Consider the following 72,089-nt stretch of genomic DNA (forward strand, 5'->3'; position numbering starts at 1 on the left):
GTGGATTGTTGATGTGGATAGCTTGCATGTTGAGAGAAATCTCTAGTGGGGTTTAGTTTTATAAGAGTATAGGATATAGATAATATGATAGAATAAATATCATAATATATGTTAGTAAATAATGTGGTTTACTCAGGTAAATAGCTTGAATGAAGACATAATGATGTGTTAGTTGGATGTTGATATTGACACTTTGCATGGCAAGATAATTGCATGTGCTAGTGGGATTTTCTAGTGATGTGGACACTTTACATGGCAAAATAAATTGCTAGTGGGGTTTGAAAATATAAGATATATAGATAAGGCCCAACAAAAAACCATCCATAATCCAAGTTGGTGCTGATTTGTCGGGTTTTCTATTTTCAATCGAATGTTGTACATTCATCAACAACAATAGAAAAAAATGGAAGTTATCATTCTCAAGCTACCTAAAACTTTGCATGCATAGTCCCTCCATTCTTATGCATTCGTTGTCATGCTAAAATTCTAGGACAAATATGAGGTAAAGCTAATGACACAAGTAATCCTCTCATAATCGTTAGGAGGTATTTTGCTTTACCATATTTTGAACAAGGTGGTTGGGATGATAATAGACATTAATGGCATGTACACATGTGATTGGGCCTTGGACAATTAATAAATCAGCAAGGGTAGTTAATTCACCTAGGATCTCTTATAATTTAGAATAAATTAACTTTGAATAATTTGATACTACCTTAAATTCCAAGATTAAAGGAATGAAACAATTTGTTTTCAAGACAAGTGGCTCCCTTGGATTGATTTGATCTTATCTTCAAAAATCCCTTCATTTCTTTTTGAATGGTTTTCCAAGAAACAAATCAAATGTAAAAGAGGTGTTCAGCAAAGAGATCCACTCTCACCTCTGCTCTTTATGTTTTGGAAACTAAGCTATATATTATATCTTGTTATCAATGAAGGTCGTCCATGTTAAAATTTGTTGAAACTACCTATTGCTAAAGAAGGTGCAGACTTTAAAGAGTCATCAATGCCTACCAAGGGGTTTTTGTGTGTGTAGGTGGGTGGGTGGGTGGAGGGAGGAGGGTTGGTTTAATACGCTAAACCTAGAAATTCTCTTGAACTAAAAATGTGGAAATTCAATATATTTATTTGGAACATCCACACATGTTTAGGGTCCCAGATATGATCACCAAGCAATTTAGTCATGAAATAGACCATCAAATTACCTTGCTTCCTTAGGTTTTGTATGAAATATTACTTCCCTTCCATGCATCTAGAACTTCAAGTACATCAGGATGAAACCCTTACAGTCAACTCACAATAGGAATTCGAAAACAACCAACAATAACAAGCACAAGTGACACAAGTATTAACATAAGTTCGAACACACCATAAAGGAATGCCTATATGTCCTTGTTGTTGAAGAGACCACAAAGCTTTTGAGTCTCTCTCCCAACTCTGTAACCTCTTTTAAGCAGACATGAAGATCAAGCGTGAGGTTTCCAAAATAATTTGAAGCTACCTGTTTCTAAAGAAGGTGTAGACTTTAAAGCGTCATCAATGCCTACCAAGGGGTTTTTGTGTGTGTAGGTGGGTCGGTGGGTGGAGGAAGGGGAGTTGGTTTAATACGCTAAACTTGGAAATTCTCTTGTACTAAAAATGTGGAAATTCAATAGATTTCTTTGTAACATCCACACATGTTAAGGGTCCCAGATATCTCTAGAACCATCATAGTTCGATCACCAACCAATTTAGTCATGAAATAGACCATCAAATTACCTTGCTTGCTTAGGTTTTGTATGAAATATTACTTCCCTTCCATGCATCTAGAACTTCAAGTACATCAGGATGAAACCCTTACAATCAACTCACAATAGGAATTCGAAAACAACCAACAATAACAAGCACAAGTGACACAAGTATTAACATAAGTTCCAACACACCATAAAGGAATGCCTATATGTCCTTGTTGTTGAAGAGACCACAAAGCTTTTGAGTCTCTCTCTCAACTCTGTAACCTCTTTTAAGCAGACATGAAGATCAAGCGTGAGGTTTCCAAAATAATAAACCACGACAATACAAACCTCTTGATGCTCACCACAATCATTTGGGAGCTTCACTGGAGAAGACTAACCATCTAGGAGCTAAGCTCCAATGTAAGGATTGAATGGCCCCCAAGAGGGGTGTGTGTGAATTGGGGCTCTAAAAAATTTATCATGACAAATGTTGGCCTATGCAACAGGTGTGATTGGCACTGACTGGATTAATACCCCCAACTTACTGCAAATGTCAGCTGCAGCTGCGGCATACCATATTATGGTGGCCAAAGCCACATAAGTGCATGGAACGGAGAATTTTTCACGATAATTTTGCCAATGTCAAGAAACAGTTAAATTACTTCTGGGATGTGGAAAGGTTGCATTGTCGTGTCACAAAATGATACAACCACATTTGTTTCTTAGTCATCATTGTTCGCTTGTGAAGCCAAAGTTAAGAACACAAGTGGTGACTGATGGGTTTCGATGTCCCTGATTTCAATGTTCCATCCTCCCTGTCTTAATGTTTTGCTTGATAGCAAATATAGTAACCGCTTCAAACTATAGCTTGTTTTAGTTTTATCTTAATCCTTAATTAAGTCTAACTTTCATTAACATCAGCAAGTTCTTAGAAAAACTATTTAAGTTCACAATTTGAAATAAATACACTGTCAAAACACATTGCATGAAAATTTTAATGGAACTAATTTGATGTTGTAAATGTGTGGTTACATTTTCTATGGATTTAATTTGGACAAAGCTAAACAAGTTTAATTTGATACAAAATCAAAATGAATGATAATATAGAAGAGAGGAAGCATAAAACTTGTAATTAAATTGTTGAATCTTGGCATATATACCAACAGAGAACACAACTTATTTTTGATTATTTAGTTAAGAAATGCACATCAGAGTATTCGATTTCTTGTTTCCTACTTTCCTAGTATCAGATAGGATCACAAGAGCTTCGTTGATTTGGATGGTGAGAATGAGAACTGAGAACACGCTGGAAATCTGAGGCTCCCAAAAAGGATCACAAGAACTGAGGTTGGCGCTATGTGGTCACCGAGAGCTTTTCTTTTTCGTTCTTAAATTTGCAAGGTTTTCAGCTTGGTACCCACAAATTTGCATCATGAATATTTTTTTGTGCTATTAAAAAATTCAGTAACTTCTGGATGAATATGTTGGTTCTAGATATTTCTAGGGAGCAAAGAAAGTAATATTGAGCAGTTGTACCTATCGATGAAGCCTCAATACGAATTCTATTGTAATCACTAACACTAATCAGTTAAATTCCTGCAAAAATACGGAATGATTACCCTGTCCTAAACAAAGATGTCGGCACCTGGTTTTAGTCACGTTTAGTCACTGTTTTGTGATGTACATAGGGCACAAGAAGTCATTTAATAACGCAAGTGGTGGTTCGGTACTTGAGTTTGAGTTGCCAGTGATTGTGACGTTCCGCTACTTCTTTTGTTCTTCGTACCGACCCTTGTGTACTATATGATGATGTTGTTCAGGACTTGTACTGTTTGTACGGTAAATTCCTTTATATTCATCCGGATTCTTCCTCCGAACGAAAAGGGCTCGCTCGGAAGAATCTGGAGAAATGTAGAGAGTTTTTTTAAAGAAAACAATCTATAAATAGTAAAAACCATTCGTGAACAGTGCCTTTTGCGGGGCGAGGCCGATTCAACGCAAAGGTACTGTATACTTCGACGTGCTTCTTGCTGTCTTGTATCAGAAAGCAGGATCCAAACTAGTTTAAATGATTTAGAGAATAATGCTTTCAGTAAAAGATCGAGGATGACTAGTTGATGAGATTTTGGTTCAGAATAACTAATACATGTAAGAATCTGGAAAAATTCTTATGTTCCAAACAAGGTTGTAATAATAGAAATAGTTTTCTGTAAACAAATTAAAAATGATCGCTGCTTCCTAGCTAGAAGTACCAGTTAGGGCATGTTTGGTTTCTGCAGTACCTCCTAAAATTTCTGTCACATCGAATATTTGGACATATGTATGGAGTATTAAATATAGACTAATTACGAAACTAATTGCACAACTTACGACTAATTTGCGAGACGAATCTTTTAAGCCTAATTAGTCCATGATTTGACAACATTGTGCTACAGTAAACATATACTAATGACGAATTAATTAGGCTTAAAAAATTCGTCTCACAAATTAGCCTCCATCTATTTAATTAGTTTTATAATTAATCTATATTTAATGCTCCTTATTAGTATCTAAACATTCGATGTGACATAAATTTTAAAAACAACTAAAGAACCAAACACCTTAGTGGCAAGAAATCAGTAATGCACGCCATGTGGTGATTGGACTTCAATCAATGCCGGGCTTCTTGACGTTGTCGCGTGGTTCCATTCGCCGTCGGTAGCTAGTCCCTACTGTACTATGAAAATGTTGTTTACAAATTAAAATGTTGTTTAGGAGACATTGACACATTCGTACACACCATTTTTATTTATTTAGGAAATAATGATGAATGTGTAGGTGACACATCTACATTCTTTGATTTGGATAGTGGTTTCAGTAAAAGATTGAGGGTCATTCTAGATGGTGAGGTTTATTTGGGTTGAAATCCTCGTGGTCTCAAATGATTTCCGAAGCAGTGCACCTCTCTCCAAACAAGACCAGAAATAGGTGCTATGTGTATGTGGTTGCCTGCCGAAAATTTTCCTTCCGATTCTTGTATGTATGTGTTGATTATTACAAGGCGTAATGTTCCAGCAACGAGAGTTACGCAGCAGGATTAGAGCATCATCTGTGTTTTCCTGTTCCTGCAAATTAAGTAATTCCTATATTACCCGAAGAGAGTAATATTAAGCAGCTATGATTGAAAAGAAGATCCGCCCCGTTCAGCTTATCTTATATTCGGCTTGTTCGGCTTCTTTTTTAATTGGAACAGTATTTTTCTCTCACAATAATTCAGTCATAACAGTGTTTTTTAACCGATTTCAGTCAAAATTCAGCTAGTTCGAACAGGGCCACGATGATAAGTTTAGAAAAGCGAGCAAATAGACGGGAGAGAGAAGCGACACAAGTCGTTGAGCAGCAACCAAGGGCTAGTTTGGATGCCAAAATTTTTGGCAAAACGCTATTGTAGCGTTTTCGTTGTTATTTGGCAATTAGTGTCCAATCATAGTCTAATTAGGCTTAAAAGATTCGTCTCGTGGATTTCGTCTAAACTGTGTAATTAGTTTTATTTTTTATTTATATTTAATGCTTCATGCATGTGTCCAAAGATTCGATGTGACGAAAAATCTTGAAAAATTTAGCATTTTTGGGTGCAACTAAATAGGGCCCAAACTCTCCTGCACAGCTCCAGTACTTTCCCCATCTCGCTCGTCATGTATAGTAGATAAAAAGATATAAATCCGGCCCCCTACCCACTCTGAACTCTGAAGTAGTGCTGCACCAACAACATTTATCGAGATGTGATCCAAAGGACGGAATGCTGCCATGTTGCTAATCATCATCACTAGTGGATAACTGATCCTTTAAGACGATAGGCGCCTACGGTTGCTAGACCCGTTGGTCAAGCCTTCGGGTCACGTTCTCCATTACTAGAGTTTAAATTTTGGTCGGCGTTGTGGACAAATCCTCCTGGTCTATCTCACGTTCCCAAAGCATAAGTAAAATGGATCGGCCCTATCACCGAATAACGGACCCTGTGTGCGGCGGCTAAAATAGCTCAGGGGTGTCTACCCCGTAGCCTCAATTTTTGTTTTAAGACGTTAGGCCATTTCCCATTGAAAAGTTTCATAGCGTTATTCTAAAAGAACATAGAAACATAGATAAAAAATCACTTTTAATATATAATTTTTTATTTAATAGATATCTAATTTTAAGACTTATCTAAAACTGGAAACCAAGCCGAGAGGTGTTTCGTCTAAGTAAAACTCATTTTTTCGCTTCTTCTTAAAGACATTGTCATGTTATATAGCTGTTCGTTAGCATCAAATCCGCCACGCCAAGGATGGCGAGGGCTTTACTCCACACCTGCCGAATGAAGGGGCAAATTAAAAGAGCAAGATGTGATCAATCTCTTCACTGTCCAACTCGCATAGCACGCAAGTCGACGTTTCCTGCAGCCCATGGCGATGTCGACGCGTTACGCCTGGGCAGTTTCGTGGCCGCGCGGCTGCGCCGTCGTCGTCACTCGTCAGAGCTCGCCGTCCTCAGCTGCTTGACGACCTTGGCCACAGTGACCCAGTCACCGCATCGGCGTTCCTTCTATTGGTGGAACTCGAGGAGAAAGAGAGAGACGGTCATTTGTATCGTACCCCCGCTGCAAACTCTTGAAAGAGACCGTTCCATATTCGAAAGTTTCGTTAAAAAATGACGGGAGAGTGAGAGTAGCCGGGCATGTCGTTGAGGACAACTAACCAGCCAAACTCCACTGTACAGCACCTCCGGTCCTCTCCCCATCTCATCAGGGAGTAGATACAAGATACCGATGATGTCTGCCTACTCATTCTCAAGTGCTGTACGAGCACCAATTATCAAGGTATGATCCAACAGGCATCACAAAGGTACTGTATACTTCAACGTGCTTCTTGCTGTCTTGTATCATAAAGCAGGATGAAAACTAGTTTAAATGATTTAGAGAATAATGCTTTCAGTAAAAGATCGAGGATGACTAGTTGATGAGATTTTGGTTCAGAATAACTAATACATGTAAGAATCTGGAAAAATTCTAGTGTTGCAAACAAGGTTGTAACAACAGAAATAGTTTTCTTTAAACAAGTTATAAGATGCTAGGAGAATACCCCGCGCATTGCTGCGGCGATTCCAGATAATTTAAAAAAGAAATTAGTTTATTTATATTTATAGTTATACGAATGAAACTAACTTAAATTAATTTTGGTGAATGGTTTGACATATCGATGTGGATAACTAAATGCATGTTAGTGAATGAAGAGATAACTATCATAATTACATTTGCTAGTTGGCTATAATTGCAAGTTCTAGTGGATTATTGATGTGGATAGCTTGCATGTTGAGAGAAATCTCTAGTGGGGTTTAGCTTTATAAGAGTATGTGATATAGATAATATGATTGAATAAATATCATAATATATGTTAGTAAATGATGTGGTTTACTCATGTAAATAGCTTGAATGAAGATATAAGGACGGGTTAGTTGGATGTTGATATTGACACTTTGCATGGCAAGATAGTTGCATGTGCTAGTGGGATATTCTAGTAGATGCTGATGTAGACACTTTACATTGCAAGATAAATTGCTAGTAGGGTTTGAAAATATAAGATATATAGATAAGGCCCAACAAAAAACCATCCATAATCCAAATTGGTGCTGATTTGTCGGGTTTTCTATTTTCAATCGAATGTTGTACATTCATCAACAACAATAGAAAAAAATAGAAGTTATCATTCTCAAGCTACCTAAAACTTTGCATGCATAGTCCCTCCATTCTTAAGTATACGCTGTCATGCTAAAATTCTAGGACAAATGTGAGGTAAAGCTAATGACGCAGGTAATCCTCTCATAATCGTGAGGAGGTATTTTGCTTTACCATATTTTGAACAAGGTCATTGGGATGATAATAGACATTAATGGCATGTACACACGTGATTGGGCTAGGACAATTAATAAATGTGCTAGTGTAGTTAATTCATCTAGGATGTAACATCTTAAGATTTGCTTTTCTTCAAATAGAATTAAATTCATTTAATTATGAATTTTTGTGTACATTTAAACCTAGGGAAAATAATAATCTTTATTGAAATTAAAATTCATCATAAGTTTAGCAACATGGTTGTGTATTCATGCTGCTGCATATAATTTTTGTACTGTGTGATTTGAAATTGGATTGTGAATTGATTTGAATTTTTATTTAAAATTTGTTTGGAAATTGGCTTAGAAAATAGTAAAGGAAATTCTCTCCCTCGCTTGGCTTTTGGCCCGAAGACCATTTTTCTCCCTCTAGCTCCTGGACGCAGGCCTATTTCTTCTCTGTCGCTGGCCCAGTCCACCAGCGTCGGCCTGCTTGCGCCCTGCGCTTCTCTTTTGTGCGGCCCAGCATTCCTTCTCAGCCCCGCGGCCCGCTGTAGTCGGCCCAGCACAGCAAGCCCACAGGCCGACCAGTCGCGTTGCGCCTTTCCTTCCTCTCTGAGCCGCTGACGCGTCGGGCCCGCTCGTCAGGCGTCTCCTTCCTCCTCCATCTCATGTCCGACATGGACACCACGCCGACGCCGCCCGAGTCCAGCCCTGCCACCCCTCATGCGCCGTGCCACCCAAGTTTCTGTGCCCCATAAATACCGTCGCGCTGCGCCACGCCGCCTCCCTATACCACCTTAGAGCCAGCTATTGCCCTGCTTTCGAGCTGCAGTCGCCGAAGGAGATCCGCCGTCCACATCGTGGAGTACCGCGGCCGCTTTGTTCCCTCTCCGCCAAAGCGAGTACCCTAGGTGTGTTTGCCTTCCCTTGTACTATCTTCCGGTGTTGTTCCCGTCAAGTTTAGAGCTCGAAAACCCGATTCCGGTGAGGTCTCGCCGCCGTCAATGGTAGCCACCGTGCCGGAGTCCTGTTCCGGCCGGCCTGAGCTTCCCAACCCATCTTGGCCGTCCGATCTGAAATCAGCGGCGAGGATTAGAACTTACCCCTTCGCGGTGATTTTACAAAAAGGCCATTATAATTATTTCAGCCTTAACCCGCAGTCCCTGGCTTATTTCAAAAGGACCCCTGTGCTTTTCTGTTATCGAACCCACAGCCCATAGCACTTTTGCAGAATTAGTTTTGCTCTTTAGAGAGCGTAGTTTCTTTGGTTTAGATCCAAAATATGTTTTCACCTATTTACAGTTTTGCCACTAATCTTGTTTTAGTCATAAAATCTCCGTTTTAACTCCGATCTGATCCGTTCAAGTTGTGTTAGGTTCGTAATTCCATAATCTACATGTTTATACTATTATTAAGTAAGTTTTCAACTTTTAAGATTCGAGGTTAGATTTAATCTATTATTTTACTAAAGGAAATCTTGTTTAATTCATAACTTCTTTGTTTTAGCTTCGAATTTTATGATCTTCGCGTCTCTGTGATCATAGCAAGACATAGATTCATTTTACAAACTTTTCATCTTGATTTTATGTTGATTGGTGTACTGTTCTAATCTATAGTTTTCGTTTGCTATGCATGATTGTATGGATGTCTGTGTGGTGCTGATTGATCTCGAGTAGACAGTGAGTTTTGTGTTGGTGATCTAGAGCAACTTTGAAGATCAAGACCAACAGCGATACTTTGAAATAAGGCAAGTATAATTTGAGGCTCCTTGTTACCTATTCACTTTAATGAAATCTCAATTCATGTGCATATGTTAATGAACTGCTCGGAGTCTACCTACCTTGATATTGATTATCCTATCCTTGATATACCTATGGGTTTTGCATATGGGTAGTATGCTCAGTTTGCTCCAACTAATAATGATTAAAGAATACAATTAAAGATATATGCAACATGGTATTAAAAGATGTTTTTTTGCAACTTGGAACCAAGGGGGCTAGAGCATTGGGCCTTTTCTTAGGGTGCTCTAGTTTCTCTCTATAAGGACTTATCTTTAAGTGATAAACTAGGACTTACAATACAACCATGAGGACTACATGGCTCTGGTCTTAGTCTAGTACCTTGCTCTTTCTAGTTTGTAGCAGTTTACCAAAAGGGCAAGAGGGGCATACCGGGCTGGGTATGGGCCTCATCCCCATGGTGTGTACTATGCTGCGTGTATCAGTGCCACTTTTGGAGATGACTCCATAACACTTGGGAGATGGAATCCTTAGCGACTGCTTTTTATTAGAATGACTGGGGAAAAGCTTCGTAGTGTACCCTGCCTGCTCACCTTAGAAGTGTTTTGGGAGTTGCAAACCCAGGCATATGGGTAACACGATTCATGGTGAAAGTGTACTTAGGAGATGGAATCCTTAGCGATTGCTCTTTATTAGAATGACTGGGGAAAAGCTTTGTAGTGTACCATGCCTGCTCACCTTGGAAGTGTTTTGGGAGTTGCAAACCTAGACATATGGGTAACATGATTTGTGGTGAAAGTGTACAACCTCTGCAGAGTGTAAAACTGATATATCATCCGTGCTCACGGTCACAAGTGGCTTGGACCCTTACTGAATAGTGGTTACTCGGATGGTTTGGGTTATGATTAAATTGCTGATATCTCTAACTATTCACATTCAGGAGCCTAAGCATAACTTAGCAACTTATGATTAATAATAAAATATGACCAACTAAAAGTGCTTACCATAGTTCAGCCGTGTCGAGCCTTTTGAGCCTGCATACCCTCATGTTATGCTTGCTAAGCGGTAGTAGCTTACGCTTGTTTTATTTCAATACTTTGGCAAAATTCCGGATGGGTACTAGATGGAGGTTCTTCAGTGGAGTTTTTCAAGAGGTGTTAGGCTTATGATCAACCAGTTAACGATTCCTGTGGTGTTGGAGGCTTCGCTAGAAGAACAAAATTATAGAATATACTATAAAGTAAGACTATGTCTTTTGTAACTACTTATGCGCTATGTAATAAAGGCATTGTCTTTGATATTACCCCTTCATTTGTAACTATATATGTTAATTGAATTCCTAGGCACACATATGGTGTGTATCTGGTTTTGTCCATAAAACCAGGTGCTACAAAGTAGTATCAGAGCTATGTCGACTGTAGGACGCAAGTCTAGTTAGAAAATAATCGTTTTAAGGTTCAGAATTCGCTATAAAATCCTTGGTCTATAAACCTTGCTATTTTCTCATATACTATATTCTTGCGTCTGCTGTTCATCTTCTCCTTGTTGCTATAAATTTTGTCCCTGTCCTCACCCTTGTTTTGAATTGCTTTTATAGCTATCACTTACCACATTTTTGCACAACATGGAGGTGAAGCTATAGAGTTCTGAGCCCTTGATACAACAAGAACGCTAGTAACGTGAGTAGAGTCACTGAGTCCTAATGCTTGAATTGTGAACCTTTAATGTTTGAATGATTGTCTTGATGTTCATGCTTGATTTGGATCTTTGTAATGATTACAATGATTTTGTGGGTTATGCTCATAATTTCATGATAAGGCATAAGGACAAATGATTAGATAGTTGGGTTGGTCTTTCTCATCTCTACGTGTGCTGTTTCTGAGCAGTCAGTGTTCATCGGGTTATATCTCCTAAGGTAGATGCCCAAAAGTCATGGATTGCAACCAATAATTGTGCTAAATGTTGCATACAGATGGTTTCTACTAGGAGAAGTGCTTCACATGATGGCAGAAGGAATGCCCCTAATGCTAATCCACTACCACCAAATCCTCCAACTATAGAGCAATCTATGATGGCACAGACTCAATTGCTACAGACCTATGTTTAGAATGTATGCATCAACCCCCATCAAGCACCACCGAGGGACACACGTGGTGAATTTATGAAGGGACATCTACCAACATTCTCTCATGCAAGTGATCCACTAGGAGCTAATGACTGGCTTAGAGCTGTGGAGCGACAACTTAACATAGCTTAGTGTAATGACCATCAGAAAGTGCTTTATGCATCCGGTCAACTTCAAGGAGCAGCTTTAGACTGGTGGGAATTATTTCAGGTTGGGAAAGATGTAAATCAGATTTGTTAGGAAGATTTCAAGACTGCCTTTAGATCTTATCATGTTCCTGAAGCTTTGGTAGAGATCAAGGAGGAGCAGTTCCTCAACTTGAAACAAGGTTCCATGACAGTGTGTGAGTATCATAACAAATTCACTCAGCTGTCACGTTATGCTCCAAGAGAGGTGGTTAATGATGCTAAGAAATAGAAACGCTTCTTGAAAGGATTAAATGACGGACTTCAATTGCAGTTGATGACTGTTGAGTATCCTAACTTCCAAACTTTGGTGAATAGGGTCATTTTGATTGAGAACAAGCGTCGGGAAATAGAAGAGAAGAAAAAGAGAATTCAAAGCCAATCTGTAGGTAGCAACACACGCCCTTGCTACACTTCCCAGCAAGAATTTCAGCAGAGATACTAGGAATCAACTAGTTAGTGGAATTTTGATCCTCCTCAACAACTCCCTCAACACCAGCAAGAGCAACAATATGTGAACCAGAGTCCACCCTAGGAACCCCTCGTCAACTCCCCAATGAAGGATAGTGTGTCCAACACTCCCTATTTAGGCAAGAAGTGCTACCATTGTGGTGAGCCCGATCATTATGCGAGTCAGTGTCCAAAGAAGTCGAACAAGCAACAATCCCACAACGGAAACCATAAACAACGAAAACCATAAACAATGGACTCATGTGCAAGGCAGAGTCAATTATGTGATGCTAGAATCTACACAAGAAGCCCGGGATGTTGTGTTTGGCACGTGTCTAGTCAACTTTAGCCCTGCATCAGTTTTGTTTGATTTGGGAGCTTCACATTCCTTCATTGCGCATCGTTTTGTTAAGGAGCACAATATACCAAAGTGTCCTATGAAGAAACAGATGTTAGTTGACTCACCTTGTGGGGATATGCAAGCTACTCTAATGTGTCCTAGTGTAAGAGTTGAAATAAGGGGGGGTAGAGTTTTTGGCAAATCCGATTGTGCCGAAGTCTTCAAGCATAGATGTAATTCTTGGAATGGAATGGCTAAATCCACGAAAGGCTATTATCCAATGTGAGAATGGTACAGTACACTTGACATCCAAGTCTGGAGAAGAAGTTATTTGCAAGGCAACTACAATGACAAGAGAGGTGTGTAGTGTTAATCAGATGAAAGGTGCAACCATTGATAAGACCAAGGTTGTTAATGAGTTTCCAGATGTTTTTCTTGATGATTTGTTGGGTATGCCGCTAGACCGTGATATTGAGTTTGTTATTGAGCTTTTGCCTAGAACTGCACCTATAGCCAAGAGACCATATCGGATGGGAGTCAATGAGCTAGAAGAACTTAAGAAATAGTTAAAGGAGCTATAGGATAAAGGTTTCATATATCCTAGTTCTTCACCATGGGGAGCCCTAGTTATATTTGTTGAAAAGAAAGATGGTACGTAGAGAATGTGTGTGGATTATTGCTCTCTTAATGAGGTAACCATCAAGAACAAGTATCCTTTGCCTAGAATTGATGATCTGTTTGATCAATTACGAGGTGCTTGTGTGTTCTCCAAGATTGATCTTCGCTCTAGTTATCATCAGTTAAGGATTCGTTCATCGGACATTCCTAAGACTGCTTTTACCACTCGGTATGGATTATATGAGTACACGGTTATGTCCTTTGGATTGATGAATGCCCCTGCATACTTCATGTATATGATGAATAAGGTGTTTGTGGAATATCTCAATAAGTTTGTTGTGGTATTCATTGATGATATTCTAGTCTTCTCCAAAACAGAAGCAGAACATGAAGAGCATTTGAGATTAGTCCTGTAGAAACTTAGAGAACATCAATTGTATGCTAAGTTAAGTAAGAGCGAGTTCTGGCTAAAGGAAGTCTCTTTCCTTAGGCATGTTATCTCTAATGGTGGAGTAGCTGTGGATCCCAAGAAGGTTATTGATGTGTTGAGTTGGAATCCACCTCAGAATGTGGGTGAAGTCCGGAGTTTCCTAGGAATGGCCGGATATTATCGGAGGTTCATTGAAGTTTTTTCTAAGATTGCCAAGCCTATGACATCTCTACTTGAGAAGAATGCTAGGTTTGTATGGACTGAGCAATGTCAAGTTAGTTTTGAAGAGTTGAAGAAAAGGTTGACTACAACTTTGGCGCTGGTACTACCAGATCTAAACAAGAGTTTCTCCATCTACTGTGATGCATCTCGACTTGGTCTAGGTTGTGTTCTTATGCAAGAAGGACGAGTAGTGGCTTATGCATCCAGGCACTAAAGAAGCATAAACTAAATTATCCCACCCATAATTTAGAGTTAGCCGCTGTGGTTCATGCATTGAAGATTTGGAGACATTATCTTGTTGGACATAAGTGTGATATTTATATAGATCACAAGAGTTTGAAGTATATCTTCACTCAGTTAGATTTGAACTTGAGGCAACATCATTGGTTAGAGCTAATCAAGGACTATAATTTGGAGGTACACTATCACCCTAGAAAGACAAATGTTGTAGCTGATGCTTTGAGCCGAAGGAGATATGTTAATGCAACTCTAGTGACACAGTTACCTAAGGAGTTATGTGCTGAATTCGAGCATCTTAATTTGGAAATAGTTGCTAATGCGATGGAATTGGAAGTGGAACCTACACTTGAGCAAGAGATCTGCAAGGGTCAGTTGAAAGATAAGAAAATCAAGGAGATAGCAGAACTTATCACAATTGGTAAAGCACCGGGTTTTCGATTGGATGATCAGGGAACAGTGTGGTTCGAAAAGAGAATATGTGTACCAGCAATAAAGTCCATTCGAGAGATTATTCTAAGAGAAGCCCATGACTCAGCATACTCTATCCATCTAGGTAGTACAAGATGTACCTAGATCTAAAGGAGAAGTACTAGTGGTATGGTTTGAAAAGAGATGTGGCTGAGTATGTAGCAATATGTGACACCTATCAACGAGTCAAGGCAGAACATCAAAGACCAGTAGGTTTACTTCAACCTATGAAGATACCTGAGTGGAAGTGGGAAGAAGTTGGTATGGATTTCATTGTTGGATTACCATGCACTCAGAGTGGTTATGACTCAATTTAGGTAATTATAGATCGGTTGACTAAGGTTGCTCACTTTATACCAGTCAAGACTACATATATAGGTGCAAAGTTGGTAGAATTATACATGCAATGGATAGTATGTTTGCATGGAGTTCCTAAGAAGATTGTGTCAGATAGAGGTACTTAGTTTACATCACACTTTTAGAAGAAATTGCATGAGTCTATGGACACTAAGTTGAACTTTAGCTCAGCTTATCATCCAAAAACTGATGGACAAATAGAGAGAACCAATCAGATCTTAGAGGATATGTTGAGAGCTTGTGCTTTGCAATATGGTACAAGTTGGGATAAGAGTTTGTGTTACGCTGAGTTCTCCTACAACAATAGTTACCAGAAGAGTCTCAAGATGGCACCATTCGAGGCACTATATGGTAAAAAGTGTAGAACTCCATTGTTCTGGAATCAGACAGGAGAAAGTCAAGTGTTTGGACCTGAGATCCTCAAGGATGCTGAAAGGCAAGTGCAGACTATTAGGGAAAACTTAAGAGTGGCACAGTCAAGGCAGAAGAGTTATGCTGACACTCGGAGAAGGGAATTGGTTTTTGAAATAGGGGGATTATGTTTATCTAAAAGTATCACCTATGAGGAGTGTGAGAAGGTTTAACATGAAAGGAAAGTTAGCACCAAGATATATTGGACCTTTCAAGATTTTAGAGAGACGTGGAGAAGTAGCTTATCAGTTGGAATCACTTGAGAGTTTGTCAGGTGTACATGATGTGTTCCATGTGTCTCAATTAAAGAAGTGTTTGTGTGTACCCAAGAAGCAGATACCATTAGAAGAGCTTACAGTTAAGGAAGATCTTACCTATGAGGAATTTTTGGTAAAGATTTTGGAGATGGCAGAAAGAGTTACAAGGAGTCGAGTTATAAAGATGTGTAAGGTTCAATGGAATCGGTATACAGAAGATGAGGCTACTTGGGAAAGAGAAGAGGATTTGAGAAAAACATACCACAGTTATTTGAGTAAGCATCATCCAAATCTCTAGGACAAGATTCATTTTAAGGGGGTAGAATTGTAACACCCTAAAATTTGCTTTTCTTCAAATAGAATTAAATTCATTTAATTATGAATTTTTGTGTACATTTAAACCTAGGGAAAATAATAATCTTTATTGAAATTAAAATTCATCATAAGTTTAGCAACATGGTTGTGTATTCATGCTGCTGCATATAAATTTTGTACTGTGTGATTTGAAATTGGATTTTGAATTGATTTGAATTTGCATTTAAAATTTGTTTGGAAATTGGCTTAGAAAATAGAAAAGGAAATTCTCTCCCTCGCTTGGCTTTTGGCCCAAAGACCATTTTTCTCCCTCTGGCTCCTGGCCATAGGCCTGTTTCTTCTCTGTCGCTGGCCCAGTCCACCAGCACTGGCCTACTTGCGCCCCGTGCTTCTCTTCTGTGCGGCCCAACATTCCTTCTTAGCCCCATGGCCCGTTGCAGTTGGCCTAGCACAGCAAGCCCATAGGCCGACTAGTCGCGCTACGCCTTTCCTTCCTCTCTGAGCCGCTAACGCGCCGGGCCCGCTCGTCAAGCGTCTCCTTCCTCCTCCATCTCGTGTCTGGCATGGACACCATGCCGACGCCACCCGAGTCTGGCCCTGCCACCCCTCATGCGTCGTGCCGCCCAAGTTTCTGTGCCCCATAAATACCACCGCGCCACGCCGCCACCCTATACCGCCTTAGAGCTAGCTATTGCCCTGCTTTTGAGCTGTAGTCGCCGAAGGAGATCCGTCGTCCACCTCATGGAGTACCACGGCTGCTCTATTCCCTCTCTACTGACACGAGTACCCTAGGTGAGTTCGCCTTCCCTTGTACTATCTTCTGGTGTTGTTCCCGTCAAGTTTGGAGCTCGGAAACCCGATTCCGGTGAGGTCTCGCCACCGTTAGTGGCAGCCACCGCGCCGGAGTCCTATTTCGGTCGGCCTGAGCTTCCCATCCCGTCTTGGCCGTTCGATCTAAAAACAACGTCCTGGAATAGAACTTACCCATTCACGGCGATTTTACAAAAAGGCCATTATAATTATTTCAGCCTTAACCCGTAGTCCCTAGCTTATTTCAAATGGACCCCTGCGCTTTTCTGTTATCGAACCCACAACCCATACCACTTTTGCATAATACGTTTTGTTATTTAGAAAGCGTAGTTTCTTCGGTTTAAATCCAAAATACGTTTTCACCTATTTACAGTTTTGCCACTAATCTTGTTTTAGCCATAAAATCTCCGTTTTAACTCTGATTTGATTCGTTCAAGTTGCGTTAGATGCGTAATTCCATAACCTACATGTTTATACTACTATTAAGTAAGTTTTTAACTTTTAAGAATCGAGGTTAGATTTAATCTATTATTTTACTAAAGGAAATCTTGTTTAATTCATAACTTCTTTGTTTTAGCTCTGAATTTTGTGATCTTCGCATATGTGTGATCATAGCGAGACGTAGATTCATTTTACAAACTTTTCATCTTGATTTTATGTTGATGGGTGTACTGTTCTAATCTATAGTTTTTGTTTGCTATGCATGGTTGTATGGATGCCTGTGTGGTGCTGATTGATCTCGAGTAGACATTGAGTTTTGTGTTGGTGATCTAGAGCAACTTTGAAGATCAAGACCAGCAGCGATACTTTGAAATAAGGCAAGTATAATTTAAGGCTCCTCGTTACCCATTCACTTTAATGAAATCTCAATTCATGTGCATATGTTAATGAACTGCTCGGAGTCTACCTACCTTGATATTGATTATCCTATCCTTGATATACCTATGGGTTTTGCATGTGGATAGTATGCTCAGTTTGCTCCAACTAATAATGATTAAAGAATACAATTAAAGATATATGCAACATGGTATTAAAAGATGTTTTTTAGCAACATGGAACCAAGGGGCTGGAGCATTGGGCCTTTTCTTAGGATGCTCTGGTTTCTCTCCATAAGGTCTTATCTTTAAGTGACAACCTAGGACTTACAGTACAACCATGAGGACTACATGGCTCTGGTCTTAGTCTAGTACCTTGCTCTTTCTAGTTTGTAGCAGTTTACCGAAAGGACAAGAGGGGCATACCAGGCTGGGTATGGGCCTCATCCCCAGGGTGTGTACTATGCTGTGTGTATCAGTGCCACTTTTGGAGATGACTCCAAAACACTTGGGAGATGGAATCCTTAGCGACTGCTCTTTATTAGAACAACTAGGGAAAAGCTTCGTAGTGTACCCTACTTGCTCACCTTAGAAGTGTTTTGGGAGTTGTAAACCCGGGCATATGGGTAATACGACTCGTGGTGAAAGTGTACAAACTTTGCAGAGTGTAAAACTGATATATCAGCCATGCTTACGGTCACGAGTGGCCTGGACCCTTACTGAATAGTGGTTACTCGGATGGTTTGGGTTATGATTAAATTGCTGATATCTCTAATTATTCATATTCAGGAGCCTAAGAATAACTTAGCAACTTATGATTAATAAGAAAATATGACCAACTAAAAGTGCTTACCGCAGTTTTGCCGTGTTGAGCCTTTTGAGCCTGCATCCCCTCATGTTATGCTTGCTAAGCGGTAGTAGCTTATGCTTGTTTTATTTCAATACTTTGGCAAAATCCCGGATGGATACCAGATGGAGGTTCTTCAGTGGACTTTTCCAATCGGTGTTTGGCTTGTGATCAACCAGTTGACGATTCCTATGGTGTTGGAGGCTTCACCAGAAGAACAGAGTTATAGAATATACTGTAAAGTAAGACTGTCTTTTGTAACTACTTATGTGCTATGTAATAAAGACATTGTCTTTGATATTACCCCTTCATTTGTAACTATATATGTGAATTGAATTCCTAGGCACACATATGGTGTGTATCTAGTTTGTCCTTAAAACCAGGTGCTACATAGGATCTCTTATAATTTAGAATAAATTAACTTTAAATAATTTGATACTACCTTAAATTCCAAGATTAAAGGAATAAAACAATTTGTTTTCAAGACAAGTGGCTCCCTTGGATTGATTTGATCTTATCTTCAAAAACCCCATCACTTCTTTTTGAATGGTTTTCCAAGAAACAAATCAAATGTAAAAGAGGTGTTCAGCAAAGAGATCCACTCTCACCTCTGCTCTTTATGTTTTAGAAACTAAGCTATATATTATATCTTGTTATCAATGAAGGTCGTCCGTGTTAAAATTTGTTGAAGCTACCTGTTGCTAAAGAAGGTGCAGACTTTAAAGAGTCATCAATGCCTACCAAGGGGTTTTTGTGTGTGTAGGTGGGTGGGTGGGTGGAGGGAGGAGGGTTGGTTTAATACGCTAAACCTGAAAATTCTCTTGAACTAAAAATGTGGAAATTCAATATATTTGTTTGGAACATCCACACATGTTTAGGGTCCCAGATATCTCTAAAACCATCGTAGTTTGATCACCAACCAATTTAGTCATGAAATAGACCATCAAATTACCTTGCTTCCTTAGGTTTTGTATGAAATATTACTTTCCTTCCATGCATCTAGAACTTCAAGTACATCAGGATGAAACCCTTATAGTCAACTCACAATAGGAATTCAAAAACAACCAACAATAACAAGCACAAGTGACACAAGTGTTAACATAAGTTCGAACACACCATAAAGGAATGCCTATATGTCCTTGTTGTTGAAGAGACCACAAAGCTTTTGAGTCTCCCTCCCAACTCTATAACCTCTTTTAAGCAGACATGAAGATCAAGCGTGAGGTTTCCAAAATAATTTGAAGCTACATGCTGCTAAAGAAGGTGTAGACTTTAAAGCGTCATCAATGCCTACCAAGGGGTTTTTGTGTGTGTAGGTGGGTCGGTGGGTGGAGGAAGGGGAGTTGGTTTAATACGCTAAAGCTGGAAATTCTCTTGTACTAAAAATGTGGAAATTCAATAGATTTCTTTGGAACATCCACACATGTTTAGGATCCCAGATATCTCTAGAACCATCATAGTTCGATCACCAACCAATTTAGTCATGAAATAGACCATCAAATTACCTTGCTTGCTTAGGTTTTGTATGAAATATTCCTTCCCTTCCATGCATCTAGAACTTCAAGTACATCAGGATGAAACTCTTACAATCAACTCACAATAGGAATTCGAAAACAACCAACAATAACAAGCACAAGTGACACAAGTATTAACATAAGTTCGAACACACCATAAAGGAATGCCTATATGTCCTTGTTGAAGAGACCACAAAGCTTTTGAGTATCTCTCCCAACTCTGTAACCTCTTTTAAGCAGACATGAAGATCAAGCGTGAGGTTTCCAAAATAATAAACCACAGCAATACAAACCTCTTGATGCTCACCACAATCATTTGGGAGCTTCACTGGAGAAGACTAACCATCTAGGAGCTAAGCTCCAATGTAAGGATTGAATGGCCCCCAAGAGGGGTGTGTGTGAATTGGGGCTCTAAAAAAATTATCATGACAAATGTTGGCCTATGCAACAGGTGTGATTGGCACTGACTGGATTAATACCCCCAACTTACTGCAAATGTCAGCTGCAGCTGCGGCATACCATATTATGGTGGCCAAAGCCACATAAGTGCATGGAACGGAGAATTTTTCACGATAATTTTGCCAATGTCAAGAAACAGTTAAATTACTTCTGGGATGTGGAAAGGTTGCATTGTCGTGTCACAAAATGATACAACCACATTTGTTTCTTAGTCATCATTGTTCGCTTGTGAAGCCAAAGTTAAGAACACAAGTGGTGACTGGTGGGTTTCGATGTCCCTGATTTCGATGTTCCATCCTCCCTGTCTTAATGTTTTGCTTGATAGCAAATATAGTAACCGCTTCAAACTATAGCTTGTTTTAGTTTTATCTTAATCCTTAATTAAGTCTAACTTTCTTTAACATTAGCAAGTTCTTAGAAAAACTATTTAAGTTCACAATTTGAAATAAATACACTGTCAAAACACGTTGCATGAAAATTTTAATGGAACTAATTTGATGTTGTAAATATGTGGTTACATTTTCTATGGATTTAATTTGGACAAAGCTAAACAAGTTTAATTTGATACAAAATCAAAATGAATGATAATATAGAAGAGAGGAAGCATAAAACTTGTAATTAAATTGTTGAATCTTGGCATATATACCAACAGAGAACACAACTTATGTTTGATTATTTAGTTAAGAAATGCACATCAGAGTATTCGATTTCTTGTTTCCTACTTTCCTAGTATCAGATAGGATCACAAGAGCTTCGTTGATTTGGATGGTGAGAATGAGAACTGAGAACACGCTGGAAATCTGAGGCTCCCAAAAAGGATCACAAGAACTGAGGTTGGCGCTATGTGGTCACCGAGAGCTTTTCTTTTTCGTTCTTAAATTTGCAAGGTTTTCAGCTTGGTACCCACAAATTTGCATCATGAATATTTTTTTGTGCTATTAAAAAATTCAGTAACTTCTGGATGAATATGTTGGTTCTAGATATTTCTAGGGAGCAAAGAAAGTAATATTGAGCAGTTGTACCTATCGATGAAGCCTCAATACGAATTCTATTGTAATCACTAACACTAATCAGTTAAATTCCTGCAAAAATACGGAATGATTACCCTGTCCTAAACAAAGATGTCGGCACCTGGTTTTAGTCACGTTTAGTCACTGTTTTGTGATGTACATAGGGCACAAGAAGTCATTTAATAACGCAAGTGGTGGTTCGGTACTTGAGTTTGAGTTGCCAGTGATTGTGACGTTCCGCTACTTCTTTTGTTCTTCGTACCGACCCTTGTGTACTATATGATGATGTTGTTCAGGACTTGTACTGTTTGTACGGTAAATTCCTTTATATTCATCCGGATTCTTCCTCCGAACGAAAAGGGCTTGCTCCTGAGAATCTGAATGAATCTAGAGAGTTGTTTTTTAAAGAAAACAATATATAAATAGTAAAAACCATTCGTGAACAGTGCCTTTTGCGGGGCGAGGCCGATTCAACGCAAAGGTACTGTATACTTCGACGTGCTTCTTGCTGTCTTGTATCAGAAAGCAGGATCCAAACTAGTTTAAATGATTTAGAGAATAATGCTTTCAGTAAAAGATCGAGGATGACTAGTTGATGAGATTTTGGTTCAGAATAACTAATACATGTAAGAATCTGGAAAAATTCTTATGTTCCAAACAAGGTTGTAATAATAGAAATAGTTTTCTTTAAACAAATTAAAAATGATCGCTGCTTCCTAGCTAGAAGTACCAGTTAGGGCATCTTTGGTTTTTGCAGTACCTCCTAAAATTTCTGTCACATCGAATGTTTGACACATGTATGGAGTATTAAATATAGACTAATTACGAAACTAATTGCACAACTTACGACTAATTTGCGAGACGAATCTTTTAAGCCTAATTAGTCCATGATTTGACAACGTGGTGCTACAGTAAACATATGCTAATGACGAATTAATTAGGCTTAAAAAATTCGTCTCGCAAATTAGCCTCCATCTATTTAATTAGTTTTATAATTAATCTATATTTAATGCTCCTTATTAGTATCTAAATATTCGATGTGACATAAATTTTAAAACCAACTAAAGAACCAAACACCTTAGTGGCAAGAAATCAGTAATGCACGCCATGTGGTGATTGGACTTCAATCAATGCCGGGCTTCTTGACGTTGTCGCGTGGTTCCATTCGCCGTCGGTAGCTAGTCCCTACTGTACTATGAAAATGTTGTTTACAAATTAAAATGTTGTTTAGGAGACATTGACACATTCGTACACACCATTTTTATTTATTTAGGAAATAATGATGAATGTGTAGGTGACACATCTACATTCTTTGATTTGGATAGTGGTTTCAGTAAAAGATTGAGGGTCATTCTAGATGGTGAGGTTTATTTGGGTTGAAATCCTCGTGGTCTCAAATGATTTCCGAAGCAGTGCACCTCTCTCCAAACAAGACCAGAAATAGGTGCTATGTGTATGTGGTTGCCTGCCGAAAATTTTCCTTCCGATTCTTGTATGTATGTGTTGATTATTACAAGGCGTAAAGTTCCAGCAACGAGAGTTACGCAGCAGGATTAGAGCATCATCTGTGTTTTCCTGTTCCTGCAAATTAAGTAATTCCTATATTACCCGAAGAGAGTAATATTAAGCAGCTATGATTGAAAAGAAGATCCGCCCCGTTCAGCTTATCTTATATTCGGCTTGTTCGACTTCTTTTTTTAATTAGAACAGTGTTTTTCTCTCACAATAATTCAGTCATAACAGTGTTTTTTTAACCAATTTTAGTCAAAATTCAGCTAGTCGAACAGGGCCACGATGATAAGTTTAGAAAAGCGAGCAAATAGACGGGAGAGAGAAGCGACACAAGTGGTTGAGCAGCAACCAAGGGCCAGTTTGGATGCCAAAATTTTTGACAAAACGCTATTGTAGCATTTTCGTTGTTATTTGATAATTAGTGTCCAATCATAGTCTAATTAGGCTTAAAAGATTCGTCTCGTGGATTTCGTCTAAACTATGTAATTAGTTTTATTTTTTATTTATATTTAATGCTTTATGTGTCCAAAGATTCGATGCGACGAAAAATCTTGAAAAATTTAGTATTTTTGGGTGCAACTAAAAACTCTCCTGCACAGCTCCAGTACTTTCCCCATCTCGCTCGTCATGTATAGTAGATAAAAAGATATAAATCCGGCCCCCTACCCACTCTGAACTCTGAAGTAGTGCTGCACCAACAACATTTATCGAGATGTGATCCAAAGGACGGAATGCTGCCATGTTGCTAATCATCATCTCTAGTGGATAACTGATCCTTTAAGACCATAGGCGCCTACGGTTGCTAGACCCGTTGGTCAAGCCTTCGGGTCACGTTCTCCATTACTAGAGTTTAAATTCTGGTCGGCGTTGTGGACAAACCCTCCTCGTCTATCTCACGTTTCCAAAACATAAGTAAAATGGATCGGCCCTCTCACCGAATAACGGGCCCTGTGTGCGGGCGGCTAAAATAGCTCAGGGGTGTCTACCCCGTAGCCTCAGTTTTTGTTTTAAGACGTTAGGCCATTTCCCATTGAAAAGTTTCATAGCGTTATTCTAAAAGAACATAGAAACATAGATAAAAAATCACTTTTAATATATAATTTTTTATTTAATAGATATCTAATTTTAAGACTTATCTAAAACTGGAAACCAAGCCGAGAGGTGTTTCGTCCAAGTAAAACTCATTTTTTCACTTCTTCTTAAAGACATTGTCATGTTATATAGCTGTTCGTTAGCATCAAATCCGCCACGCCAAGGATGGCGAGGGCTTTACTCCACACCTGCCGAATGAAGGGGCAAATTAAAAGAGCAAGATGTGATCAATCTCTTCACTGTCCAACTCGCATAGGACGCAAGTCGACGTTTCCTGCAGCCCATGGCGATGTCGACGCGTTACGCCTGGGCAGTTTCGTGGCCGCGCGGCTGCGCCGTCGTCGTCACTCGTCAGAGCTCGCCGTCCTCAGCTGCTTGCCGACCTTGGCCACAGTGACCCAGTCACCGCATCGGCGTTCCTTCCATTGGTGGAGCTCGAGGAGAAAGAGAGAGACGGTCATTTGTATCGTACCCCCGCTGCAAACTCTTGAAAGAGACCGTTCCATATTCGAAAGTTTCGTTAAAAAATGACGGGAGAGTGAGAGTAGCCGGGCATGTCGTTGAGGACAACTAACCAGCCAAACTCCACTGTACAGCACCTCCGGTCCTCTCCCCATCTCATCAGGGAGTAGATACAAGATACCGATGATATCTGCCTACTCATTCTCAAGTGCTGTACGAGCACCAATTATCAAGGTATGATCCAACAGGCATCACAAAGGTACTGTATACTTCAACGTGCTTCTTGCTGTCTTGTATCATAAAGCAGGATGAAAACTAGTTTAAATGATTTAGAGAATAATGCTTTCAGTAAAAGATCGAGGATGACTAGTTGATGAGATTTTGGTTCAGAATAACTAATACATGTAAGAATCTGGAAAAATTCTAGTGTTGCAAACAAGGTTGTAACAACAGAAATAGTTTTCTTTAAACAAGTTATAAGATGCTAGGAGAATACCCCACGCATTGCTGCGGCGATTCCAGATAATTTAAAAAAGAAATTAGTTTATTTATATTTATAGTTATACGAATGAAACTAACTTAAATTATTTTTGGTGAATGGTTTGACATATTGATGTGGACAACTAAATGCATGTTAGTGAATGAAGAGATAACTATCATAATTACATTTGCTAGTTGGCTATAATTGCAAGTTCTAGTGGATTATTGATGTGGATAGCTTGCATGTTGAGAGAAATCTCTAGTGGGGTTTAGCTTTATAAGAGTATGTGATATAGATAATATGATTGAATAAATATCATAATATATGTTAGTAAATGATGTGGTTTACTTATGTAAATAGCTTGAATGAAGATATAAGGACGGGTTAGTTGGATGTTGATATTGACACTTTGTATGGCAAGATAATTGCATGTGCTAGTGGGATATTCTAGTAGATGCTGATGTAGACACTTTACATTGCAAGATAAATTGCTAGTAGGATTTGAAAATATAAGATATATAGATAAGGCCCACAAAAAACCATCCATAATCCAAGTTGGTGCTGATTTGTCGGGTTTTCTATTTTCAATCGAATGTTGTACATTCATCAACAACAATAGAAAAAAATAGAAGTTATCATTCTCAAGCTACCTAAAACTTTGCATGCATAGTCCCTCCATTCTTAAGTATACGCTGTCATGCTAAAATTCTAGGACAAATGTGAGGTAAAGCTAATGACGTAGGTAATCCTCTCATAATCGTGAGGAGGTATTTTGCTTTACCATATTTTAAACAAGGTCATTGGGATGATAATAGACATTAATGGCATGTACACACGTGATTGGGCTTGGACAATTAATAAATGTGTTAGTGTAGTTAATTCACCTAGGATGTAACATCTTAAGATTTGCTTTTCTTCAAATAGAATTAAATTCATTTAATTATGAATTTTTGTGTACATTTAAACCTAGGGAAAATAATAATCTTTATTGAAATTAAAATTCATCATAAGTTTAGCAACATGGTTGTGTATTCATGCTGCTGCATATAATTTTTGTACTGTGTGATTTGAAATTGGATTGTGAATTGATTTGAATTTTTATTTAAAATTTGTTTGGAAATTGGCTTAGAAAATAGAAAAGGAAATTCTCACCCTCGCTTGGCTTTTGGCCCAAAGACCATTTTTCTCCCTCTAGCTCCTGGACGCAGGCCTATTTCTTCTCTGTCGCTGGCCCAGTCCACCAGCGTCGGCCTGCTTGCGCCCCGCGCTTCTCTTTTGTGCGGCCCAGCATTCCTTCTCAGCCCCGCGGCCCACTACAGTCGGCCCAGCACAGCAAGCCCACAGGCCGACCAGTCGCGTTGCGCCTTTCCTTCCTCTCTGAGCCGCTGACGCGCCGGGCCCGCTCGTCAGGCGTCTCCTTCCTCCTCCATCTCATGTCCGACATGGACACCACGCCGACGCCGCCCGAGTCCGGCCCTGCCACCCCTCATGCGCCATGCCACCCAAGTTTCTGTGCCCCATAAATACCGTCGCGTCGCGCCGCGCCGCCTCCCTATACCACCATAGAGCCAGCTATTGCCCTGCTTTCGAGCTACAGTCGCCGAAGGAGATCCGCCGTCCGCATCGTGGAGTACCGCGGCCGCTCTGTTCCCTCTCCGTCGAAGCGAGTACCCTAGGTGTGTTCGCCTTCCCTTGTACTATCTTCCGGTGTTGTTCCCGTCAAGTTTAGAGCTTGAAAACCCGATTCCGGTGAGGTCTCGCCACCGTCAATGGTAGCCACCGCGTCGGAGTCCTGTTCCGGCCGGCCTGAGCTTCCCAACCCATCTTGGCCGTCCGATCTGAAATCAGCGGCGAGGATTAGAACTTACCCCTTCGCGGTGATTTTACAAAAAGGCCATTATAATTATTTCAGCCTTAACCCACAGTCCCTGGCTTATTTCAAAAGGACCCCTGCGCTTTTCTGTTATCGAACCCACAGCCCATAGCACTTTTGCAGAATTAGTTTTGCTCTTTAGAAAGCGTAGTTTCTTTGGTTTAGATCCAAAATACGTTTTCACCTATTTACAGTTTTGCCACTAATCTTGTTTTAGTCATAAAATCTCCGTTTTAACTCCGATCTGATCCGTTCAAGTTGCGTTAGGTTCGTAATTCCATAATCTACATGTTTATACTATTATTAAGTAAGTTTTCAACTTTTAAGATTCGAGGTTAGATTTAATCTATTATTTTATTAAAGGAAATCTTGTTTAATTCATAACTTCTTCGTTTTAGCTTCGAATTTTATGATCTTCGCGTCTCTGTGATCATAGCGAGACATAGATTCATTTTACAAACTTTTCATCTTGATTTTATATTGATGGGTGTACTGTTCTAATCTATAGTTTTCGTTTGCTATGCATGGTTGTATGGATGCCTGTGTGGTGCTGATTGATGTCGAGTAGACAGTGAGTTTTGTGTTGGTGATCTGGAGCAACTTTGAAAATCAAGACCAACAGCGATACTTTGAAATAAGGCAAGTATAATTTAAGGCTCCTTATTACCCATTCACTTTAATGAAATCTCAATTCATGTGCATATGTTAATGAACTGCTCGGAGTCTACCTACCTTAATATTGATTATCCTATCCTTGATATACCTATGGGTTTTGCATGTGGGTAGTATGCTCAGTTTGCTCCATCTAATAATGATTAAAGAATATAATTAAAGATATGTGCAACATGGTATTAAAAGATGTTTTAGCAACATGGAACCAAGGGGGCTAGAGCATTGGGCGTTTTCTTATGGTGCTCTAGTTTCTCTCCATAAGGACTTATCTTTAAGTGACAACTCAGGACTTATAGTACAACCATGAGGACTACATGGCTCTGGTCTTAGTCTAGTACCTTGCTCTTTCTAGTTTGTAGCAGTTTACCGAAAGGGCAAGAGGGGCATACCGGGCTGGGTATGGGTCTCATCCCCAGGGTGCGTACTATGCTACGTGTATGAGTGCCACTTTTGGAGATGACTCCATAACACTTGGGAGATGGAATCCTTAGCGACTGCTCTTTATTAGAATGACTGGGGAAAAGCTTCGTAGTGTACCCTGCTTGCTCACCTTGGAAGTGTTTTCGGAGTTGCAAACCTGGGCATATGGGTAACAAGACTCGTGGTGAAAGTGTACAACCTCTGCAGAGTGTAAAGCTAATATATCTGCCGTGCTCATGGTCACAAGTGGCCTGGACCCCTACTGAACAGTGGTTACTCGGATGGTTTGGGTTATGATTAAATTGTTGATATCTCTAACTATTCCCATTCGGGAGCCTAAGCATAACTTAGCAACTTATGATTAATAATAAAATATGACCAACTAAAAGTGCTTACCGCAGTTCAGCCATGTCGAGCCTTTTGAGCCTGCATCCCCTCATGTTATGCTTGCTAAGCGGTAGTAGCTTACGCTTGTTTTATTTCAATACTTTGGTAAAATCCCGGATAAGTACCAGATGGAGGTTCTTCAGTGGAGTTTTCCAAGAGGTGTTAGGCTTGTGATCAACCAGTTGACGATTCCTGTGGTGTTGGAGGCTTCGCCAGAAGAACAGAGTTATAGAATTATGGCAGAACCGCCTAATCTAATGCCTCACAGGAGTGCTCGTCTTCCATTAGACACTAAGCACTCGAGGGAGAACACTAAATTACTCGGTTCCATCGGGCACACCCTAGGAGAGAACCCGAAAGTCCACAATTTTGCCATCAGGATCACAAATGAGAGAATAAAGCTTACATCATTCTTAACCATTTCTTACATCACTTGTAGTACAACATCAGAGTATAATATTTATTATTATAACAGCAGAATGTAATCATATTATCAGAGTTATGAACAATTTAAATTAATAAGGGAATATAAACATGTGATCAGAATTACAGTGGAAATAATTATCCAATCATGGTAGGATGAAGTATTGATATATAAACTATGATAATAGATTATGAAACTTTCATTTATAAAAGCATTTGGTGAGGGTTATAAATAACAACTACGATCGCAGCATAAAGGAATCCTCGCTGAGCCCACTAGGAGGTATCCACACACAAAGGTCAGTTCTAGCATCCACCTGTCACCTACAATGCAACAGGGGGAATAAAACCCTGAGTACTCAATTGTACTCAGCAAGACTTACCCGACAGGAGGAAAGAAAAGACTCAAAGGATATGCAAGGCTATCTGGCTTATGGGTTGATTGCATTTGCAGGAAGCATTACTAAGCGTGCGTCCTTATATTTCGATTTTTATTAATAGCCGTATTGGTTCATTAACTAACATTCTATGTAAGCACCTGTACTACTTTCAAGCAGGTGGTAAGCAATCAGATTTCCTTTTCCATCTTCCATCTTTCCTCTTTCAGTTCTTACTACAATGCTAAACCACAAGCAAGTCATACCGGATCGCCCGACGATTCGTGAATCAATGCCCCCAGCTGGGTACCCCGAAAACACACGCCCCGCTTGTACCCTAGGCACAAGCAGGACCAACCCATCACTCTCCTGTCCCGGGTGTCCAGGTCCTCGTCCAAACTGGGACTCCAATCCCCCGCCCCTGAGTCCCGGACTCAGTGCGGTGCAAAGACCTCCTCCACCAAAATAAAACCCTAACAGTCGGTCCGAAAAGAGCCGGATCCACGACAAGAGAGCAACAAGTCTTCTAAGCGCCCATACACAAGTATGTGCTCGGGATAATAAGTCTATGACCTACCTAGAGTCTTATGCAATGAACGGTCCTTAACCGACCAGACAGGGAAAGCAGTGTAACCAAGCTATGCCCCGCGTCCACGGCGACACAACCTCTTACACCCACCAATACCCAAACCATATCCCTGCCCGGTCACCAAGTTCCTTTCCACCATTTATATTTTCCAAGTGATAATAATAATCCAGTAATATATTTCCTATATCTCGCGAGCGACAGGCAATCACTCGACTTCTACCGGAGTCCTGTAGCATAGCAATCTATCCGACCCTGTCATACTAGTAAGACTCATAGGATAAAGATATATATGCAAGTGAGTTTCATTCAACTCCTTAAAACTTAATGCACAAATATAATTTAAACTGCAGAAAAGTAGAGGTTGTGCACCGGGGCTTGCCTGGGTAAGAGATATTAAAAAGTTAGTATCAACATCTTCAGATCATCCACCATCAACTGAACAGAAAATCCATTGCATCATCTCCTGGAGAGAATACCATTATACTATCTTCGGATTCCCAATCATCCTTCAATTGATCCGTTGATTTATATGATATGCATACAATGCAATGCAAAGATGTATCGTACCCCCACTGCAAAACTCTTGAAAGAGACCGTTCCATATTGGAAAGTTTCGTTAAAAAATGACGTTGAGGACATGTCGTTGAGGACAACTAACCAGCCAAACTCTACTGTACAGCAGCTCTAGTCCTCTCCCCATCTCATCAGGGAGTAGATACAAGATACCGATGATATCTCCCTACTCATTCTCAAGTGTTGTACGAGCACCAATTATCAAGGTATGATCCAACAGGCATCACAAAGGTACTGTATACTTCGACGTGCTTCTTGCTGTCTTGTATCAGAAAGCAGGATCAAAACTAGTTTAAATGATTTAGAGAATAATGCTTTCAGTAAAAGATCGAGGATGACTAGTTGATGAGATTTTGGTTCAGAATAACTAATACATGTAAGAATCTGGAAAAATTCTTGTGTTGCAAACAAGGTTGTAATAACAGAAATAGTTTTCTTTAAACAAATTATAAGATACTAGGAGAATACCCCGTGCGTTGCTGCGGCGATTCCAGATAATTTAAAAAGAAATTAGTCTATTTATATTTATAGTTATATGAATGAAACTAACTTAAATTAATTTTGATGAATGGTTTGACATATCGATGTGAACAACTAAATGCATGTTAGTGAATGAAGAGATAACCATCATAATTACATTTGCTAGTTGGCTATAATTGCAAGTTCTAGTGGATTGTTGATGTGGATAGCTTGTATGTTGAGAGAAATCTCTAGTGGGGTTTAGCTTTATAAGAGTATGGGATATAGATAATATGATTGAATAAATATCATAATATATGTTAGTAAATGATGTGGTTTACTCATGTAAATAGCTTGAATGAAGATATAATGACGTGTTAGCTGGATGTTGATATTGACACTTTGCATGGCAAGATAGTTGCATGTGCTAGGGGGATATTCTAGTAGATGCTGATGTAGACACTTTACATTGCAAGATAAATTGGTAGTGGGATTTGAAAATATAAGATATATAGATAAGGCCCAACAAAAAACCATCCATAATCCAAGTTGGTGCTGATTTGTCGGGTTTTCTATTTTCAATCGAATGTTGTACATTCATCAACAACAATAGAAAATAAATGGAAGTTATCATTCTCAAGCTACCTAAAACTTTGCATGCATAGTCCCTCCATTCTTAAGTATACGCTGTCATGCTAAAATTCTAGGACAAATGTGAGGTAAAGCATAAGTAAAATGGACTGGCCCTCTCATCAGATAACGGGCCCTATGTGCGGGCGGCTAAAATAGCTCAGGGGTGTCTATCCCGTAGTCTCAGTTTTTGTTTTAAGACGTTAGGCCATTTGTCATTGAAAAGTTTCATAACGTTATTCTAAAAGAACATAAAAACATAGATAAAAGAATCACTTTTAATATATAATTTTTTATTTAATAGATATTTAATTTTAAGACTTATCTAAAACTGGAAACCAAGCCGAGAGGTGTTTCGTCTAAGTAAAACTCATTTTTTTCACTTCTTCTTAAAGACATTGTCATGTTATATAGCTGTTCGTTAGCATCAAATCCGCCACGCCAAGGATGGCGTGGGCTTTACTCCACACCTGCCGAATGAAGGGGCAAATTAAAAGAGCAAGATGTGATCAATCTCTTCACTGTCGAACTCGCATAGCACGCAAGTCGACGTTTCCTGCAGCCCATGGCGATGTCGACGCGTTCCGCCTGGGCAGTTTGGTGGCCGCGCGGCTGCGCCGCCGTCGTCACTCGTCAGAGCTCGCCGTCCTCAGCTGCTTGCCGACCTTGGCCACAGTGACCCAGTCACCGCATCGGCGTTCCTTCCATTGGTGGAACTCGAGGAGAAAGAGAGAGACGATCATCAGCTGCAAACTCTTGAAAGAGACCGTTCCATATTCGAAAGTTTCATTAAAAAATGACGGGAGAGTGAGAGTAGCTGGACATGTCCTCTCCCCATCTCATCGGGGCGTATATATAGCCGTCCCCCATCCTCGGCAGAGGTACTCACTCCTCATCTCTCTTGCTCATCGCCAGCTCCCATAGCTGAAAGGTAAGCTCAAATCCTTCAACTTTCCTTTCACTGCTGCTAGAGAGCTGCTGCATTCAATTCGACGCATATTACTCGAGTGGACCAACATTGAATTCTAGTTTCTCTACTATAGTTTGATATATAGAAGTTATGTTGTAGCACTCGTGTTTGTTACCCAGAAAAAGAAGCATTTATCGTTACCAAACAGCGGAGAGTAAACACTGAGAAGAAGAGATTCATGGCACATGTTTTTTTGGGGGTGTTTCTTGTTCGTCGTTAAAGCATACTTAGTTTTTCACTTGAAAGGATGGCAGGAGATGTGCTGATGCTCTGCTACTTTCTGTTCGGCAATACGCCACTATTTGTTTCACATGTTTATTTGCAGATGGGTATACTGGTGATTACGGTGGACCTAGAATGCTGTCGCTGCAGAGCCAAGATCACCAAGGTCCTGGACTGCCTCAAAGGTACATTTTTTTTACTATGTATATATAAAGATGGGAATACTTCCATGATGCAATTGCAGATAGATATGTATAATACAACAATTGTTATATATGGAAAGATCAATAAAATAGTTGCACTGCAAACTAATTTTCCGCTGAAAGCAGAGTACGAGTATGAACAATCGTTGTTCTAAGAGACTGATATCATCCAAGGGGTAGTGCAATGCATTTTTCGCCAAACAAAGAAAGAAAGAAAGAACGAACGTTGGGGGTTACCAATTTTGCACAGGAAAGTTAGACGGTAACACAAATTTAATGTTGACCAGGTTTGCAAGATTCTTCTAAAACCACATGATCGATCTGAATCTAAAAACGTTTTAGCAAACACCGTCTAGGCATAATATGATACGTGAAAATCACCTCATAATCCTGCGGTTAATAAAATAAATAATCATAATTAAGAGAGCAACTACTAGCTTACGAGGCTGAATTCTGATCTGCGTGCTTGCAACAATAAATCGGTCAATTATCATTTTTTTAATTGACGCAGAGGAGTTCTGCATCGAGAAGGTGGAGTTCGAGGACAAGAAGGTGGTGGTGCGCGGGAAATTTGACGCCGAGAAGCTCTGCAAGAAGGTCTGGTGCAAGGCCGGGAAGTGCGTGAAGGACATCGTCATCGCGGAGGTGTGGCCAATGCCACCGCCACCCAAGCCATGCACTCCTTGCAAACCAAAGCCAGAGGAATCCAAGCCCAAGGGCTGCAAGCCCATGCCTGAGAAATGCTGTGTCTGTGAGCACTGCAAGCCCATGCCTGAGAAATGCTGTGTCTGTGAGCCCATGCCTGAGAAATGCTGTGTCTGTGAGCCCATGCCTCAGAAATGCTGTGTCTGTGAGCCCATGCCTGAGAAATGCTGTGTCTGCAAGCCCAAGCCTAAGCCTGAGGAAAAGCCTAAGCCGGAGCCGCCCAAGACAGAGTACAAGTTCGTGCCGTACCCGTACCCGGTGCCGAACCCCGTGATGTGCCAGAGCTGGCCATGGCAGTGCCCTCCTCACCAGCAGTGCCAGTGCTGCGAGAAGCAGCAGCCTCCCCCTCCTCCTCCGCCAACGTGCAGCTGTTCGAGCCACGCCAACTGTGGCTGCGGCCAGACACCACCGTCCTGCCCACCGCAGCCGCCGGTCTGGCCGCCCCCGTGGGCCGGCTGCAATGTCGTCACCGATGAGAACTCCTGCTCTGTCATGTAATCCATGGCTACATGCTTATCGTCACCTGTCTCTGTTGCTGTGCTGTGATTAGTACCGGACCCCGGATATCTGAATAATCCGACACTGCACAGGACGCAGATGTGCTTGGGTCTATCCTGTGCAGTGTGTTATACGAACGTGTCATGCCTTATTTTGTACGGTAGTATTTGTGTAGCTTCCAACTATAATTTACCCTTTGTAATGTGTATATTCATGTCTTTGTACGAGTTTCGTCGCAATTGTGAAATTTCCAACTAGAATTTGCTGAGCTATGTGGTGTAAGAATTTGCGTAGCTCCGCTCCCTGGAAATTCAAGGCTCTGTCACTGGATGCAGTTTCGTGGTTACATTACTTGGGATACTAATAACTCATAGGTCAAGATCGACAAGAATCATGTGTGGAATCAAGGAGTCAAATTAAAGGAGTGCACATAAATTGTCTCGTTGGTAGATCTTTTTTTTGCAAACTTGTCCTTGTGACATGTATTTCATTAAGTAGAAGCAGAGTTTAAGTGGAATCAAGTAGAAGCATAGTTTAAGTGGTTACAACCATCCTAGGTAATCTAGGGATTACCAAGTAGGGAAGTGACCCACCACAACAAACAGACTATGGCCTAATTTATAAGAAAAGTTTGCAACGAGTTGACGACAACAGCATAATTGCCATCATCACACACAAATGGCGATAAGCAAAGAGGCTGACCAAGCTAGCAAGCATCCTCGAGCAGGCCATCGATTGTCGGGTCGACATTTTTCAGGTCGACTTTGAACAGCATCTGCAGTGCTTGCCTCTTGGACGAGTCAAGCGGCTCCTGGAAAGCCTGCCGGAAAGCGTTCGACACCTGAGTAGCCGGTTGCTGCTTGGGCATTGCGGGATCCCACTTCAACAAGAGCACCTTCTGCGTTTGGAGGGTGGCGTTCGCGGCACGCAAGTGGCATTTGGCCGCGAGACGGCTGATGCGACAAAGTGAAGCTGATGATGGCAAGCGACGAGACCGACGTCGAGGCGGGGCCTTGAGGACCGGGGTTTGCAACAGTGTTGTGACGCGCCTTGCAAACTCCTGGGCGAGGGATGAAGGGGAACCTAGAAGCGTGACCTCCGACGACATCCTGGCCTTCCGTTCCTGGGCCTGCCGAGTCTGAGTCCGTGCCCGGTGCCGCGCCTTGCGACACACAAGCACGATGGCCTTAGAGGACCCGTCCATCTCATCGAGACCCAAACACCAGCCAGACTGCTCAGCGAACCGAAGGAGATGGCGAGCGTCGCGGCTTGCATCGGCCACTACCATCGAACAGTCCTTGATCACTCCCTAGAAGTGATTCCAACAAGCCAAGTGAAGGGCCGGGTGGGGAGCACGAGTGTAGCACTTGGTTTTAAGAACAAAATCAGATATGCATCATATGTGAGCACAAGAAGTTAAATCTCACATATAGCTATAAATAAGGGTAATATCAAAAGACAATGCTCAATATATAACGTACTTAGTATAAATGATATAACCTTAGATAACAAACAGTAGAAAGACAACTCCGATCTTCGGGTGAAGAGTCTAATCCATAGGGACAACTGACTGGTTGATCACAAACCTAATTCCTCCAAATTCTAGCAATCTGATACCCATCCAGGATTTTTTTCTAAATATGTAAAAAATAAAGCAAGCGTAAGTACATGTCGTTCTCAACAAATATAACATGGGGTTTACGAGGATCAAAAGGCTGACACTGGTTTAACTGTGATTAGCTTTTATTGAGTCATGATTTTAGCAATAGGACGGCAACAAAGTTTTACACTCTGATCAGGTAAACATGATCAGGTAAACATGAATAATGAATAGCATAAACAATATTAATTAGTGAGCATCTTTATCATTAGTGTCATCAGTGTTCATCATCATTAACCATTAATGATCATCTATTCCGTAAATGTTCCAAGGCTGCTCATGACCATGAGCACGGCAGATATAACAGTTTTACACTCTGCAGAGATTATACACTTTCACTATGAGTCATGATTTACCCTTTCATCCGAGGTAGCTAATCTCTTGACCCACTTCCAAGGAAGGTCAGTAGGGTTCACTATGAAGCCTTTCAAAGGTTTGTCTAACAAGTTAGGGCCATTAGATTCACTCGGCAAACAGATGTAGAGCCCCCTTCCCAATGGCACAATGACGCACAACCTATATAAAAGGGGATAGAGGCCGCACTATACCCAATTCGTCAAGCCATTCTTACGCCTATAAAGGTTACCACTAACAAGCTAGAAAATATCTTCATACTAAGCTAAAGTCAGATCTATGTAGCCCTCACAGCTGTACTGTAAGTCTCAGATAATCACTTACAGATAAGTCCTTAAGAAGAGGAATCTAGAGCACAATAAAACAGCCCAATGCTGTTGCCCCCTTGGTTCCTTGTTGCTAAAAAGCATCATTTAGCAATTATTGCATATTCCATTAGTCAAGTTACAAGATCATGGTTGTAGTTGAGCACTAGCAAAGCTACCCAATGCAATAACTCAAAGATATCAAGGTACAAGTACAAAAGACTAGGATATCCTTAGTGATAGTCAAGGTAGACACATGTAGCATGAATTAAATGATTAAAGGTGTATAGAACAACAAGAAAGATCCCATGCTATACTTGTCTTAAACTTAGATCCTTCTTCTAGTCCAAACCTTCAAAGATCTTCTCGATTCACCACCTATAGCTCACCGACTGGACATGATCATTGAGCACCAGACAAGCATCCATGCAATCATACACGAAGAAAATAATAGATCTAAATTAGTATAGTACACCAAACATAAAATCAAAATGAAAAGTTTATAAAATGAATCTACATCTCGCTACGAACACACAGACGCAAAAAACACTCTAATCGGAGCTATAACGAAATAGTTATGAATTAAACAAGATTTTCTTTAATAAAATAATAGATTAAATCTAACCTTAAAATTCAAAAGTTGAAAATATATTTAACAGTAGGATGAACATGTAGATTACTCAATAACGAATTGAACGCAACTTGAATGGATCAAAACGGAGTTAAAACAAAGATTTTATGGCTTAAATAAGACTAGTGGCCAAACTGTAAATAAATAAAAGCGTATTTTGAATCTAACCGAAGAAACTATGTTTTCAAAAGAATAAAATGTATTTTGAATCTAACAGAGGGATTTTACATTTTCTGAAAGAGAAAACGTATTCTGAATCTACTAGAAAGGAACTACGCTTTTAGAATAGGAAAACATATTCTAGAAGTGCGCCATGGACTGCGGGTTATATTACGTGAAACTGTAGGGACTCCTTTACAAATAAGCCCGGTGAAGGGGTATGAGCGATTTTGGACTGTTGGATAGAATCTGGACGGCCCAGATTAGAAAGAAGGGGGGGAGAGAGTCACCGTCTAGAGAAGAAAACCGACGCGGTGGAGCTCCATTACCGACGACGAGAAGCTCCCCGGAGTGCTTGGTTTGGGCCCTAGAGGTCATGGTTTGACGAGCCGAGAGCACAGGTAATAAGAGGAGAAGACGACGAACTCACCTAGGACCTTCTTGCGGTCGACGATGGGTCTACGACGTCGGGCAGCGCAGCGACGAGAGGAGGAGAAAAATCTAATTTACTATACGAGGGATTTCCCAAACTAGGGGCTCCCCTTACGGTAGTTTTGGTGTGCTTTGCCCAAGGGGTTGGTACATATATATAGGGAGAAAAACTTCTCACATCTACATCAACTAGCAATATGATACTAATTGAGGTTGCACCCTCCACATTTATTAATGGACCTAAATAATCACTAAAGCTCATTAGTAAATAAATGCATGGGCCTTTGAGATTAATTAGGATTATTGCACATGGATTTTGAGAGTTGGTTAAACAATGAGATATATTATTTATTTTCAAAATTAATTAATTTCGCTAAAAAATAATTCTAGAAAAGTTCAGAATTGATATTTAAGCCATGAAAAATAATCTAGGACCTCCGAAATTTTGGGGAAAATTCCCCGAGACACTTTACAACATGAGGAACCTAAATAAAGTATTTAGAGCTCATAAAAATATATTTAGGAGCATCTAAAAAATAGATTATGCTCACAGAAAAATAGGAAAAGGTTCTAGAACAAACCAGAAAAATTCCTAGGAAGTTTTGAGAGATAGGTTAATGAATGAGAAACTCAAAGGAGTGATTTAGAGCAGATGAAGAGGATCTTGGAAAATTCTGAATGAAAAGATTAGGATCGAGAAAGCAGGAATTATATTATAGAAAAAGATAGAGACGAGCCAGAGACAGATAAACGACTTACTAAACGTGTTTTGAAAATTTTACTCACTCATTACACCATGTCACATAACAAGCATACATCACATCAAGCAAAACCCTTCAAATTAATTTGGAAAAGATTGAAAATTCATTTTTTTCTATAACTAAATTTGCACTACCTTAAACTAAACTTAGGAAATTTTATATCAACATTGAAATTATTTATTTTATTTAGTGTTTTCTATGCACAACCCAAAATCAGAAATTTTGGGGTGTGACAACAAGTGACCAGAGAAGTTGACAACTAGTTAGCACCGACTGAGGCCCCCACTCCTAGAGACTTCTTGGGGACGACTAGCCCCTCTAAGCGCATGGGATCCCATCGCTCTTGGGTAGGCTCGAATGAGGTTCAGAAGCAATGGGGTTGTAGAAGTCTACAGGGATCCCGGCAAGGGGGTGGTGAGGCAGCTGGAGTGACATGAGCCACTCCACAACCATGCCCCAGGCCCGAAAGGGGCACCATCGCCCGTGGCGCCGCTGCCGCCACCAACAAAAGCGACGTGCAAGGGACCATGGCGCCTAAAAGGGCGGTGAATTAGGCAACTTAAAAATCTACTTCTAACTGTGGCCTCTAATTTTCACCTTAGCAAAACTTACGTAAATAAATAAACTATCCAAATGTGCAACTATGGTTTTACCAATATGTTGCTATCTCTACCGTAAAAGAGTTATGTAACCTAGGTTCCAATCCTATCAACTAAGTTAGGAAAGGTAAAGCACACAAGCTAGATTACAATATAAATGCGAAAGGTAAAAGATCGATAGAGATGCAAACTCCCGTCGATGACATGTATTTTTATCGAGGTATCGAGAAGCGCTCAAGTTCCCCTAGTCCTCGTAGATAGCCACGGGCCTTCCCCACGCGCTAGTGGGTCTTCAGTGTACCTTCCGGCAAGCCTCTCTCGGACCACTCCCCGCCATCTTCACTATCAACCTTTCGGCCAAAACGTCGTGGACCTTGTTCCCTCTGATACACGATGGCGGCCACACCACAAATGCGGTTGGTGTGGTCCCACAAGACTACAAGCCTTGCCGAGTACAAACACGGTGCGCGCAAGCACCTTTGATCAAGAGGTATGCAAACCTCACTAGCAACTAAGCCTAATCCTAGAGCAAGCGCATAGGCGGTGGTCTATCTAGCCTGAGCATTTCGCAAAAGCACCTACACTAATCACCATATGTATCACTAAGCACTATGCAATTGGAGAGCACTAAAATGGTGTAGCAACACCCCTAATATGTTTCCTTGCTCCTCCACACCTCATTTGGCCAGTTTGAGGTCCTATTTATAGCCCTAAGGAAAGATATGGCCGTTGGGGATAAGATCACCCTTTTCTGCGGACCGTCAGACCGTACTTTGATGGACTGTCTGACCATTGCTTCAGAGTCCGACACTTTCTGTAGGTTACCGTTGAAACTAGCTATTGCACTTCTAGGAGCATCGGACCATCAAGTGAACGTCAGACCATTAGCATTGGACTATATGGTGCCACTGTTCACTTGGGTTCAGGGAGCGTCAGAGTACTACAGTGAACCATCAGACTAATTCGGTCAGGGTCTGGCACTTAGTTTTCAGCATGACACACTTTCATGTTTTGGGCATAATTTTTAGCTCTAAGCTCTGATTTTGGTGATCTTGGACTTTTTGGAAAGCTAATGAAAAGCTCTACAGCTTTGAACTAGTTTCGTGTCAATTTGAGTAGATCTGAGATCACGAGACAATTCCAATTCATTCACCTGTTTGTCTTGGCTTGAGTGGCTTTAACTTTGTTTGTGTATTTATGTCCGTGCTTCTACTTCCTATGTCTTGGACTTTACTTGATCTTTGTAGATCTTCAACATGGCTTCTAATGTCTTGCTTGAGGTACTAATCATTTGGATCACACCGTATCCTAAGTCCAAGTTCACTTTACATCCTTTGAACTATATCCAAAAACACTAGCAAACAAATATTAGTCCAAATGGCTTGTTGATCATCAAACAACAAAATCCAAACTAAATGGCCCATGGGTCTATTTTCCTTACACGACGGTGTCGACTAAATATGCTCGGTAGTCCACCGCGGGGGATACCTATTGACAGGTAGTTAACATTCATCACAAACCATCAATGTAGTTTGCATAAAAGACTAAAACAGATCACCAACATTAGACTTAGGGGTTTAAACTGACAATTTCCACGAGTTTTGGTGAATTTGTGTTTTAAATAGATCACCAACCGCCAAGGAGGACCTATTCATCAAAGGAAATCTTGTAAACCCATGACGGTACCTACTGTGTGAAGACTCTAGAAGACTCCAGAAGGCAAATCACCAAAGCAGGCCATGTGTCCATGACATGTGGGGCCAGTCGGCCTAGTGGGCGCCACCCGGTGGTCTGTCTTCATTACATCGGTTCTCTACCGCCTTAGGGTTTGCATCTACGCCGTCCTTTTAAGTCGGTTTGATCCAATGGTCCAGGATGCATGAATGGCCCTATATATATCTACCTATACCCCCCTCCTCTAGGGCATCCAGGCATTTGATCCTGAGAGCCTGAAGGCCAGAAACCCTAATTCATATGTCCACTAGGATCAGAGCTAGCAATCAAGAGAAGATTAGTCCTCAATAGGATCTATTCTTGTATTAGAAATAGAGAGATAGAGTGAGAGTTAAGAGTTTTGGAGGAGTTCCGACCTGTCGGTGCTCTCTCTACTGGCTTATACCCTAGGTGGAATCAAGTTCTTCTTGAACTTGCTTATGAGATTCTCTGGTAATCGACTTCTAATTCAAGTAAACATCTTGTTCATATTGTTCTTCAGGTCTATGACTCTCTTTGATTACTTTAATCCTTGTAGCTCCTAGGTTAAAGTAATATTTGTAGTGTAAGCGTGGTGCTTATACTCGGTTACTCGTGGATGTACCCTATATTCTGGATTGGTGGTAGCTCGCGAGGGTGACTCTTATAGCCTCATTGAATCCTTTGTAGTCCACCTCCCGTTTGTAGGCCTAGCAAACCTTATTGCTATAGGAAACATACTCTGCCTGTGTTTTCTTTAGTAATATCCCCAGAATTAAACAATAGAAGGCAAAACTTATCGAGGTTAGAACTAAAGACCTTTGTGATCTCCTTTATACTCCTATTATCTAGCCTTGATTGTAAAGTTGGGTTAAGTTAGATTTAGTTATCCTCACACATGTTTCCTTAAAACCTAGGATACTCCTGGTGAAGTGCTACATCGATATGATATTCATGCGCTTGGAGATTATTCTATGTGTGTTAATTTATACTAACAAGCATTTCTAATGCCATTGTCGGGGAAATGGTTGTTGAGTTAACTTCGAACCTAGCTTAACCTTGTATCATTATTCTTCATCTTTTATCTTTTATTTTTGGTTTCTCTTCACTATGGATCCTAGAATCCACCCCTATCCATCAATACACTGCACCTACAAGCGCATGCCTAGAGCCACTAGAATTCTCAAAGCCTATCCTAACACCTGGCTATGAGCTTGTGCCCGTGTTTAATCAACATGGTCTAGGATCAATCCTTTTCAGGGCGAAGATGATGAAAACCCTTATCCCACCTAAATGAGTTTGAGTAGATCTGTGCATGCCTACGCATTGCAGGCATGTCAAATGAAACCTTATGATGGAAGCTCTTTCCTTTCTCTTTGATGGAAAAGCTAAACGTTGGTACAAGCTCACCATAGGGAGTAGACCTAGGAGATTGGGAAGTCTTGTGTTCTAGATTTTGCTTGCATTTCTTTCGCATCTCTAGACTAGTCAGCCTTTGTTTAGAGGTTCTATCTTTTAAATAAGAAGAAAAAGAATCTCTAGGCATGGCATGAGATCATTTTAATGCTCTCATTAAGACTAGCCCTGACCTTGCCATTCAAGAACCCAATCTTCTTCAACACTTTTATATGGGCCTTGATAGAAAAACCTCTAAGCATCTTGATACGGCTTCAGGAGGATCGTTCTTGCATGTCTCTGCTAATTTGGGGAGAAGTATTCTTACTAAAATTCTAGAGAACACCCCTAAAGAAGTAGAAAAGAAGCCACTAGAGGAGGAATCCTAGACAGCTGAAGCAGGAATTTTTGCATAACCCATCACCAACTTTGGCTATCTCAAATCCCTGAACCACCGGAAAAGGAGGAAACTCCAATTTTGGATTTTGTGCTTGAATTCGAGGATGAACTTTGTAATGAATACAGGAGATACCTCGAATTATCATACTATGAGGAGACCCCTAGAAGCCTAGAAAATTATCATCTAATGAAGAAATTCTTGACCCTTCTGAGGAAGCTTTCCTCAAAAAGATTACTGAAAGGGCTAGTGTCTATTATAAGAAATGAATGGTTAGAAGAATCAAAGCTTTCCTCTGATGTGATTCGTCTAAATTCACCTTCTGTTTACACCAAAATTTGGGAACGAAGAACGCTAGGAACTCGAAAACTTCCAAGATTGTGTCATCAAGAAATCGATTGCATAAGGATCGAAATCAGCTAGGTACAGATGTGGCACAGAGATCGGCTCTCTTCGGATAACGTTAACATCAATAAGCTACTGGTTGGCATCTGGAGAAACATGTCAAACTCTATAAAAAGGGAAAGATTAGGGTCCAACTTATCTTAAGTTAGGAATGTTTTCTCTTACACCAAAATTGTAATGAGTCATACTTGAGTAGGATTCATGCTTAGATTCTGGATATAAATATTAGGACCCCGGCTATTGTAAAAGGACATCCAATCAATTAATACCAATTACTTTTTTCGGCTTTACGCCAACCCTTAGGTGTAGGAGTAGTGTAGATCTCAATGAGTTCTTCAATAAGCTGTTAGTCATGGATTATACTTCTGTTTGTAAGGCTGCATCGGTTAAGTTCGACCTCCACTGCGAGCTAGTATAAGCTAGTTATTGATTCTTATCTAGTTCAAGTACTGACTACATCGGTTAAGTTCGACCTCTACTGCTTGAATTAGATTAAGGTCAGTTATCGGCTCTACCTAAGTGTGGCATCCTTTGGATAGATTCATTAAGTTACCGATCTTGCTGATATTCTTATTGCCATTAATTTCAGCAACATCAACATGCCCGGTCGAGATTGATCTAGATCAGCTTCACATCCTTTTAGTCTGTCGTTTACTTTGTTACAATACGATGTTTCTTACTTTGAGCGACGGGTTATGTTTCATAGACTGTTCTACTTTCGATCTCGATCATGCATAGTACGCGGTTAAGGCATGTCTGATCCTAAGGAGGTTTGCTGGCTAGTTAAATCTGGTCTATAGTTCGCTATTATGGGTGTAATGATCCGATTGATCCCCACTGATGGCACTTTAGATCAGAGGATGCTACTTGGTAGATTTGTTTTCGATCAGGCGTGACCTTGACTGTTTGCTATGCCTACATCGGACTAAATAGTCGATTGCCCGCACTTTAACGTTCATAGCATGTTTTCATGACCCTGTTAAATATGAATAGATCTGTTTTCTTTAAAGGTTTAATCTAGTTATCTTTATTATGGCTGCCATCGATCGAGTCAAACCCCACTGTTATATATAATAGGTTAGATTTGAGGAGTTTATAGGTTTCTTGTATTAAATAGTCGATTATTCAGTATGCTATGACCCTTTTCCTACCCTGAATCAGCTATTTGAGCCGATTCGCTTGTGCTTTCATACATATAGCATGTCTTTCAGAAAATCTGTCAATGTATAGTCAGTTTTATGGATTCTTTAGGTTTTAGTTTGTTATTATCATCATAGCTACCATTGAATCTGGTTGAACCTCACTGTTGATGGTAATAGATTGGATTCAGAGTGTTTGTAGATACATTTGTACTAGACAGTCGATTTGTTCGCATGTTATATCCTTTCTTGTTAGATTCATCGGCTCAATGCTTTACATTGGTAATATCCACCTAGCCGATGATTTTACTTATATCTATGTGCATTGTACTTGCCAACATAAAATCAATCATGACCCATGAGCTTTATAGTCTGTAACAACCGATTTCTTTGCGTATTGGCTATTTAGTCGATTCTCCCATCTGGCTGCTCCCGTAGCTGGCACACTTGGTACTATCAGTACAAAACTGGCTTGTTCCACCTTAATTTACTAATAAACTTTCTCTCATTGTCAATTGTAGGTCAAATTGACTAGCATGCCTTCAGGAATTCATAGGATCGACTACCCCTGCATTGAAGCCAAGCGGATCTCTAGCCTTGCTCCATCAAGTAGAGCCTTCCGGACTTGTTGTGTGCTAGGCACATCGACATGTTTTTGTGCCGACACATGTTCTGGCACGCCTAGTGGGACCCCACAATCGTCATGGTAGCTCACAACAACAAGCGACATCCTTATGGTGCCTTATGAAGACTTACCTAATGAGGATAAAGATGTCATCAGTAAAGCTATAGAAGAATTTCAGAACAAGTGTTTTTTTGTCCTACACCAAGACACGTGACAATAAAGTTGTTTAGAAATATCCACTACCTGAGAGTTTTGGTGCATGGGCAGTCAGATACAAATGAAGTTGAGGATAGGCATTTCTTCGTAGAGGCTATAAACAAATCTGTTCATGATGCCATATTGAACCATAATATAGTTTTCTTGAACACATTCCACAACACCATGAAAGAGGTGTTTCATGGATTTCCAATTGATCAGGTTAGGCCGGCTTATTACAACATTCCACATCCGGGGACTAATCAAGCTGGTACTAGCCATCAAGGAAGCATCACTAATTGGTAATGATGATGTCTAGGCAATTCAGAGCTCATCTAACCAAATTCAAGGTACAACCACCAAGTCAAGTACAAAATAATTCTAGATCAACAGTGTAGTATGTGCAACAAGCCGATAGGGCAAGTTCAGAATCAAATGGTTAATTTTGGCACATCAGGCCAAATATCATTGTTGGCTCAAAAAATAGCGCCATCAGTTCAAAGGATTTGTAGAGATATAGATCCTAACATTTATAACCAGAGACTTCTAGCAGTGAATTAGTAGAGGACCCAATAGATGGAGATTCCACAAGGATATCATTATGGAATAGATTACAACATCCCTTCATATGATTCCAAATCCAGGGTATCAAGGTACCCAAAACTTTAATCCACAGATGGGTCAACAATTGTAGAGAAGTCTTAGATTCAAGTGTTGATGAGTTGTTGCTCAGGGTGACCGAGATGATGAAGAATCTGTTTGGTTTCAAGCCAAAAGGGCAGACCTTCTCATACAAACACCCATATCCAGAGTGGTATGATTTGGTCGCGCTTCCTACAAATTACAGTCTCTCGGAGTTTGCTAAGTTCACTTGGCCAAGATAGCACAAGTACAATAGAATATGTTAGTCGGTATCTTACACAGTTGGGCGAGGCATCCATTGAAGAGGCCCATCGAGTTCGTTTCTTCTCCTTGTCCCTATCAGGACCAGCCTTCACTTGGTTTTTATCGCTGCCAGTTAACTCCATTGCCAATTGGGCTGACCTAGAGAAGAAGTTTCATACATATTTTTACACTGAGACAAGGAGAAAAGAAAATTACCTGATTTGACAACCATAAGGCAGAGAACTAACAAATCGGGCACCGAATTTCTTCAGAGGTTCCGAGAGACCAGAAATTTGTTCTTCTAATTGAATCTAACTGATGATCAGCTAGCTACTTTGGCCGTATAAGGAATGTTGCCAACATTGAGAGAGAAGTTGCTCAGGGCAAGAGTTTGACAATTTAGGTCAGTTGGCTCAATGAGTGGCAGCGCTTAATAGCCAATTCCAAGGTATGTGTAGAGATACCTGATTTTAAAAGAGTGTCATAATTGCCTGAAGCCTATAATCCATATTCGGTTGATGATAGCTACTGAGGACAACAAAGAAGAAGAGATTGCTACAGCTGAATGGAATTGGGGAAAGAAGACAGTAATGGTACCAAATTCTTAGGGGAAAAGGAATTGAAGAGAGCTATGATTTTGGCATCACAAAATCGGACAAACTCTTCGATTTCTTGCTTGAGAGGGGACAAATCAAGTTGCCCGACAATAATGTTATGTTGCCTCCTGATCAGTTGAAAAATAAGAAGTTCTATAAATTTCACAATGCTACTTCTTATTCTATAATGAGTGTAGAGTTTTCTGGCAACATATACAGAGGGCTATTCAGCAAGGGAGGCTCAAGTTTGATACACCTCGGAAAATGAAAGTTGATGATAATCCTTTCTCTAGAGATTAGAACGTGGTTGATGCTAGGTTGCTCAAAGGGAAGACCAAAGTCCTAACATCAACTAGGGCCAAAGAAGCCGGAACCATCGACCCAAAGATGCAAATACCGGCTGATGAATATAGAGAGATTAAAAGATGTTGTGACCAATAGAAGAGCTGATATGAGCAAGGAGAGACATGAAGGGATGGGGCGACAAGGCCGCATGTTACATCTTGAATTTTGTGGAATAAATGGCAACGGTAAAAGGAAAAGGATTATCAGCGTTGGTTAGAGGAGAAAGAATATTAGCGTCAATAGGAGAAAGGGAGGTATGAAAGAAAGCAAGCTGAATCACATTGGAATTGTCCTTTCTTCAAACATTGTTGGACTGAAGGTTTGAAATTACCTACTAGAAATAATTGCCCAGAGTGCAGTGCATAATATTGGGAGTTTAGGCAATCTCAAGCCAACCGCTGGTCTATCCATGCTCAAGATGAGTATCATAATAATAATATGAATCAACGCTTAAAAAATAAAAGTGTTCATGATCGGCTTGGGAAGCGAGTTGTTGATCAAAACTAGACTGATTATGAAGAAGAAAGTAATGAGGAGGAGTATGTTTGGCAGGAAGGGCAATGGTGTCTAGAAGGTTTAACAAGAATCCAGAAAATAAGAGTGCAACACCTAAGGAACAGAGAGCTAGAATAGGCTTAGACATCTGATAGACCTCAGGTGTGGCATGCTAAACAAATAGCCGATCGGGGTCAACCATGGGCTAATATTCAAATGGCTTTTCTATTGCCATCAGAATTTAGAGCTCCAACAGACCAAGAAGTTTATTCAGATTTTGATGAATCAAAGTATGAGGAGATAGTTGCCAAGTTGACAGTTGTACATCAAGCTATATTCGATAAGCCAGTCAAGCATCGGCACTTAAAGGCTTTATATGTAAAAGGTTTTATTGATGGGAGGAACTTCTATCAATCTTATGCCTTACACCACTTTTTGTAAACTTGGCAAGGGACTAGGAGATTTGATTGAGACCAACATGATGCTTAAGGATTTTGGGGGTAATGCATCCAAATTCAAGGGGGCAATGAACGTCGAATTGACAATCAGAAGTAAAACTTTGCTCACCACATTCTTCATAATTGATGGAAAAGGGTCATACAGTTTACTCCTTGGTCATGACTGGATTCATGCAAATTGTTGTGTATCATCGACCATGCATCAATGCTTGATTTAGTGGCATGGAGATGATGTTGAGTTGGTTCACGCTAATCATTCTGTAAGTATCGCAACTAGCCGATCTAGCATATTGGGAACTGGAAGACTTAGAGTGTTTTTCTAGCAAGCTATTAGAAGGAGGCTTCATTAAGATCAATGGTGAAAGCCAATAGCTAATCTAAGCAATTGGCTCTGAGAGTTTGTTTTAATGGATAGTCCAATAGATGGCACAGGTGGTAAGCTAGGGCATGGCTTCATGTTGGCCGGTGGATTAAAGGAGATAGACATTGGTCCTAGAGATAAGCCTAGGCTGATATATGTGAGCACTAAGTTAGCTCCTAAGTACAAGCCAGAGTTGATAGATTTATTAAAGAAAATTTAAAGATGGTTTTGCTTAATGAGATGCTTGGCCTAGATCGGTCAATTGTTTAATCTTTGGTCTGAAGAGTTCTGGTGCAACCTGTTAAGAAGCGATCGATGGAAAATGTTTGAAGGAATATTATCCTAGCGTTCGGATCAACACTTGACAATGGATTTGTTTAGCCATCGGCTCTAATAGCCGGTACCAGAAGGGTATCGCCTTTAGCTCAAAATTACCCCAAAAGGGGAAAAGCCGATACGAGATGTATCGCCTATAGAGCAAAAAACAAACACAAAAGCAATCATGATGTATACAAAGGCATTGCAGAAAGCACACTGAGATACAATCATAGAAAAACAGAAGATTTTATTGATTAGTTTGCCCTAAATACAAACTAATAAAAAACATTGTTTATCACATCCTAAGTGAATGTAATGTCTACTATGGCCTTCCGCTGCATCAATGAACTCCTCGATCAAGTCCTCGTGCTCCTTGAGGTCATTGCCCATCGGGAAACCTGGTCTCCATGGTATGGAGCTCGTACCCAATCTGGACCTATGCCGTGGCTAGCGCCACCGATGCGCCATGGTGAAGGCCATGAAGGGCGATCTCCTAGACGTAGGGCTAGAACATCATGGAGGCGGGCGTTGATGGCGGCCGTAATCACATTCGCCGCCAGTTGGAGGGACTCTAACTATACCGTCAGGGCTGGCAATCATAGAAACAGTGGAGATATCAAAATAAAGACAGTGGAAATCAAATTAAAGATGTTCTTGGAATCCATCTTACCCGCCACCATGGCGTCGGACTTGGCCAGCCACGCCTGAGCAGCGCTGGCCTCTTCCTCAACGGCATGAAGGGCTGCTTGAGAAGCCACGAGGTGGATCTCAAGCTGATCATTTTCCCGAGTTGCCTTGCAATAATTGTCCTGGGCTGCCCTCCACTCCTGGAGGAAACGTCAGGCGTCATCGCCATTATAAGAATTGAAGGAGTCCAACGACGAGTTCGGTGCGGAGGCAGCATTAGATATAGCATTGGAGGGCTCGCTGACCCTAGGAAGAGGACGAAGGCTGTCATTCAAGATGAACCTATAAACAAGTTAGAAAAGTTCATTGCCATGAGCAGAAGATATCAATCTCACCTCATGCGATGGAGGTGCTAGCTCATCGGCAGGTTCTCCTCTGGAACCTCCTCCACCACGCGCTTGCGCCTATTGTCCTCGCCAGCAATAAGGTTGATTGGATCTACAAAAAAGGGGAAGAAAACCGCTATAGAGTTTGCGAAGGCGGAGAAGTGCAAAGGAATAGGGGCAGTTGTGAGTATAGATGTGTTCGAGGCTAGAGCGCTCGGTTGGTATTTGTAGCCATGAAGCAAGGTGGTAGATACCTCAGGACGTGTAAAAGGAAACCTCAATTATTAGAAGGCAAAGCGCCACCCCACTAATACAAAAGAGAATGCGATGTTGATAACTGAGGATAGAAGATTATGGAGTTTTTCTTAATGAAGGCCATGATTTTAGACTTAATCGGATTAAGGTCAGAGGTCTAAAATCAGCTATGTTCAAATTGGCTCTTTAGCCAAGACAAGGAATACAATAGATTGACCGTAAATATGGTTATCATTGGTCCCACACAAGATACATGTTAGTATGTAGATTACAAGTTTAGAACTTCCTGGATGGCTTTCAATGCTTCTAGCTAGATAGCGTTGACTTCTACGATTTGTTGCTTGTCTTCTTCGGCTCATCCAGGAATATCCTCAAGGCTGCTGCAAATGGCCCTACCTTCTCTAACCTTGGTCAGTAGTTCCTGTTTCTTCTACTTAATGGCATTGGGTATTTGAGCCAGGTTGGACTTATGGCGATCGATGGAAACCTTCATGTTCTCTAGTTCCTTCTCAAGTTCTGCACGCTTGGTTTCCAGTTGGGTCAGCTCTGGATCGATCTTGAGGGAGGAACTCTTCAAATTATCGATTAGCTGTGTTAGCTCTTTGGCCTCTTGTCTGTTGGAGTTCTTCTTGGCCAATAGAGCTTCACGATTAGATAGGTTCCTCTGAGTCTTTTTTACCTTTGGGGCTTGATCTTCAATGATGGATAAAGGTGACAAGACTTTGATAAGATCTAGGGATAAATTATCCTTAATGGCTAAGAAGACTCTTTGCATTGAATCTGCATCTTGGACCAAATCGGCTATATTGTTCTCAAGCATTGGCAATATATCCTTTAGCCAATTTCTGGTCTCTTCTGATAAAGCTTCTTTAGAAGAGGTGGTTGATGCGCTGATTTTGTCTTCATCTAGATACTCTTCAAGGTTGAAAGAGTAGCTCGAAGCTGGAAGATTAAGTACCTATATATAAGGAAATCCTGTTAAGAGGATTGAATCAGTTGATAATAAGATTAATGATGAAGTAAATATGGTACCTTCTCTGAGATAGCTTCCATTTGAGAAGAAGGAATGGCTGATGATGCACCAATAGTATCTGGTTGAATCGGCTCTAAACTCTCAACATTGGTATCTGCAAACATCAAGGAAGATTTTTAGTTCATGATTGTTGCAGAAGGATAAAATGTATATATGATTTTCTTACCATCATTTGTGTGCTAAACTGGGGAATCGATAGTCTGGGTGTCAACAACAGCAGGATCATTTTCAATGCTAATAGGATCATTTTCAACAGGGAGACTGTTAGACTCCTGCTCTTGCATAAACATTTCCTCGGGGAGTATTTGACGTGATAAATGGTTAGAGAAAGGTAGAAGTTGAATAAGAATTAAGAATTTTTTAGGAGATACCTTGGCAACATCAGGGATTGAAGTGGAAGGGTTCTCGTCTTCTACAGTCTTAGAAGCATCGATTGGTTCAACCAAAATCAACACTCTTGAGGATCGGCCGATGAAGGTTTAGTTGATGCTGAATTAAATGCCTAGGACAGTAGTTCCGCACCCAGAGCCGATTGGGATGCAATGGTTGATATCTGTGAAGAAAGGGAATTAGAAGTTGAATATCATTTTGTGGAACAGATGAATTGTTTACCTAGGCAGTTGATGGTCTCGTTCTACGAAGTCTTTTCCTAGTAATAGTTTTCTGGGTTGTCCCTTGGGCTACCTTGCGTTTTGAGGATTGATACGTTACAATGGTAGAGGCAGCTTGAGTTTTCATCAGTTTCTTCAGTGTGGATGCAGTTGATCCCACTCTTGAGGCGGGACATGGTGGATGATACTCTATAAGACGCCCCTTCCTGTCCAAGCTTGGGGAATCAAATTTGGTGTCCTAAAAAGGTCTATTAGAACAGTTGGCAGGGGAATTTATCAAATAATTTTTTTCTAGAAAAGGGAATGGTAAGTTACCTCACTGTCAGAAGCAAAATCTCCATCCAAAGCTATGCATCTAGGATGGACTAACCCACAGAAGAGATGGGAGTGCCATTCTTGCCACCAGGAGTCAAAAAGGTTGGAAGAGAAGTTGACTCTTATCTAGTCATGCAAGCAAAAGGAAGGAAGATCTAATCCTAGTTGAAAGACTCTGGAGGCTTCCATTACTTCACTAATACCTTCTCTTAGCTTCAGTATATTCTTGAAGAACAGTTGAGGAGGCAATTGACCAAGACCAAACTGACGAGCTACAAAAGAAGGGTTAAAAACTCATAGGTTGGAAGGTTACCTAGAAGGAAGGAACCTGTAGACATTTTGCTATGGCCATGACAGAATTTAGCTAGAAGAACACAAGGTTTGATGAAGGAATTGAAAATTGCAGTCGCCATTTTGTCTGAGTAGCCTGATTCAAATCAAAATTTGAAAGGGAAGACCAACTCATTGTTTTCATCCTCATCATAGGATAACCAAGTTAGGATATCTATATCAAACTCTCTATAAAACTTCTTGAAGAGATGGCCAACATCAACATCAATTGTTATGGCCATTGTGGCTTCACCATAGTTCATGCACTGATGGGTTCTTCCTTCTTCGCCTCTATATTCCTCATCAAAGTTGGAGGAAGAAAAGCTCAAATTCTAGAGCTTTGGCCTTACAATCTTATGCATATACAAGTTTAACCACATTTGTATTAGCCACAAAGGGCCACTGATGGTGTGCACCGCTTCATTCTTCAGCAGCTGAGTGGTCACCTAATGCATCAAATGGTAAGCTGATCCCAATAGATATTTGCCAAGAGGAATCTCAATGCCTACTATCAAATGCTCTACCATGAGTTTATGATTGTAAGTTGGACCACAAGATGACCCGCAGAAGATGAATCTTTCTAGCCACATATTCAGAAAAGACAAATATTCTCTTTCGCTAATAGTTGTTCCATCTCCAATATGGTTCAGAATGTAGCTTGTCCATCCTATGCAGTCTGATATTTTGGCTAATTTCGTGGAACCAGCACTTAAGTAATCATAAGGTTGCATTGATCCAGTTATTCTAAGGCCGATCAACATATAAACATCGACCAAAGTGATGGTCATTAGGCCATGACTGAAAACAAAAGCATTCAGGGTGTTAGACTAGAAATAAGATGAAGAAATCAGGAGTGAATCATTCCTCTCCATTCCAGACAATGAGAGTGTCAAGCATTGATTCAAGTCACAAATCTCCCAATCTCCATCCTTTTTCTCGGATACCCTACGAAACCAGTCTCTCCATCCCCTAGGCATTTTGGTCTAGTTTCTAAATGGAGTTTTGGTGTTCCAGGAGGATAAATCCACTACAGATTGTTTGAAGGGGATTTGGTTGGTTTCTTGACGGATAAAGTCAGATGGATGAGGGTCACCCATAGGCCCAAGAAAATAGACATTGGGAGCAACAGTCGATGGAATCAAGATTTTGTTCCTCATTTCCTAGAAACCAGATAAAATAAATTTGAGAAGAAAGGAAATGCAGGGTAGCATCTGATACTTGGAGAATGGGAACTTGAAAGCATACCTTAGGGACATGGTCACTGGTCACCATTATAGTTGAAATAGATTCAAATTTGAGGAAGATCGCCTGAATAAAATCTTGATAGGGTAGAGGATTTGCTAGGGTTGAGGCTTTGGCAATGACGACGTCGGCTGTTGAGATTTGCTCGAGAAAGAAGGGGAAAGCGAATAGATCGAGTGAGTTTGGAAATGTTACTGTTGGGATATTATATAAAACTCGGACCGAGAAGTCAGGAGTCACGTGTATGTCTTGAAATAAACAATTGCGACATGGTGAATAGGTAAATAGGAATTTTGGATTAAAACCATTATTATCCCAAAATTGGGGGCATGTGTTTACACCAAAATTTTGGAAGAAGAACGTGGGAACTCGAAACTTCCAAGATTGTGTCATCAAGGAATCAATTGCATAAGAATCGATATCAGCTGATTTAGATGCGGCACTGAGATCGACTCTCTTCAGATAACATCAGCAGATAACATCAATAAGCTATGGTTGGCATCGGGAGAATCATGTCAGACTCTACAAAAAGGGAAAGATTAGGGTCCAAGTTATCTTATGTTAGGAATGTTTTCTCTTACACCAAAATTGTAATGAGTCATACTTGAGTAGGATTCATGCTTAGATTCTAGGTATAAATGTTGGACCTTGGCTATTGTAAAAGGACATCCAATCAATCAATACCAATTACTTTTTTTTGGCTTTACGCCAACCCTTAGGAGTAGGAGTAGTGTAGATCTCGACGAGTTCTTCAATAAGCAGGGCTGCATCGGTCCGGCCAACCTCTAGCTTGTTTGTAAGTACTGTCATGACTTATACTTCTGTTTGAAAGGCTGCATTGGTTAAGTTCGGCCTCCACTGTGAGCTCTAGTATAAGCTAGTTATCGATTCTTATCTACTTCAAGTATGGCTCCATCGATTAAGTTCGACCTCCACTGCTAGAATTAGATTAAGGTCAAGTTATTGGCTCTACCTAAGAGTGGCATCCTTTGGGTAGATTCATTAAGTTATAGATTTTGCTGATGTTCTTATTGCCATTAGTTTCAGCAACATCAACCTGCCCGATCGAGATCGATCTAGATCAACTTCACATCCTTTTAGTCTGTCGTTTACTTTGTTACAATACGATGTTTCTTACTTTGAGCAACGGTTTATGTTTCATAGGCTATTCTACTTCGATCTTGATTGTGCATAGTACATGGTTAAGGCATGTCTGATCTTGAGGAGGTTTGCTGGCTGGTTAAATCTGGTCTATAGTTCGCTATTATAGCTGTAATGATCTAGTCGATCCCCACTAATGGCACTTTAGATCAGAGGATGATAGTTGGTAGATTTGTTTTTGATCAAGCATGACCTTGACTATTTGCTATGCCTGCATCGGTAAATAGCCGATTGCCCTCACTTTAACGTTCATAGCATGTTTTCATGACCCTATTAAATGTGAATAGATCTATTTTCTTTAAAGGTTTAATCTATTATCTTTATTATTGCTGCCATCGATCTAGTCGAACCACACTGTTAAACATAATAGGTTAGATTTCAGGAGTTTATAGGTTTGCTCGCATTGAATAGTCGATTGTTCATAAGCTATGACCTTTTTTCTATATGAATCAGCTATTTCGGCCGATTCGCTTGTGCTTTCACACAAATCACAGAAAACCTATCAATGTATAGATGGTTTTATGGATTCTTTGGTTTCAGTTTGTTATTATCATCATAGCTGCCATCGATCTCGTCGAACCTCACTATTGATGGTAACAGATTGGATTTACAACGTTTGTAGATCGATTTGTACTAGACAATTGATTTGTTTGCATGTTATATCCTTTCTCATTAGATTTATTGGCTCAATGCTTTACATTGGTAATATCCACCTAGCTAATGATTTTACTTATATTTGCATGTATTGTACTTGCCAACATAAAATCAATCACAACCTATGAGCTTTATAGTCCGTAACAGCCGATTTCTTCGCGTATTGGCTATTTAGTCGATTCTCCCATCTGGCTGCTCCCGTAGCGGCACACTTGAAACTATCTGGGCAAAACCGGCATGTTCCACCTTAAATTACTGATAAACTTTTCTCCTTGTCAATTGCAGGTCAAATTGACTAGGATACCTTTGGGAATTTATAGGATCGACTACCCCTACGTTGAAGCCAAGCGGATCTGCAGCCTTGCTTCATCAAGCAGATCCTTCCAGCTTGCTGTGTGCCAGGTGCATCGACATGTTTTTGCACTGACACCTTCTATTTCCATTCGTTGCCAAATTAATAAAGCTCCTTTCGATGCTCTTTATAATCCAGTTGTGGGTGTTAATATCATGTTTGCATCTTTTGCTCATGATTTATTGAAAGACATGCCATTAACCCCAACAACAAAATTGTTGAAATGCCTTTCAGGATATATTCTCCCAAGTTTGGGAATAGTTTATATCCTTCCTATCTAGGTAAAAGGAACCATGGTTCATTTGAGCTTTTATATCTTTGATATCATGAAGTTTGACCTGTTGATAGGATAACCAATCGAAAGACTTATTCAAGAAGGACAAACAAGAAAGTTAAAAATAAGACTCGAGAAAAAGTTTAAGATTTCTATACCCATTACTCATTCTCTAAATGTTGAGACTAAGCCGATTCCTGAGCAAGACCTAATGGAAGAAGTTAAGGTTACATCTCTTGATGACTTGATCGAACCCAACCTTGAAGATGATGCCTAGTTCTTCATTGAATAGGAAGATGAAAATCCTACAGAGCCTAAACCTCTAGATGAATTACTAGAACCACCTAAACCCACCATTGAGCTTAAACCCCTATCTTCTGGTCTTAGGTATTCTTTTCTCAATAATGATCAGGATTCTCCTGTGATCATAAGTCATAGACTCTCTCAGGAAGAATCCCTTTGCTTGCTAACTATCTTAGAAAAGCATTGCTCTAGTTTTGGCTACTCGCTTCAAGACCTTAAGGGATGAAGGAACCATGATGCCTAGAAGGGGGGGGGGTGAATTAGGCAACTAAAAAAATCTAAGTCTAAACTATGGCCTCTTTTTCTAACCTTAGCAAAACCTATGCAAAAGTTAAACTATCTAAATGGGCAACTACGGTTTTGCTAGTGTGTTTCTACCTCTACCAGCAAAAGGAATAATACAATCAATGTTAATGCGGAAGCTAAAGAGCAAGGTAGAGATATGCAAACTCCCATCGACGAATCCGGTATTTTTACCGAGGTATCGAGAAGCACGCAAGCTTCCCCCTAGTCCTTGTTGGAGCCCCTCGCAAGGAATCCCTCGAAAGCGCCAAGCTCCCAGTCGGGTAACTCCGTGGATAGCCTCAGGCCTTCCCCACGCGCAAGTGGGTCTCCGACGTGCCTTCCGGCAAGCCTCTCCCGGATGCTCCCCACCGTCTTCACTATCAAGCTTCCGGCCGAAACGCCACGGGCCTTGTTCCCTCTGGTACATGGTGGCGGCTACACCACAAACGTGGTTGGTGTGATCTCACAAGACTACAAGCCCTTCCAATGTACAACAATGGTGCGCGCAAGCACCAAGTGGTAAGAGGTATGCAAACCTCACTAAACACTAGGCCTAAACCTAGAGCAAGCGCATAAGCGGTGGTCTAATCAACCTAAGCACTTCACAAAGCACCTACACTAATCACCTAATAAAACACTAAGCACTATGCAAGTGGAGATCACTAAAATGGTGTATCAACACCCTTGGTATGTTTCCTTAGCTCCACACCTTCCATTTGGCTGGTTGGGGGTTGTATTTATAAGCCCCACTGAGAAAGTAGTCGTTGGGGACGAAATCCCACTTTTCTGCTACTGACCAGACGCTGATCATGTCTTGACCAGACGCGTTCGGTCACCCTGACCATTAGAGCTGCGATCAACTGATCGGACGCTGCCAGCGTCCGGTCACTTGCCACTGGATGCGTCCGGTCGCAACTTCGCCGCTCTAGAACCTCTCTATACTCGATCTGCTGTCCTACATTTGGTTGGTTTGCCACTAGCATCTAGTCCAGCATCTGGTCACTACTGCTGATGCCTGTTTGCCGAGCCTCTTGATTGGAGCATCTGGTTGCTTTCCTCTAGCTCCCGGTCACCTCTATGAGCTCGTTTCTTCATGATCTTGCATGTGGCTTGGTTCCTATCTTCATGCTTAGACTTTGCTTGATATCTTGGGTCTTCTCTTGTGCTCCTAGGGTCTTGCTTATGGTGTTGATCATCGGATCATCACGTCGCCTTTGTCCAAGTCACGTCTTGCACCCTATTGAACTACAAAACAATCACTTGCAAATTCATTAGTCTAGCTTGGTTGTGTTGGTCATCAAACACCAAAATCCAAAGTAAATGGGCCTAGGGTCCATTTTCCTTACAATCTCCCCCTTTTTGGTGATTGATGACAACATGACCAAAGCAAGCAAATGATAGAATTTTGAAATTTAAAAACTACCTACTTGCTAGGATGCAATGCAAGGGGAAGATTATATGATGCTAAAAGATACTACTTATAAAACTAAAGGATACCATATACAAACTTATCCTACCCTTGCAAATGTCCCCATGCGGTATTTTGGATTTAAGCCTTGCTTCCTACAAATTCTCCCTATTACATAGGCAATCCATAATCCACTATCCTCCCTTTCTCGGACCATTACTACTTGTAGACCATTACCACTTGTAAATTATTATGATCTAGCTTTTGGTCCTACAAATTAGTGCTTGCTTTTGGTCCTCTAAATTCTCCCCCTTTGGAATCAAACACCAAAAAGAAAGACATTAATAGCACAAGGCAGGGTCAAACTTTATGAACCTTTGTGTGTAGAATGGAATATGTCACATAATTTGACTATCACATTATACAAATTAAGCTCCCCCTAAAAATATGCATACATATGGTAGAAGGCAAAGCATATGCATAATTGGCAAATTATTGCACAACGGAATTTAATCTATATAATGCATGGAGAAAACATATAAATATCAAAATGAAATCAACATGATGATATCGGTTTAGAAATACCACATGTGGAAACCAATTTAATTTCTACCACTTGCAATCGGTGGTGGATATTTGAAGTATGATGCTTAACTCTGGGGGACTCCATTTTCCTTGCAATGAGACTACTACACACATGATAAACTTGAATGGGTGTTAATCTCAAAGCATCCAACTTGTAGAGTAACCTCCCCCTAAATTTGTGCACACAAATATGGAATACTAGTAGGAAACATGCACATTGATTTTAGAATAAGAAAATACCACTTGAAGGATGACATCACATGAATGTGAGAATCATTTTCGAAAGTGATATTCGGGAGAAATTATCTACAATTTGGACTTTGGCACATATTAGATGAATAATTGAAGGACAAGCTATGTGCCGTGCTCCTAAACAATTTTAAACCATGTAGGTTTGTTCCAAGGGTAAAGAATGAAACCGAGCAAGCCTACCATAAGATATACCTAGTGTATGCATGACAAAAGATATAAGCATGCAAATGCAAACCTAGGCATGAAGAGTAACTAGATGCTTAAAGATACCAATTCATAAGAAATACCACTTGTAGGAAATGCAAATTGATACTACTTGAAGGAAATTGAATCCAGTTACCTAACATGGGAAGGGAAATTTGGGTCCATAGTATTCACTAACCCACTTGGCAATGATTTTGTCCATCATGATACACCCCATGAAATGCACCCATACTGTGCCAAGTCTCCAAATTTCTCGTAGTCTATTGGACTTCTCACTTCCCTTTCGGGATCCAAACCTTCTTGGTGCTCTTCATATTGGAGATGATTTCCTTTGGCACCCAAAAGCGTTTGACCCCATTGTTGACTTGCTTGTTCACCTTGATGGCCACCACCTTATCATTTTTCTTCTTCTTCAAGAGATAAGGTGTGGAGGCCTTTTTGTCCACCTTGTTGGTGTAGGTGTTGGAGAGCTTGCTTGTTTGCTTCTTCTCTTTCTTCTTTGCTCGTCCCCCATTCTTCACCTTGCACTCATAGGACTTGTGACCTTCCTTGTGGCACACGTAGCAAACCACAGTTTGTCCTTCATTAAGCTTCTTCACTCCCTTGATGGTGTTATCTTGATGAAGTTGGGCTTGCTTCGCCTTGCCTTTCACTTGAGTCAAGTCCTTGGTGAGGCAAGCTACTTCTTGCTTGAGTTGCTCATTCTCCTTTGCAACCTCTTGTGTGCATGTAACTACAACAACTTTCTCAACACAAACTTGGTTGCACAAAGATGAGTCTAAACATAAATCATTACAAGAAGTGGAGGCATCCTTTTTAGACATGTTAAAGATAGAGCTTTTCTTTTTAGATGCCTTGGTGGGTGTTGTACTAACGGCTTCAAGCTTAGCAACTTTATTAGTTAGCTCATCACAATGTTTGCACATGGTTTCTATTTTAGCAAGCAGACTTTTATAAGCATCTTGTGAGCTAGCTAACTTTTCTTTTAATTTTTCATTTTTCTTTACAAGTTGCTCATCACTGATTGTGCATGCATTTGTTGTTGCACTAGCCTTAAGTTTCTCAATTTTAGTAGATAGTTCAACATTGAGATTAGCAAAGTTCTCATATTGTTCAAGCAAAGTTTTGTATGCTTCTTGTGAACTATCTAGCTTCCCTTTTAATTTTTTGAGCTTCTTTTGTTGACTAGTGCAAACTTTAGCATAATTAAGATTTTGTTGCACAATTTCATCATAAGAAGGCATTTCATCACCACTATCACTCTCACTAGAGGATGAGCTTTCGTTACCTCATGCCATAAGGCACATACAAGAAGAGCTTGATGATGAGTGCTTGCGGCCTCGCCTCTTGTGATGGTGTTCTTCTTCACTTGAAGAATCATCCCATGACTTTATTGATGTGAGGGCTTGGTTCTTGCATGCCTTCTTCTTTGTCTTGGGTGTGGGCTTGTTTGGACAAACTTCCACAAAGTGCCCCAACTCACCACATCCATAGCATCCTCTCTTTCTTTGCTCATTTCTTTGATCGGTGAAAATGAGATCTTGAATTTGGATGGGCACGCCCTTGACATTGAGCCTTTGGATCATCTTCTCCACCTTGTTGATAAGTTTGATTGATTCTTCATCAAGGTCGGTGGTGGAGGAGGAAGATTGATCATCATCATTTGAATCTTCATCATCATCATTATCATCCTCATCTTCTTCTTCATCTTCACTTGAGGAGCTTGAGCTTGAGCTTGTCTCAACTTGATTGCCCTTCATCTTCTTTTTCTGGCTACATGCGAGAGCTTTGACTTTGCTTGATGAAGAGGCTTCTTCTTGACCCATCTTGCGTGACATTTCAAATGTCACTATCCTACCAATGACTATTCCTGGGGTCATGGTGCTCAAGTCCTCCATGTTGTGAAGGATGGTGATGATGCTTGCATATTTCTTTTGTGGTAACACGGAGATGATCTTCCTCATGATGTCCGCATCATCTAGCTTTATTAATCCTATTGAATGAAGCTCATTGATAATTAGATTCAAACGAGAATACATATCATGAACAAGCTCATTATCATTCATTGTAAAGGAATCATAATTTTGTTTAGGTAGACAATGTTTTTGCTCACGGACATTAGATGTGCCATCATGGAGCTCTTGAAGTTTTAACCAAATTTCATGTGCCATATTTAAAGTGAATACTTGGTTAAACACATCCATGCTAAATGATTCAAACAAGCAATTCTTAGCTCTAGCATTGAAATGCATTTCTTTTTCATCACTCTTTGTGGGTTTTTCTGGATTCTTAATGGGTTTCATCCCATCACGAGTGACTCTCTAAACTCCCAAATCAACTGCCTCAAGATAGCAAGCCATTCTAGCTTTATAATAGGGGAAGTTAGTGCGATCAAAGTGTGGAGACCTAGAGGTATCCATTCCAACCACTCTAAATAGCATCGGCTCAACGGTGGTTAAGCCAAAAGTCTAATTTGAGCCAACCTCGCTCTGATACAAATTGAAGGAACCATGACGCCTAAGAGGGGGGGGGGGGTGAATTAGGCAACTAAAAAAATCTAACTCTAAACTATGGCCTCTTTTTCTAACCTTAGCAAAACCTATGCAAAAGTTAAACTATCTAAATGTGCAACTACAGTTTTGCTAGTGTGTTGCTATCTCTACCGCAAAGGAATAATACAATCAATGTAAATGCGGAAGCTAAAGAGCAAGGTAGAGATATGCAAACTCCCGTCGATGACTCGAGTATTTTTACCGAGGTATCGAGAAGCGCGCAAGCTTCCCCCTAGTCCTCATTGGAGCCCCTCGCAAGGAATCCCTCGCAAGGGCCAGGCTCCTAGTCGGGTAACTCCGTGGATAGCCTCGGGCCTTCCCCATGTGCAAGTGGGTCCCCGGCATGCCTTCCGGCAAGCCTCTCCCAGATACTCCCCACTGTCTTCACTATCAAGCTTCCGGTCGAAACGCCGTGGGCCTTGTTCCCTTCGGTACACGGTGGCGGCCACACCACAAATACGGTTGGTGTGATCTCACAAGACTACAAGCCCCTCCAATGTACAACAATGGTGCGCGCAAGCATCGAGTGGTAAGAGGTATGCAAACCTCACTAAACACTAGGCCTAAACCTAGAGCATGCGCATAAGGGGTGGTCTAATCAACCTAAGCACTTCGCAAAGCACCTACGCTAATCACCTAATAAAACACTAAGCACTATGCAAGTGAAGATCAATAAAATGGTGTATCAATACCCTTGGTATGTTTCCATAGCTCCACACCTTCCATTTGGCTGGTTGGGGGTTGTATTTATAAGCCCCACTGAGAAAGTAGCCATTAGGGATGAAATCCCGCTTTTCTGCTACTGACCGGACGCTGATCACGTCCTGACCGAACACGTCCAATCGTCCTGACCGTTAGAGTTGCGATCAACTAATCGGACGCTGCTAGCGTCCTGTCACTTGCCACCGGACATGTTCGGTCACAACTTCACCGCTCTGGAACCTCTCTATACTCGATCGGACGCTGCTGTCCTGCGTCTGGTCGGTTTGCCGCTAGCGTCTAGTCCAACGTCCGATCACTGCTGCTGATGGTTGTTTGCTGAGCCTCTTGATCAGAGCATCCAGTTGCTTTCCTCCAGCGTCCGGTCGCTTCTGCCAGCATCCAGTCACCTCTGTGAGCTCATTTCTTCGTGATCTTACGTGTGGCTTGGTTTCTATCTTCGTGCTTGGACTTTGCTTGATATCTTGGGTCTTCTCTTGTGCTCCTAGGGTCTTGCTTATGGTGTTGATCATCGGACCATCATGCCGCCTTTGTCCAAGTCACGTCTTGCACCCTATTGAACTACAAAACAATCACTTGCAAATTCATTAGTCCAACTTGGTTGTGTTGGTCATCAAACACCAAAATCTAAAGTAAATGGGCCTAGGGTCCATTTTACTTACAAGGGAATTAGGCCTACTCTTTGCACCCATCGCATCCCTATAGATCTAGATTCTATACCTTCTAGGGAGCCACAAGCGTAGGCTTAATAATGCGATGAGAGAGGTTGTTAAGAAAGAAGTTTTGAAACTCTTGCATGCCGGGATCATCTATCTCAGTTCCGAAGAGTGAGTGGGTAAGCCCTATTCAAGTTGTGCCTAAAAAGAGAGGTATGACTGTTGTTAAAAATAAAAAGAATGAACTAATCCCCAAAGAACCGTCATAGGATGGTAGATGTGTATTGATTACCAAAAACTTAACAAGGCAACAAAGAAAGATCATTTTCCATTGTCCTTCATTGATGAAATGTTGGAGCAACTGGCAAATCACTCTTTCTTCTGTTTTCTTAATGGGTATTCAGGTTATCACCAGATTCCGATCCATCTAGATGACCAAAGCAAAACCACCTTTACATGTCCATATGGAACTTATGCTTATCGTAGAATGTCTTTTGGACTATGTAGTGCTCCAGCTTCGTTTTCAAAGATGCATGATATCTATATTTTCTAATATGATTGAAGAAATCATGAAAGTTTTCTTGGATGACTTTTCTGTTTATAGAAAAACTTTTGATGATTGTTTTGAAAATTTAGACAAGGATTTGCAAAGATGTGAAGAAAAGCACTTAGTCCTTAATTGGGAAAAATGTCATTTCATGGTTAGAGAAGGCATAGTGCTTGGACACTTGGTGTTTGAATGAGGGATTGAGGTAGATAGAGTTAAAACTGAAGTAATTGAACATTTACCTCCTCCCATAAATATCAGAGGGATTAGTAGTTTTCTTGGTCAAGCGGGGTTTTACCGCTGCTTCATAAAAGATTTTTCACATATTGCTAGACCACTTACATATCTTTTGGCCAAGGATGTTCCCTTTGAATTTAATGATGCGTTTTTAAAATCTTTTGAAATTCTTAAGAAAGCACTCATCTTTGCACCGATCATTCAACCCCCTGATTGGTCGTTGCCTTTTGAAATTATGTGTGATGCTAGTGATTATGCTGTGGGGGTAGTTTTGGGACAGACGAAGAGATAAGAAGCATCATGCAATTGCTTATGCTAGTAAAACACTGTCAGGATCTCAACTTAATTATGCAACAACTAAAAAAGAACTCCTGACTGTTGTTTTTGCTATAAACAAGTTTAGATCTTACTTAGTGGGAGCTAAGGTGATTGTTTATACTGATCATGCTGCTTTAAAATACTTGCTCACTAAGAAAGATACTAAACCTCGACTTATAAGATGGATTTTGTTGCTTAAGAATTTGATTTAGAAATAAAAGATAAAAATGGAGTAGAAAGTTTTGCTGCCGATCACTTGTCCAGAATGCAGTTTGAAAATCCATAGGAATTGCCGAACAATGATTCGCTTCGGGATGACATGCTCTTCAAGATCACAAAATCCGACCCCTGGTACGCAAATATTGTTAATTTTATGGTCACAGGATATGTACCACCAGGGGAGAACAAAAGGAAACCCATCTATGAAAGTTATCTCCACATATTGGATGAGCCATACCTCTTCAGAGTATGCTCCAATGGCCTACTCAGAAGATGTGTACTGACAGAAGAAGGCATCAAGATCATCGAGCGATGCCACTCATCACCATATGGAGGACATTATGGTGCATTCCGCACTCATTCAAAGATCTAGTAAAGTGGATTCTTTTGTCCAACCATGTATGAAAGACACAAAGGACTTCATCCGTAGGTGTGGAGCATGTCAGAGGCATGGAAACATCAATTCAAGAGATGCCATGCCACTCACCACCAACCTCCAGATTGAACTCTTCAATGTTTGGGGAATTGACTACAGTGGTACCATTTCTAAAGTCAAAGAACTATGAATATATCTTGGTAGTAGTTGACTATGTCTCCAAGTGGGTTGAAGCAATGCCATGCAGAACTACTGATGTGAAGAACTCCAAGAAGATGTTTGAAGAGACAATATTTCCATGATTCGAAGTTCCAAGAAGGGTGGTTAGTGATGGAGGCACTCACTTCACTAACAAGAACTTTCAGAAGTACTTGTTAAGACATGGGATCTATCACAACATCGCTACTCCATATCACCCTCAGACAAGTGGCCAAGCAGAAACATTGAACAAACAAATCAAGAATATTCTACAGAAGACGGTTAATGAGATGGGGACTGTATAGAAGGATAGACTACCCGATGCATTATGGGCTTACAGAATGGCCTATAAAACACCACTTGGGATGTCACCCTATCAACTCATCTATGGGAAAACCTGTCATCTACCTGTTGAGCTAGAATTCAAGGCTCACTGGACCATCAAGCGATGGAACATGGACTTTGAAGCCATAGGAACCAAGAGGAAGATGCAACTCTTTGAGCTTGATGAATGGCGTGAAAAAGCATACCACAACACCAAGATATACAAGGAGAGAACAAAAAGATGCCATGATAAGAGGATCAAGAAGAAGGAGTTTGCCCCGTGAGATAAGGTATTACTTTTTAATTCTAGGGTAAAATTATTTGGGCATGGAAAACTTTAGAGCAAATGGGAGAGACCATTCAAGGTTATAAGCACTTCGTCGCATGGAGCGGTAACACTTCAAAGTGATGAAGGTACATTATTCAAGGTAAATGGTCACCATCTTAAGATCTTTCTAGAACTTGAAAAAACACTTGATGATTTGGATGAGGTAGATTTTCTTATTTTTCCATAGATTTACACCACTGCCCTCCTGTATATGTTTCATAATGCGAGAATATCTTTTTCAGGATTAGTTAGGCAATAGAAACCACCAAGAGAAAAAACCCCACAAGGACATGACATGTGGGGTTGGTCGGCCCCACCTCTTGGCTAGCCAGCCCACCTATCACTCACCTCACCTCTGGTCAATTCTCTCATGTATTCTAGAACCTTCCTCTCTGCTATCCTATAGTTTTCCACCACATCCATTTTTTCTTCATTACAAAACCCTAATAGGATAAGATCTTGACCCCTGCTGTAAGTCCCTCCCTATATAAACAAACCCATGCCTGCCTCCATCTCTAGCAGCACCAAAGCTCTCCACCTCCCTAGCTCTAATCACTACAAGAAATCTAGGCTTGTATGACAAAGGCCATCTGTCACATTAATTCAAAAAAGTGTCATACAAAGCTGCTCATGACGAAATACAGGCGTCACGCCAGTCGTCATATAACGACCGTCACATAATGTACCGCGTGACGATTTTCTAAACTGCCGTCACAAATAGTCTGTACTTTTTGTGACGGTCATCACCCATCGTCACAATTTGTTACAATATATGACGTGCTTCTGCGTCACTAATAGTTGGTCAACGCGTCATATGTGACACCGGTCGTCACGTATTACGGTCTGAGAACCGGTTTTTGATCAACTTTTGTGACGGTTCTCTCGTGTCATGTTATGTTCTTTAGATTATATGACACTACTGTTTCGTCTTGTTTACTCTTGTTGTAGACCATGATTTGAGACGAATATATGGTGTCACAGTTATCTATGGAAAACATGACGCTCCTGGCATCCATGTTCAGTGACAACATACAAATCTATCACATGGAACCAAAAGCAGAATACACACATAAATATATAGAAGCCCAGGCATCATCACCAGGCTTAACATCACACAGAATTCATAGAAGTTTATACACATTTATTCAAATGGTTGCAAACACAGTAGCAACCACATAGGTCCATCACAGATCCACACCACATAGTTCCTGCACATCTAAACCACAGAAGTTCCACCACATAGTTCCACCACATCAAACACAGAAGTTCCAACACATGAAAATAACAAAGTTCCAACCACAGATCAAGGTTGTAGTAAAGTTCCCCATCCTCAGAAACTGCATCAAACCTACCTCAATCTTTTTGAAGTTTCAAGACAGCTCGCAGTAGTGCATTAGTCTCTTCAAACTTGTTATGCATCCCCTTCACTTCCTCTTGGGTCTGGAGCAGCAAACTTTGGTTTTCTTTAAGTGCAGCCTGTTGAGCTTGAAGTTGTGCTTGCAATTCTTCCTGCTTCCTAGCAGCTTCTTCTCTTTCAGCCTGCAGTCTTTCCTCAAACTCGGCTTGCATGCGTACTTGTGCTGCTGTCGATGAGGCACGGTTACTTTTCGACGCTCGAGGGACACCAATGTTGGGAAGAAAGGTGGAAGAACGACTAATCTGGCTGAGACTGTCAGCAACAATCTTGGAAGGAGACTTTTGTGCTTGTCCTTCTTCTGGCTGTTTTTCTTTCTCTGCCACCATTAGTGCCTACATAAATTGAATGTAGTAAATAAGTCCATAGAAAGTGTTCAACCAGACATGTAATTCAGTACAGTAGATGTTTCTTTTCATTTTGTAACTTACATATACTTCATTGGCAAGAGGAGTTCGACCACTTTTGGGACTATTCATGCATTCACCAAAGAAATCAACAGGATCAGGTTCCATGTTATTGTACTTAGCCCTCTGCAACATTTAGAAAACTTGGATTACAATGAAGCTAAAGTGAGGTTGAACTCTGAAATCTTAAGTATGAGATGTAAACTAGGCCGTGAATTAGAAAAAAAAACATGTGATAACTTGACACAAACAAAGCTCATGGTAAGTACTCTGTTTAAATTGACCTATCTTTTTTCCTAATTATACAGAAAACTGAATGACAGCTTTGTAGTGTACTTTCAAGCACACTTGTTCATACAGTTTGCATTTCACAGTTAAAAAAAAGGTTCAAGCCACTCATCAGGCATTCAGGTTTACCAGGCTGTAGCAGGCAATACAGTTTGCATTTCACAGAGTACAGTATGCTTACCAGGCTGTACCGATGGGCAATATAGGACCTAGATCCAGTCCTTTGGTGCAGCTGCACTTGTTCTCGGTTGACTTTATTCTTAGCAGATTTCTCCTGCACCACAAATGCAATACAAAGTTTACAATGACATCAAGAGTTTGCATTCCATATTAACAAAAGCAACTGATGCTGGTCCTGTACCTGATTATTTGGGTCATACCAATACTCCACCAGTTGGTCCCATTCGTCTTTCTTCATCTTTGCTGGAGGTGGTTTGGCCAACATCTGTTCTTTTGTCAGTGACTCATCGAAGTACTTCCTTTTTAGGTGATACCTCGTCTGCCTTACTCCCCTCTTAATGATATCAGTGCATGCATCAAGGCTTGGTCCTTCGTTGTTAATGTCCACATCCAACCTAGACTGCAGCCACACACAAAAGATTTAGTATACACGATTTTCACATGGGACAATAGTAATGCAAGGAAGTAGTTGGAGTTAATTAGATGTCTCACCGCCACTTTTCGAAGCACTTTTTTGACTTCTTCTTGCCCTGCCTCATTGTCATATTTCTTCCAGGATGTGTAGATAGGCAAGTTTTCTCTAAGGGCCACACCTGTTTCTGATGCCAGCTTTGCTGCCTGAAGTGGTACATCAGGTCTTTTCTTGCCTTCAGATACCTGGATAGCCAGCTTCTTTCCTCTATTTAGCATCTTCTCTAATCCATGGCCCATTGTTTTCTTGCGGACTTCCTTTCGACGCACTGCATTGGCAAATAATAAGCAACATGTGTTGCTATAGCAGTAACAATTCATACTGGATGGAGAAAATAATACTATGAAACACGTATTGTTTACCTGGAACCAAGTCACTAACTTGTTCTCCTTCATCTGGTTGACCCTCTGACATAGCAGCTTCAAATTGTTCAATGGACTCATTGAGGTCATTGCTCTGCCTAGAGCTCTGTCCACCTGGTGAGGTTTCCAGCACTTGGTTGACACTAGTTGCGGGAGTAGGTCGACTAGACAAGGAAGCAGGGTTTGGACTAGGCATAGACATGGCTGCAGTTTGCCTAGCGTTTTCAGGAGGACTAGGCACTGTGTCTGGAAGAGGTGAAGACATGGCTGCAGTAGTTGTACCTTTAGTAGTAGGTTGATGAGATAAGGTAGTAGTGGAGAGACTAGGATTATACTCAGGGTTTGCACCAGGCATAGGCATAGACATGGCTGCAGTTTGCTTAGTGTACTTACTTGGACTAGGATAACAGTCTGGGTTTGCACCAGGTATAGGTCTGGCTGCAGCTTGCTTAGTGTACTTACGAGGACTAGCCACTGTGTTTGGAAGAGGTGAAGACATGGCTGGACCAGTCCTAGTGATTGTTGGATGAGGCACTGCGCTTGTAGTTTGGGTGGTTTGGCTGCTGTTTGTAGTGTTGTGGCCTTGTAGTTGGCTGGTACTTGGAACAGGTGCAGGCTTAGGGTTGGCTTTGGAAGTGGACTTAGGAGGCAATGGATGTCTTATCCTTGGTGGTGGACGGCCACCAGGCGAAGGCATGTTTACACTTTGCCTAGTAACTCTGGTAGGCGTGCGCGGGGGCTTCTGGTTGGTAGCCGCCATTGTTGCCACCTTTTGCTTCTTTGGGCGAGTTCCTGGTACCATTGGATTTTCCTAACAAGAGAAAATGCATCTTATTAATTATGAAATAAGTGTCAAGTATATCAATGAACTACACTGAAGTATATGTTTGAAATGGATAGACCATGAACTTGTTAGTTTACTAGTAATGCATCTCACCTCCTCAAAATCATCAGAATCATCACTGTCAGTTTGGTTATCAATATCAGATGATGGATCATAATCATGGTCAGAATCACGATTGTCAGATACTAGTTCCTTCCCTTTGAGCTTGGCCTGTTTTGGCAGACCATCTATAACCTCTTTTGCTAAGATTGAAATACCCATTGATTTAAAAACATCCTGAATATGCTTAACATGCTTTTCCCTGTCCTTCTCATACTGGGTGTTGGTCATTTTCTTCTATTACTTATTACATGCAAACACATAGAATGTGCAGAAACTGGATGTCAGTTTCTGAAAAAAAAGTTAAAGAAAAAACTAACACATTAGTAGTAAAATCGTACAAAAATAAAGGCTAAATCTAGCAGGTAGTTAAAAGGTGATTTCATAGTATGAGCTTATGTTACTAAATTGTACTTCACTGCAATGAAATGAAGAGAAAATACCTAAATTTTTTTCTAGCAGTGGCAAGGCATCAGTTGGGTTACGCAGACAACAAACAGAGCATGAATGAATGAATTAGTACATGTATATCTACTAAATCATATGCCATGAGCACAAAGCAGTAAATACCCAGTGAACTTGCACTTCATATGCCATGAGCACTTGCAAGTGAATTAGCACTTAAACCCTAAGACTCCAAGAGCTGTAGCAGGGGAGGGTGGGATTAGATCTGGTAGTTGGTCTTACCGTAGACAATGGCTGAAGCGTTCAGTGTAGACCGGTGGCGTAGTAGGGGAGTGTGGGGTCGGATCTGGCAGTCGGTGTAGTGGTGGTGCCGCTCTGGCCTCGGGCCAGGGACGGAGGTACCACCGGCGTCGATGTAGTGGTGACGGCCCTCCGGCCTCGGGCCAGGGGCGGAGGTACCACCGGTGTTGGTGTAGTTGTGGTGCCCTCCGGCCTCAGGCCGGTGGCGAAGGTAACACCGGCGTTGGTGTAGTGGCGGTGGCGGGATCCGGCGTTGAGTGTCGGCGGAGTGCCGGCCAGCGGTGTGACGACAGCCGTGGTTTAGGGGAGGGAGGAGGAAGCCATGGTTTAGGGGAGGGAGGAGGAGGCCATGGTTTGCAGCGTCAAGGTGCAGAGGCGGGCGGTATGGTGGCGGCGGGCGCTGTGGAGGCGGGGTGGTGGCGGAGACCTAATCTGGATGATTGGGGAATTTTGCCTCGTGTGCTATCCAGGCGAGGGGATAAGGCAAGGAGGGTTTTGGATGGCTTGAGCGGGAGGCGGGGAGGGGCCCATGTGTCGGCGACAAGGAGAGCGCGGGAGAGAGCGCGGGTGCGGCCGTGAAAAATTGGGCTGACGCATGGGCCCGATTTGTCGGTGGCATGTGACATGTGGGTCCAGATGTTCATCAGCTCCCACCATTTGTTCAAACGTTTTGTTTTTTAAATCTGTGGCAAAATCTTGTAACAAGTTTTTCTCCTACATACTACCTCCAAATCAGACGGTTTTTTTTTCTAAAAATTTCTAAAATCATGATGTATCAAAATATTGAGTTGTATTCGCTTATATTTTTATGGTGCAAAGTTTGATCAAAGGAACAAGTTCAACTTTTAAAATTTGCAACTTCAAACCAAAATTTGAACCTCCAAATCATTTCATCTGTAAAAGTCATGAATACAAGAGTTGAACAACTCATCAAGAGCAACAATTCTTATTTTGGTCATTCGGTCATCCGACAAAGTGACGATAATTTTGTTCACAAAAAATACATGTCTCACCTCTAGTTCATGAAACCCTAACTTAGATTATAGGATCGGGAGGAGGGATCGGGAGGAGCCGGGCGTGCTCGCCCAGGCCTGCGTTCGCTGCTGGGGTGTGCTCGCGGCTGTGGCCGCCGCCACGCGGGGCGCCGCCGCACCGGGTTGCGGCCGCTCCTGGGGGTGGCCTCGCCGGGGCGCCGTGCCCGGCCTCGCCTGGAAGCCGCGCCGCCACCGCGAGAAAGGAGGGAGAGCTAGGGTTTGGACCCAGTATATATTTTGCTGCGGAGTGGCTCGGGAGGAGACAGGAGCACTTTGAAACTCTATGTGAGATTCATGATTTTGTGACTAGTGTTTACTAACACTTTCTCAAATGGAAAAATGACCTATATAACAATTGTAGATCTTGATGAGTTATAACACCTTTGTATTCAAAAGTTTTTCATCTGAGGTCATTTAGTGTCGCATTTGACAAAGTTTGACCAAGTCAAATTTTAAATTTAAAAAAAATGACACTTTGACACCAGTTTTTGAAACTCTAAATTGTTTCAAATAGAAAAGTCATGAATACCAAGTTTGTACAACTCATCAAGATCTACAATTGTTATATGGGTCATTTTTGCATTTGAGAAAGTGTTAGGAAAGTTTAGTTCTAAATTGACAAGTCTCTCGTATAGTTTCATAAACTCTATGTGAGATTCATGATTTTGTGACTAGTGTTTACTAACACTTTCTCAAATGGAAAAATGACCTATATAACAATTGTAGATATTGATGAGTTCTAACACCTTTGTATTCAAAAGTTTTTCATCTGAGGTCATTTAGTGTCTCGTTTGACAAAGTTTGACCAAGTCAAATTTTAAATTTAAAAAAATGACACTTTGACACCAGTTTTTGAAACTCTAAATGGTTTCAAATAGAAAAGTCATGAATACCAAGTTTGTTAACCTCATCAAGATCTACATTTGTTGTTTTGGTCAACTTTTTATTTGATAAAGTTTGAACGATTCAAATTTTGGATTTTTAAAATTTGACTGCTCCAAACCAGTTTTCGAAACCCTAGATGGTCTCAACTAGAAAAGTCATGAATACCAAGTTTGTATAACTCATCAAGATATACAATTGTTATATAGGTTATTTTTGCATTTGAGAAAGTGTTAGGAAAGTTTAGTTCTAAATTGACAATAGTTTCATAAACTCTGTGAGATTCATGATTTTGTGACTAGTGTTTACTAACACTTTCTCAAATGGAAAAATGACCTATATAACAATTGTAGATATTGATGAGTTCCAACACCTTTGTATTCAAAAGTTTTTCATCTGAGGTCATTTAGTGTCTCGTTTGACAAAGTTTGACCGAGTCAAATTTTAAATTTAAAAAAAAGACACTTTGACACCAGTTTTTGAAACTCTAAATGGATTCAAATAGAAAAGTCATGAGTACCAAGTTTGTTAATCTCATCAAGATCTACATTTGTTGTTTTGGTCAACTTTTTATTTGACAAAGTTTGAACGATTCAAATTTTGGATTTTTAAATTTTGACTGCTCCAAACCAGTTTTTGAAACCCTAGATGGTCTCAACTAGAAAAGTCATGAATACCAAGTTTGTATAACTCATCAAGATATACAATTGTTATATAGGTT

The 72,089-nt window shown here is 40.7% G+C and overlaps 1 protein-coding gene and 1 pseudogene across 1 annotated transcript; one reads left to right on the plus strand and one right to left on the minus strand.

The window, feature by feature from the left end:
- The first annotated feature begins 31,979 nt into the window (after positions 1-31,979).
- LOC136494855 (protein PYRICULARIA ORYZAE RESISTANCE 21-like) lies at positions 31,980-33,992 on the plus strand. The gene is made up of 3 exons (XM_066491029.1): positions 31,980-32,055; positions 32,420-32,501; positions 33,031-33,992. The coding sequence occupies exons 2-3, from the start codon at positions 32,420-32,422 to the stop codon at positions 33,720-33,722; spliced, it is 774 nt and encodes a 257-aa protein (XP_066347126.1). The 5' UTR covers positions 31,980-32,055; the 3' UTR covers positions 33,723-33,992.
- Positions 33,993-34,137: 145 nt separating this feature from the next.
- Positions 34,138-38,477, minus strand: LOC136491800 (uncharacterized; annotated as a pseudogene).
- Positions 38,478-72,089: the final 33,612 nt, after the last annotated feature.

The sequence above is a fragment of the Miscanthus floridulus genome, chromosome 11, assembly GCF_019320115.1.
Source record: "Miscanthus floridulus cultivar M001 chromosome 11, ASM1932011v1, whole genome shotgun sequence".
Classification (NCBI taxonomy): Eukaryota; Viridiplantae; Streptophyta; class Magnoliopsida; order Poales; family Poaceae; genus Miscanthus; species Miscanthus floridulus.

Bases quoted from the DNA above. Each gene is read 5' to 3' on its own strand.
- LOC136494855 (XM_066491029.1), top strand. From the start codon at position 32,420: ATGGGTATACTGGTGATTACGGTGGACCTAGAATGCTGTCGCTGCAGA. The intron at 32,502-33,030 runs GTACATTTTTTT...TAATTGACGCAG, and splicing joins GGTCCTGGACTGCCTCAAAG to AGGAGTTCTGCATCGAGAAG.